Below are 72,089 nucleotides of genomic sequence, written 5' to 3' on the forward strand. Positions count from 1 at the left end.
CAAGAAGGCCCTTTTACCGATCAGTCGTGGATTAAAAATCTGTTCATGGATCCTTATCATGTACTAACACACTGTTGGATCTTGGCATATTCTGGCAGAGGAGGCGCCACTGTTTCATTGTATATTCATAGATGAGTCTTTCCTGTGGATAGTTTCCAATTCATACTCACACAAACCACCTTAGTTTCAGTGGGTCACAAAACAAACAAAAAAATAGAAATGAAGAGAAACAAGAAGTTGCTGGTGGTGTGAGAGTAATAAATATACCTAATATACATTTATCAAATTGTAAAATGCAAATTTAATTAGTAAAATACAGAAGCATTTACTGTGGTAGGTGTCTGTAATCTCAGCACTTTTGATGCAGAGGCAGGCTGATCTCTCAGTTTGAGGCTAGAATGGAATATAGAAGTATATAGAGTATACTAGGTCAGTCATGGATAGTGAGAACTAGTATCAAAAACAAAAATGTCACAATAAAAATATTATTACCTTCCCATCAGAATCGAATAGAACATGTGTAGGTATAGACACTTCTGAAAAAAAATTTTGGGATACATATGCTAACACATAGGCCTTAAAGAATTTAGTGATATTATGGTCTAGAATGATGATACCACTAAGCATCCCAAACTTGTCCAAGTTTTCTATGGGACTTCTCACTCCTGACTACTGAAGAGTAGAACTTACTGAGTTATAGAAAATTAGAGAGCAAAGTAATTAATGTTATTTTAAGTTCAATGCCTCAGTTAGCTTTGATGACATATTCATACACTTTTTAAATCATGCAAAACATTTTCCCTGTATCTGTCATCTTTCTTTACCTGTCAATTTGAAGGAATGATTTATATTTTCAGATACCATTCGATATGTACTTTAGAAATTTAAATATATCTTGTAGAATTATTTTCAATATGCTAATTTCATTGACTAAAACAATTTTAATTAACATCATCAAACAATTAAGTAAACAAACTGATGTACATTTTATCACATTTTTCCTTTTACTTTATATCTATCTTCATTTTTAATCTACAGATAATGAACATTCATCTTTGTGGAATAAAGTATGATATTTTATCATAGTTGATTATCATATTTTATTATTAATGCTAACCACCTTAAATATTTATATTTTCTTTGTAATGAGAACATTAAAATTTTCCTTCCCCAGCTATTTTGAATAATGCGATTTAATATTTTAACTAAGATTACTGATTTTAGTTTGAAATTATATTTAAGGAGTCTGCTTTAGTTACTTTCCCTGTTGCTATGATAAAACACCACTCAAAATTAAATCAGTGGAGTAAAAAGTTTATTTGTCTTACACTTCATAACTGTCCATAAATAAGGGAAACCTGAAGACTGGAACTGAAGCAGAGTCTGTGGAGGAACACTGCTTACTAACTTGGTCCCCAGTGTAATGGATTAATTAAAAATGCTGCAGAATCCCTGGGAGGGGAGTCACATGGTGGTGGGGCAAGAGACAGATAAACACAGCATACAGGGTTAGTGGGTTATAGAAGAAAAGAAGAAGGAGAGAAGAACATAAAGAGAAAAAAAACAGAAGAGGAAGGGAAGAATGGAGAAAGCCCAAAGCTACCTCTTCTAGAGGGAGATGGAAAATGAAGAGACTCAAGCTGCAAGCAGAAAGGAAGATCTGCCTGCCTCAGCAGATGGGGGAAGGAGTGGGCAGAGCTTGTCTCTTAAAGGGACAGGACAGATGATTACACCCAGTCAATTATATTTTTTAATGTGGCCCAGGACTGTCTAATAAGGAATGGCACCATTCACAGTGGGTCTTCACACATGAATGCAGGTATGGAGTTATGACACAGTCTAAACCTCACAATATTCTACACATTCATATTTGGAGTTTTGATGTTTTGTTCCTTTTTTTGATTATTTGTTTGCTTGTATGTATCTCCAAGAAACATGTTTTGATTTATATACTTTAGAAATACTCATGTATGTTCAGTTAAAATAGAGAAAGTAGTACATATATGACTTTCTCCTTGTTATTAATGTCTCATGTAAATATCTGGATACTCACAGGTAATAATGAAGGGCTCTCATGGAAAATAAAAGCTAAATTAACAACCAAGTAAAATAAGAAAGAAAGAAAGAAAGAAAGAAAGAAAGAAAGAAAGAAAGAAAAAAAGAAAAAAAGGAAAAGAAAAAAGAAAGAAAGAAAGAAAGAAAGAAAGAAAGAAAGAAAGAAAGAAAGAAAGGAGAGAGGAAGGAAGGGAGGGAGGGAGGGAGGGAATTTGTGTGTATAGATATTCTAACAGTTCAATCAGATAAAAAAATTCCCCAGTTGAAGTTTTCTTTTTCAAGTTGATATAAACTAGCAAACACAAAAATTTTCTCTCCCTTTGCTGTATCTATATTAAATTTCACATTCTTGCACATTCCTCAATCCCTCTCCAAGAATGTTTCTCATATGGCCAGTTCCATCCTCAGCTATGTTTATCTGAGGTAAGTTGTTGGGGACCAGCCTTAAAAAAATACCTCTTGCCAGTGTAGAGGTGTGAAAATTTAGAAATAGAGTAAAGAACATGAATATGCAAATGAAAATAATAAAATGGAGAGTCATATAGGATAGTATTAGGAGGGAATTCACGGGAACTTAAATTTGCCCTCATTTAATTTCCAAATGCTTTAAATACCCCTGACTTCAAAAAGTAGGAGTAAGACAAAACTACATTAACATGATACAAGGAAATGAACATACCAATTGAAGGTTTCAGGCTTCATTCATAGTTAAACATTTTGTTGCTAGGATAAAACAAGACACACTCAAACACTAGACCAACCCATTCTGTAGGCAAACCACTCCCAGGGTGGAATCCAATGTTATTTCCTTTAAGGAAACTGGAACTTAGTGGGATTCACAGACTTTTGTTTGAGGTAGAAACATCTAATTCTCTATGCTTGAAATGAAAGGGCTGACTATCAGCAATACCTGTTGATGATAACATTGATAAAGCAGAACTCTCTGACCTAAATCTAGATGGTACCTTTGTTTGAGGTAGAAGCACAATAACCTTGAAGGAATAGCGGTAAATTTCAATTCTCTGACCTTTGGTCAATGTGGACATAAGCTCATATATTTGGGCCTCCCCAGTAAGTTCTCCATAATACTTATAAAAGGCAGAACTGCATATAATAAACTCAGATCTGAATTAATTACCTGCTTTTAAATTCATTTACAGAGTCACTACTTCAAAGTCTCATTATTTGAGACTTATTGTGCAACTTTCAAATATTGGGGCAAGAACTTATTTTGTGAGACATTATGCTACCTAAATACCCTTCATATAGAAATGTGAAAGGGTATAATACACCAAGCTTCATGACAAAATTAAGGATAATATTTTAATGCTAGGGAATAAGTTTATAGGAATGAAGTGTTATAATCAGAAAAATAATTTTAGTGATAAGAGAAAAAAACTTGTGAAAATCAAAAAATCTTCAATTTAGAAACAAAAGAAGTCATACTTACCATAGGGGCAAAAAGGAAATTAGCGATTTTATTTAGTGATTTCAATATTTATATCCCCATAATTGGTGCAATAATTAAGCAAATTAAAATTAATAAGGGAATTTAAATGACCTATATATTTATTTTAAATTAACTTATTACTTTTAATTGCGATTAGATTTAATGACAATTAAAATTAATAAGGAAAAGTCGACTTGAACAATAGTATCTATCAACCAATCTAATCTGTATGTCCAGAATGTTACATGTACTCTAAAACTGATCAAGATCATGGAGGAAATTCATTAAGAAAGTAATGCCTGATAGCATAACAAATAAGGCTTTATCTACCTATGTACATAAGTGACTAGATTTTAGGCTATGTGGTGGGAATCAGATGGGGTCATTATACTCACTTATGTGAACAAAATCAAAGTAAATATCATTTTTATTCAATGATATTAGTAGTTATTAAAAGAAAATTTATATGTACTAATAATTTTTATTGGTCAAATAGTCAGGAATAAAACAGTTGTCCAGTGTTTCATCTTAAACAGTTGAAGAATGTCAGATTAAAGCAGAAGTCAGTGTACATAGAAAGCATATATCAGAGGAATCAATGGATTGTTTTTATTTGAACAATCAAGAGATAGACAGTTTTATAGCCAGATGAACCAATGAGATGTGACAGCACTCCAAATCTTAAATCCCACTATGACAACATGTTATCAAAAACATTATGTTTATAGACCAGATATTCACCATCACATTGATTCTTTTGAATATCACAACAGGTTTCTCAGGTATAATCGCATAAGTTGCCTGAACACACTTAACAAACTACATTAGAAATTAAATGAAACAAACAGAAAAATTTAGGATAAGATACATTACCTAGTAGTAGGCCAATAACTTAAAATGAAAGCAATAATTCCTTATTAACCTGTTCATGATATAAAAGAAGAATAAACAATGTGCAAACAACATTTCTTTGAATGTAAAAGTATAAGAAAAGACAGGAAAATATCAAACATATTTGTAACAATAAGGAGTAAATAAATCAAGGCAATTTCATTCATGAATTTAAAACTATCTGCTAGATCTTAACAACTATTCTTCAAAATTAATGATCGTAATATGTGTTCAAATGTAGTCTATTCCAGAAGCTCACAGTGAGTTATTGTCACATTCCAGCATGAAACAATGGCAGTTCTAGATGTTAAGAAAAATAAGTTCACAACAGAAAACATTCTCATAATTTATTCTAATATCATTTTTATGGATTCCAGCAATTCCAACAAGATAATTATAAAAAAACAAATATACCTACAAGAGATTTAAACATATTTTCTTAAAAATCATTGTAAACCAAAAAACCAAAATGAATGCTAATTATATGTAGCAACAGATTTGATATACTTATATAAGACATCATATAACACTAACAACAAATAATTTTCTCAAGAAAAGAACATACATAAATCTAAATATTCATCTCAAGACAGCAATATTAGTTACTGTCGGATAAACCCTTTTTTACTATTTATATAAAACTCAATGAAAGACAGCTTTAATGTTTAATGTAATGAGAATTGGTCTAGGCCATGGGTGGAGGAAAGGAGTATAAAGATGTTGAAGCTATAGAAATGTTCAAGGAAAACTTAGTCATTTGGGTAGTTAAAAGGTTTTAAATATTTAAATATGTTTTTAATTAAAACAGAATTTTGTCACTTTATATCCTCTTATTCCTGCATCCGGCACCTGCCATGCCTTGCCCTTCGCCCTTCTCCCCTCTCAAATGGACAACCTCTTTTTTTGTTATTGTTTTTGTGGATGTGTGTATATTAAAAATATGTAAATATAATCTGCTAAGTCCATTTTTGTTTTTCTGTGTGTATTTGCATGGGTGTGTGTTCAAATTACATATATGCTAATTTAATACAATTTGCTAAATTCATTATGTGTGTGTGTGTCTGTATTTTATTTCAAAGATGACCACTGTGCATTGGATATATGTTTTTTAAACTTGTGAACTTAGAATGAATTGTGTGTGTGTGTGTGTGCACATGTTCATGTGTCTGTGTGAAGAAGTGGGTCTGCCATTACACTTGTGTGGAAGCCAAAGGACATTCTGCAGTATGTGAGCCTCCTCTCTACTTTATTTCAGCAAGGTCTCTCTCTCTCTTTTTAAAATTTATTTACACTTTTTTTTTCCCGAATCCCCACTCCCTCTCTCTCCACAGACTCTCCCACCCCCCTCTCTCCAGTCTTTAGAGAGTGCCATGCACTCTGCCCTGTGTAAAGTCCCAGGCCCTCCCTAGTACATCTAGGTTGAGGTTTACATCCTTAGGGAATAGGATCCCAAGAAGCTCGTACATGCAGTAGATACAAATCTCAGTGTCACTATCAGTGGTCCCAGTCTGCCCCAACCGTAAACCCTCTTCAGAGGGTCTTGGTTGTTTCCATGCTCGTTCATCCCCAGTCCAGTTGTATTTGGTGAGCTACCATTAGCTCAAGCTAACTGTGTCAGTGGATGAAACCCTTATGGTCTTGAATTCCTTGTTCATACTCTCACTCCTTCCACTTTTTAATTGGATCTTGGGAGATCAGTCCAGTGCTCTGATGTGGGTCATTCATTGCCTGTGTTCCCATCTGTTGTTGGATGAAGGTTCTATGGTGATACTGCCACCACACATACAGCACCGTCTGGTTCTCAGGCATTCCTTGAGTCTGCAATCTGGCTCTGACCTCAGTGCAGGAGGCCTGAGGTTACAAACTGTGCCACCACACCTGCCTTTATGTGGTGCTTTGTTTGAACTCAGGTCTTCACACTTTCTCAGCAAGGACTTTGGCCTATATAAACTTTCCTGTTTCCCTCATTACATAGTTTATTTGATATTGTTTCAAAAATGCATTTATTTATTTAATGTGCTGGCAATTGCACCCAAGGCCTCATGTATTCTAGAGAAATGCTCACTCTTGAACTGAAACTATAATCTCAATGAATTATTTTTTAATAACAGCATTTTTTCTTTTTCTATTGTTTTTTATTTTGACTTTTATCTAATTGGATAAAAATCCAGTTTAATCCAGTTTCACCTCTATGTGTTGTATCAAGTATATGCTTCTCTAGGTCAAATTTTATTTTCATTCATTTAAAAGTTAAGTTATGAACAGTTCTATAAATTTTGTAGGAGTTCTCATAGATGTTTTTTTCTGATTTCATTGAATTTTTAAATTCTAAAATTATGGCCTCTCTGCTCATTTCTTTCTTCCATTGGGCCTCAGAAGAGTCTCTCCTAGTACCTCTGCAGACTTAGAATTAGTTTGTTAATGTACTTTCTTCCTTTTTATAAAATGCTTTAAGAATTGCTGGTGTTAATTCTTTAGTGATGAAGAAGGATTCAGCAGAGAATTTATCTGGGCCTAACCATTTTTTTAATTGGACTGTTTTTAATTACTGCTTGAAAATAATAATTCAGGAAATATTAGTGTATGCTGTTTATATACTCTTTGATTAATTTGGATGAATCATATATTTCTAAATGTTTTTCATTTCTTTTGAGTTTTGATTTTATTGAAATACAGTTTTCAAAGTATGTCATAATGACCCTCCAAATTTTCAAGGTTGTACATTGTAATATGCCACTGTTAATCTCTTAAAGTTATTGAGTTCTTTTTCCAGTTTTCTTTTAGCTGTTTGTCTACATTTACCAGATTTTGGTTTCACTGATTTTCAATTATCCTCTTAATTTCCATTTCACAGTTTCCACCCTATTTCTTTTAATATATAGTGTTGAGTTGACTTACTTTTAGTTCTATAAGACCTTGAGTTGTATCATTAAATTTTATTTGAAATCTCACTGAGTTTTTAAAGCAGCTGTTTGTAGCTACCAGCTTTCTTCTTTGAGTTACTTGCATTACATCTTAAAGCTTCTGGTGTGCTATATTTTTATTCATTTTCAGATTAAAAATATTTCAAATTAATTCTTGCATAACCTATTGATCTCTAAATTTCTATGAGTGTGTACACTTTCTGGAATTTCTTTCTTCATAAATTTCTAATTTTAACACACTGTAATGTGATGTGGTGTAGGAGTCATTTTATTTATTTTACACTTGTGAAGAATTTTGTTTTGGGAACCCTATTCCTCGTACTGGGTAGCTTTGTCCAGTCTTAATACATTGGGACTTGCTTAGTCTTACTGCAACTTGATATGCCAAGTTTTGAAAATACTCATGGGAGACCTGTACTTTCCTAAACAAAAATGGGGGGGGTAGATTGAAGGTTGGGCACAGAGAAGGGGTAGAGGGGAGTGACTAGGAGGACAGGAGGGAGCAGAAACTGTGGCCAGGGTGTAAAATAAATAACTATACAAGTTTATTTAAAAAACAAAAAGATCTGTATGTTTTAATTTGATTACATTTTTTTTTACAAAATTTATTATGGACTTTGGCATGATTAAATTTTAGGAGATGTTAGAAACTGGTGTATGTTATGCACTTGCTGGGTGGAATAATTTGCAGTTGCCTGTCAAGTCCAATTGATCATTCAAGTTGGATTTATTTTCATTGTTATTTTTGTCAAAAATGACTTTTCAATATAGAAAATTGAGGTAATCATGCCATCCTTTATTTTTTAATATTGAGAACAAACTTTTCTTTCAATGCACCAGTGTTTAAGATGATGGATAGTCAATGATGTACCTTGACTGGGTTTTGGCTGTTCTCTTTCATGTGTGATTCTTTCCAGTTTTTCTTGTAGTGTTGGTTTTATGGTTATCTATTCCATTACTTTGTGTTTGTTGTGGAAAATAATTTTATTTCAATTATGAAGTATAGCTTTGCTGGGTACAATAATTTGGGTTGTCAAATACAGACACTGCCTTTCATTGATCCATTTGTCCTAGCTTTTAGGGGTTCTGCTAAAAAATCCATTTTAAATCTGGTGACAGTGACTTTGTATATGATAGCTTCTCTCTTGCATCTTCCAGTCCTCCATTATCTCTCCCTCTCTCTCTCTTTCTCTCTCATTCTTTTGCTCATGTAGTATTTAAATGTAATAAGGCAAAAAAAAATGTTGTTGTTGTTGTTTTCTGATCTCATCTAGCTGCAATTCTAAATGTCCCCTCTTTGATTTGCTGAGCTGGCTATCACTCTTCTTAATTTTAAAGCTTATGCTTCATTTAACTATATTTTTAATCTAATTCTGTTTAATTGATTTTTGTTGGATGTACATACATACAGGGATTTCTGTTGTCCTTTGGATTTTTAAAATTATCTATATTAATTCAATTTTTAAGTGTGAAATGATTATGGTGAAGTTTCAGTGTTTCTCATCCTCACTGGCTACAGCTGCATTTCTATACTCTCATCTTGCCTGTGTGGTACTGTATATGATATGAGCATCAACAAGTACAGAAGAATTACTGGTGAAGCAACTACAATTGGTGGATCTACTTACCAGGAAAATATGAAAATTGCCAATTGAGACTGATCCTCCCTTCAATTTTGTTAGTAAAAACCCTTGAGAAATAAAATAACAAGACTGTACTGAATATACTAATACATTGGTTGCTAAAAGTGGAAATAAAAATAAAATAAACAGTGTTGGACTATCAATTAGTATTAGAGTAATGGAGAGAAATAGCCAAGAGAAAGGAGAAGCGAGCAAACAATATAGTGCCAGCTAAAGTAAGAGCAATAAGACAATAAGATTAAAAGAAGTGTAGTCAGAGGACACAGAGAAATCAAACTGGTACTGACCTGAAACTTTTCTTCATAGTCACTGGCTTTCATAATGCCCGAAGCTGCCTCATGGGCCGATGAAGGAAAAAACCATCAACAGTCTCACACACCTGTGAACCTTGAAAGCCAAAACAATGATCTGCCTGGCAAGACTGCACATGATATAATAGTGGCATTGTGTTTCAGAGGTTGCCAATAGCTTTATAATTGGACTTAAGGGCCAATCCACAGAGGGAATGCATCATTCCTGATACTAAAAGCCTGACTAAGAACCCATGGCTTGGGTGATCACAGATGCTACTATAATTATCTTTCTGAGGAGATATAATGTCTAATTGCCTTTTAATTATGTATCCTCATGTCCATAGGCTAATGAAACTTTCACCTGTCATTTAAAGAAGCTTCTTAATTCAGGTAGCTTATACAGAGACTCACTATTGGCCAAAGGAAATTGTTGGTGTGACTGGAGTGCTCCTCCTAAATTCAAAACTTATGTCACAATCATTCTCCCCTTTCCCAAGGCTGAGAGAACATTTCTGGAGGATGTGGCAGATGAATTATAAAGCCAGAGGCTAGGAAAGATGGCTATGAAATTATGACTCCTGAGCATGATGGGATCATTGAACTCCTGGACTCACAGTAGCTGTTGCTACTGGCAGAAGACGTTAATAAGATCAAAGAAGTCAGCACTTCCACACAGAAATGGAAGAGAGTCATAGGCCCCACATCTAGCTGAGAAGTTGTTAGCAGATGATGACTATTAGGGAGAAAGGGGTAGTTTTCTACTTCATGGTGGATTGTCCACTCCAGTAGGTGGCACTCTATAGCCATGCACATAGGGACAGTGTTAATTGGATTAAATGGGTCATAAAAACAAGCAAGCAAACAACCAAAAAACAAAGAAAGGGTGGTGATGATGAAGATAGAAAGGAAGAAAATATGAAAGGAAGGGAGGGAGGGAAGGAAGGGAAGGAGAAACAGAAACAAAGAAAAGGGGAAAGAGAGGGAGGGAGGAAGAAAGGTAGGGAGGGAAGGGATGAAGAAAGGAAGGGTAGAGACAGAGACAGAGAAAGGGATGGAGGGAGGAAGGGAGGGATGGAGAGATAAAGAAGGAAGTAAAGAATTTAATACAAAGGGGATATACGTGTAAGAGGGTCCAGGGGAAATTGTGTCAGGGTCTGGAGGTAGATGTCATCCAAATACATTGTATTCATGTAGGAAATTTCAAATAAATGTAAAGAATAGTAAAATAAAATAAAAATTGAAAGCTGGTCTACAAAAATAACACATGAAAAAAGAAAGTTTAAAAGCATAGGATCTATTCTCTTTGAATGTATGCCTTGCTCAGCTTAGAAGTAGTAGGGAGGAACTTGGACTTTCTGCAAAGCAAAGTGTCTTACCCTCTCTTAGGAGTGGGTTGGGGTGAGAAGGTGTATGAAGGAAATGGGAGGAACAAAGGGAATGGGAATTTGGATTGGTATTTTTTTTTTTAAATCTACTTTAAAAAAGCATAGAAAAACAGAAAGAAAAAAATAAATTTGATACGGGGATCAAGGGGATTCATATCGGAAAAGAAGAAGTTAAGCTCTCGTTATTTGCAGATGATATGATAGTATACATAAGCGACCCCAAAAACTCTACCAAAGAACTCCTACAGCTAATAAGCACCTTTAGTATTGTGGCAGGATACAAGATCAACTCCAAAAAATCAGTGGCCTTTCTATACACTAAGGATAAGGAAACAGAGAGGGAAATTAGAGAAGCATCACCTTTCACGATTGCCACAAATAGCATAAAATATCTTGGGGTAACTCTGACCAAGGATGTGAAAGATCTATTTGACAAGAACTTTAAGCCTTTGAAGAAAGAAATTGAAGAGGACACCAGAAAATGGAAGGATCTCCCTTGCTCCTGGATTGGGAGGATCAACATAATAAAAATGCAATTTTACCAAAAGCAATCTATAGATTCAATGCAATGCCCATCAAAATTCTTCTCAGATCTAGAGAAGACAATAATCAACTTTATATGAAAAAAAAAAAAAACCAGGATAGCCAAAACAATCTTATACAACAAAGGATCGTCTAGAGGCATTACCATCCCTGACTTCAAACTCTACTACAGAGCTACAGTATTGAAAACAGCTTGGTATTGGCATAAAAACAGAGAAGTCGACCAATGGAATCGAATAGAAGACCCAGACATTAACCCACAAACCTATGAACACCTGATTTTCGATAAAGGAGCTAAAAGTATACAATGGAAAAAAGAGAGCATCTTCAACAAATTGTGCTGGCAAAACTGGATGTCAACCTGTAGAAGAATGAAAATAGATCCATATCTATCACCATGCACAAAACTCAAGTCCAAATGGATTAAAGACGTTAATAGCAGTCTGAACACACTGAACCTGATAGAAGAGAAAGTTGGAAGTACTCTACAACACATGGGCACAGGAGATCGCTTCCTATGTATAACCCCAGCAGCACAGACATTAAGGGCCTCATTGAATAAATGGGACCTCCTGAGACTGAGAAGCTCTGTAAAGCAAAGGACACTGTCACTAAGACAAAAAGGCAACCCACCTACTGAGAGAAAATCTTCACCAACCCTGCAACTGACAAAGGTCTGATTTCCAAAATATATAAAGAACTCAAGAAACTAGACCGTAAAAGGCTAATCAACCCAATTATAAAATGGGGCAGTGAGCTGAACAGAGAATTCTCAACAGAAGAAGTTCAAATGGCCAAAAGACACTTAAGGTCATGCTCAACTTCCTTAGCGATCAGGGAAATGCAAATCAAGACAACTTTAAGATACCATCTTACATCTGTCAGAATGGCTAAAATTAAAAACACCAATGATAGCCTTTGCTGGAGAGGTTGTGGAGAAAGAGGTACACTCATCCATTGCTGGTGGAAATGCAAACTTGTGCAACCACTCTGGAAAGCAGTGTGGCGGTTTCTCAGGAAATTCGGGATCAACCTACCCCTGGACCCAGCAATACCACTCTTGGGAATATACCCAAAAGAGGCCCGATCATACAACAAAAGTATATGCTCAACTATGTTCATAGCAGCATTGTTCGTAATAGCCAGAACCTGGAGACAACCTAGATGCCCTTCAATGGAAGAATGGATGAAGAAAGTATGGAATATATACATATTAGAGTATTACCCAGCAGTAAGAAACAAGGACTTCTTGAATTTTGCATACAAATGGATGGAAATATAAAACACTATCCTGAGTGAGGTAAGCCAGAATCAAAAAGAGGAGCATGGGATGTACTCACTCATATTTGGTTTCTAGCCATAAACAAAGGACATTGAGCCTATAGTTAGTGATCCTAGAGAAGTTAAATAAGGAGAACCCAAAGAAAAACATATAGGCATCCTCCTGAATGTTGACCTTCATCAGGCGATGAAAGGAGACGGAGACCCACGTTGGAGCACCGGACAGAATCTCAAGGTCCAAGTCAGGAGCAGAAGGAGAGAGAGCGCGAGCAAGGAACTCAAGACCGTAAGGGGTGCACCCATGCACGGAGACAATGGGGATGTTCTATTGGGAACTCGCCAAGGCCAGCTGGCCTGGGTCTGAAAAGGCCTGGGATGAGGCCAGACTCGCTGAACATAGCGGACAATGGGGACTACTGAGAACTCAAGAACAATGGCAATGGGTCTCTGATCCTACTGCATGTAATGGCTTTGTGGAGCCTAGGCAGCTTGGATGCTCACCTTACTAGAAATGGATGGAGGAGGGCGTTCCTTGGACTTCCCACAGGGCAGGGAACCCTGATTGCTCTTCGGGCTGAGGAGGGAGGGGGACTTGATTGAGAAGGGGAGGGAAATGGGAGGCGGTGGCGGGGAAGAGACGGAGATCTTTAATAAATAAATAAATTTAAAAAAATAAATAAATTTGAAAGTAAATATTTAAGTTTATGTTTAAAAAAACTATAATAGCCCTATATTATATTGAAAAAAAGAAAAAAAAGAATAGATTTAAATAAAAATAGATGCAAATTTTTAACTATTATTTATTTTATTATGGTGTGGTTTTATTTCCTGTCCATAAAGTGTGACACTCTCATGGGGGAAGTGCAAAATGTAAGTTCCCATCAACATGCCTTTCCTTCTCAAGCTATAAGATTTGGTGCTTTCTGAAAGGAGTTTCATCTTTGCATTGTAGTTCCCTTAACTGATGATCATTGTATTATTTGCCCAGCAACCAGAACACGTAGTTCATGAATAGGACAGATACTATTTCTCCAGGCAGAAATATTTTTATGAATATTAAAAACAACAGACTAAAACTTGTAAGTGTTTTTACAGAATATTCAGATAATCCAAATAATTTTAAACAAATTTGAGTCTGTCAGGTTTTTCTACTAGTCATCTAACTAAACACAAGTATTTTAGCTAGTATTTGTAAATGTTACTATCACCAAATCAAAATAATCATTGATGATCAAAAATATATCATCAACTGGGTGCTGGTGGCACATTCCTTTAATCCCAGCACTTGGTAGGCAGAGGCAGATGATCTCTGAGTTTGACACCAACCTGGTCTACACAGTGAGTTCCAGAACAGCCAGGACTGTATCACAATACTATTTTGAGTTTTGGAACTCATTTAATATATATTTACACACACACACACACACACACACACACACACACACACACACACACACACGTACATATATCATCTCCCAAATTTATCTTATAGGTTGTTTTGTGAGTCAGACAGTTTAACTATTCAATACCTTTAAAAAAAAACTTAGAATTTCAAAACCATAAGAGATTGCAACATAATCTCATTTATCTACCTTTTAAAAGAAAGATGTTTTCAAACTAGATTAGTAGCAAGACAAGTAGCAATCTTTTACTGAACTGTGATTGCAGAGCTATGGTTCTTAAAGCGTCTCTTCCCTTCACTATCCTATGGTGCCAATGCTGAGTGGTTACAATTATTTGGATGATAAATAAAGTGTTCTGTGAGGCAGGAAGTTGATGACTTATCCTCATTTAAAACATGTATCCAATTCATATGATTATACAACCACTAGCATAACTTTGCATATGTTTTAATATCTTAAAAAAGGATTATTTGGAAACTCCAGTACTTGATGATCCACAGCTAACTTGTCTGAAGTGGGATCAACCCTCTTCACATGCTTTAGTTCTGTGACATTGGAATTGCCTTATGTGTCATCCTTATTAAACAGCTATTTTAATGGTCTCATTCCATTTTTGAAGCATCCCATAATTGTTATCCATATGATTCAGACATATGTCAATGAATATTTAAACCAAGCAAGCCATAATTTTATTTGACTATTAATGTTAGTAATTTATAGTTTGTATTTGTGCAAATGCCTGATTTTTAATTCCTCACTTGTGAAATTAAGATAATGAGACTGTTATGCCTACTCCTTAGCATATTTAAAATGATCAATACTTGATTATAATTTAAAAATTAACAAGAGCTTCAGAAATGCAAATTACTACTCATATAAAAATTGATTTTTAGTACTTCCCAGACAGGAGAGATAGTGTGATCATGAAAGTAATTTTCCAAGGGTGAGGCTTATTAAACTCATTCCTGATGTGCTACCCCAGCAATTACCCCAAATGCAGGAAACTCACCTGCAAAATTTGTGGTAATGGAGGATAGAATCCATGCTCTTCTATTTGAAAGAAAAAAATAATGATTTTTAAGTATATTCATCCAAATATATAAACATGAATATTATTGAAACATTGAAATTATTCTAAAGATGCATTTTATGTATTTTCTTCTTTAGCCAAAGAGTTATATTAGTAATTACTTATTTTGTAAAATTTATGTGATTATAAAAAATTAGAAAAAATGTAATGGTCATAAAATATTGAAAAAGTTTTTTTAAATAAAATAATTAAATATAGAATTCACATACATGGAATCATTCTTTTTCATCTTGTGTCTTGTTTCCAATTTTTAGTCTCTACTTCTAAATGATAAAATATTAGGTCAGAAGATCTACACCATCCTTGTTACAGACTATAAACAGCACAGAAAATTGTCTCATGCTAGTTAGTGATGGAGATAAAAATTAGTATTTATTTTTAGAAGATATGTTATTTCTATCTATTTCCCATCTTTTTATCATCTTCATTATCATCATCAACATTTTTGATGTTGTTTTGGACAATCCAAGTCTGAGATGATGCAGTCAGGGCTTACTACATAAGCTAATATTACAAAATAGCTAAATATCCATTCACATTTTACTTATTAAACAATACCAGGTGAGTTTTATTTCAGAAAGAACCTCGAGTAACAGGAAAGAGCCTGTAATGTTTAAGTTGTAACCTCAGTGAACAAACAAAAGAACAACTGAATCTGTTGAAAGTGTTCAATTTCTTGAAACTCACACATTCTATTCAGGTAGCAATTTCTTCCATGAATAAATTAGCATAATTGGTTTTTGACAAAAATTCTGTAGACCTGCCCATTTCCTCTTGAAATTTTGTACCCAATTAAACCATATGTGGTGCCCCTAAGTGAATCCATCACCAAATTTCTCACATAATGAGTAGCTCTTGGTCCTCTCATGAGAAAAGTTCCCTGTACTGACAATTGTGTATCTTGTTTAAAAGACTGTAAGGGAGTATCAGAAACACAGGAATGTATGCTTTTTATACATCACAAGGATGAGTGAGAGTTAAATGTACTAAATGTGGATTTCATCAGTACAGAAACTATGTGTCTAGAGCTGGGTATTCTCTTTAGGGAAGTTTTAGTCATTATTCTTCAGAAAAAAAATACACATATACATATAAAAATGCTGAAATATTATAGGCAATGACTTCTCTATAGTCAGGAGGGATTAATTATTATTGAAAATGATGAAATTCTGTTCATCAATAAAATTTTCTTATTATCTATGGGTGCCAGGAATATGATGGAAAATCATTTTCTCATATTTATGTGTTTAAGCAACTGCCAAGAATTATACACTGATGAAATAATAGTCATTAAAAAAAGTGTGAGGGTGCAGAAGAAGTATTGTGGTGAGAGATAAAAAGGGAGAGGAGAAAAAATAATAAAATAAAATAATAGCTTATGGGTATTTACTCTATTTCTCACTAATATTATTAGTGTGAGTAAGCTTATACTAATCTATTATCCCTTCCAATTTCCCCTTTTTTTTCAAAAACATTCCTGAGCCTATATAATATTCCCCCAAACTCCAACCCTATACCAATTATAATCAACCCCTAAATGATGTCCTTAACCCTGATAACAAACTTTGTTGGGAGAGGGGATGTCATCTTTCACAGTTACTTCGAGTTGTCACAGAGATGATATTCTTTCTATGGGATCCTGTAAAAGTAAAATGATGGTTAAATTTCAAGGCCACTGTCTGGTATAATTGTAAAAAGTCTCTGATTATTCAGTAGGGTTTGTCTGAGTTTCCTCTTTGGATTTCTGGCCAGAACATGGTAAAAATATGCACCATTTCAGCTCACAAAGTAGGAACCTTCTTGAGCAGCTGCTACCCAAAACAAATCTTATAGCAGCACAGTCAGCATCATGACATCATATCAGCCTGGTGGAGTTGTTGTTGTGAGGTCCTATCTTCTTCCTGGAAACTTCAAAGTTTCCTGCAGGAAAATTTATTGTTCATTGTGGAAAACTAATAAACATTATTTATACGGACATATATTCAATGAAATGTATGATAGAGACAAAAATAGGTATGAAGAAAAATAAATGTTTTTCTAAATTCTTTCTTCTCTCTCCCATACCAGAAAACTCCTGACATGAGACAGAAACTCTGAATTTTTTTTAACAACATGCTTAGATTTAGAGAAGGACAGAGCCATTGTCCTACTCAAAATCCAGCTTTGATTTTTAGATGAATCATGGCTATTATTCTGATTAATATTCATAGATTCTTACCCACAGAAAACCTGTCCTCATAAGTGATAATTCTTTTTGTTTGGTGATCCAATCTGGATAATTATATTTTCCTCTTTAGACATATAGATGTATAGGGTTCCTTTGTTTACAAAAGATGAGTATTTCCTCAAAGACAAGAAGAAAACTCTGCCCCAACCCTTATGAGGTTTTCTTACCACATGATTGGCTGTCACCTCTGTGGATGAGCTGCCCTTTCTCTTTCTCAAGAAATTTCTCTTTTTTCAAGACAAATCTTTATTAATTTTGATGGTATCCATAAATTTCTTCTCCTGTTGAAACAAAAGCCAAACCTCTTCCCCAATGCAGCATATCTCCTGGCTTCCATTGTGAGGTCAACACATGCTTGAACAACATCGGCTGATTTATTTCAAAAGACTTTTCTATTATCCAGTGCCTCTCTGCTGCTGTTGTCCCTTTCTCACTTTGTTAAGAAAATTCAAGGTTAATAAGGCATTATGTAATCTATTTCTGGGGGTATTTTTCATTCCTTTCTATCTATTTAACACATTCTTTGTAGTTTGATTTGATGTTTCTTTTTTTATTATTTTTTTTATTTTATTGAGAAAAAGAAAAAAGGTTTCAGCCTCCTCCCAGCCTCCCACTTCCCTCCCCCACCTCCCACCCCTCTCCCCCTCCCCCCACTCCTCTCCCCCTCCCTCTCCAGTCCAAAGAGCAGTCAGGGTTCCCTGCCCTGTGGAAAATCCAAGGTCCTCCCCCCTCCATCCATGTAAAAGAAGGTGAACATCCAAACTAGCTAGGCTCCCACAAAGCCAGAACATGAAGTAGGATCAAAACCCTGTGCCATTGTCCTTGACTTCTCATCAGCCCTCATTGTCCGCCATGTTCAGAGAGTCTGGTTTTATCCCATGCTTTTTCAGTCATAGTCCAGCTGGCCTTGGTGAGCTCCCAATAGATCAGCTCCACTGTCTCAGTGGGTGAGTGCGCCCCTCGTGGTCCTGACTTACTTGCTCATCTTCTCCCTCCTTCCGCTCCTCATTGGGACCTTGGGAGCTCAGTCTAGTGCTCCAGTGTGGGCCTCTGTCTCTATCTCCATCCATCACCAGATGAAGGTTCTATGGTGATATGCAAGATATTCGTCAGTATCGCTATAGGATAGGGTCATTTCAGGTTCCCTATCCTCAGTTGCCCAAGGAACTAACTGGGGACATCGCCTTGGGCTCCTGGGAGCCACTCTAGGTTCAAGTCTCTTGCCAACCATATGAAAAAACATTTGTGCAACTATGTTCATAGCAGTATTAATTGTAATAGCCAGAACCTGGAAACAACCTAGATGCCCTTCAATGGAAGAATGGATGAAGAAAGTGTGGAATATATACACATTAGAGTACTACACTGCGGTAAAAAACAATGACTTCTCGAATTTTGCATGCAAATGGATGGAAATAGAAAACACTATCCTGAGTGAGGTAAAAAAAGATGAACTTGGGATGTACTCACTCATAATTGGTTTCTATCAATAAATAAGGGTCACAGAGTCTACAATTGGTCAACCTAAAGAAACTAAATAAGAAGGGAACCCAAGGGAAAACATATAGTTATCCTCTTGGCTATGGGAAGTAGACATACTTTTTTTTTTTTTTGCCTGGGAGAAAATTGGGATCTTGGGGGTGGGGTGGGATGGGGGTAATGGGATATGGGGAGAGAAAAGAGAGAAGGGGAGGATGGGGGAACTTGGGGAAACAGGATGATTGGGATAAAGGAAGGTTGGATAGGGGATTTGATGTTTCCATAACTGCCTGACCTGTAGAATTGTTTGATATATCTGTATTGTACTGTATATTATGATGAACAAAAATCTGTTTCATTTTCTTAGATACATATGCTGGACCATTATCTGTCTTTATTTGTGCAGGTATACCCATGATGGCCATAACATCTAATAAATATTTGATTACTGAATCAGCCTTTTCTGAGCTCAAAGTAGTTGCACAGTGTAACCCCCAAAAATTGTCAATGATGTTGTGTGCATATTTTGATTTTCCAAAATATGCAAAGTAGAATGCATTGATCTTCCAGATTTTATTCCTTTAAGTACCCTTTAGGTTAATCACTGCAGGTAGCAGTGTTTGGTTATAGAAAGAACAAGTAGGACATCTCTTTATAATCTTCTTAGCTGTTCCCATATAATAGAAAACTCTTTCTTTATACCTTTGCTATTGACATAATTTTTATTATAAAATTCTGAGGCTTTCAACACATTTCCAATTAATAATGATTAATTTCTGCATTATCTTGTACTAGAGGATCTATCAGACCAATATGGGACAAAGCCTATTTTTGATTATATCTTGAATCTGTATGAATAATGAAGCCAATTCTACACCATCTGGTATAAATTCAGTGGTTTCAATACACAAGACAACTCTTTCTATATATTGTGAATCAGTAACTATATTAAGAGTTCTTTAAAATCCCTTAGTGCCATGAGAATAGCATATAATTCTGCCTTTTAGAAAGAATTATAAAAGCTTTGTTTAATCTTACTTAAATCTTCTGACTTGTAACCTGCCATTCCTGATTTGTTTGCATCAGCATAGAATGTACAGGCTTGTGGTATTGATGTGTTCTGTACAATGCAGGAAAGGATCCAAGTAGTTCTCTTTATAAGGTTAATTCTATCATTTTTGGGATAATTGCTATCAATCTCTCCTAGAGCTCTTTGCCAAGGTTCATTCTCTTCTCATATTTTTTTTTAATTTCATCAGTAGTAAAAGGCACCATACTCTCTGCTGGGTCTATAAATGTTAGTTGACAAAGTCTCAATTTTTTTATAATTAATTCAAAACATTTTCCACATAAGTTTTTAATTTTTTTTTTGGTTTATGTGGTGTTGAAAAATATTCATTCTAAGATAATATCTTCCCTTTGCATTAAAATTTCTGTAGGGAAAATTATGGAAGGCAGTAAAACTAGAATACTATAGATTTGGATTCACCCTATCCACTTATGCCTCCTGTAATTATTCTTCAATAACAATCAATTCCTTTTTTGTTTCAACTGTTAGTTATATGGGACTATTTAAGAATTCGTCACCATCTAATGTTTTGTTTAAATAAATTATTAGATAAGGTGTTATTCCAACACCTGGAAATATCTCCTAACAATCTTTGAAAGTCATTAAGAGTCTGCAATCTGTCTCTCCTAATTTGTGCCTTTTATGTTCTAATTATGTGTAAATATATTTTATAACCTAGGTAATTGATGGCATCTCCTTTTTTGTATTGTTTCACAAGCAATTTGCAATCCCCATTTTGGCAAAAATTTTTTTAACTTCTTCAAACATTCATTCTAAAGTATCTATGTTTGAATCAGATAGCAAAATGTCATCCATGTAATGGTAAATTATAGATTTAGGAAATTATTTATGTATTATTTCCAATGGCTGACTTATAAAGTATTGGCATAGGATGGAGCTATTGAGCATTCCCTGTGGAAAGTAGGCCCTCTGCGATCTCCTAGTAGGCTGAAAATTATTATAAGTAGGCACTGTGAAGGCAAATTTTTTTCTATCCTTTTCTTGTAAAGGTATAGTGAAGAAACAGTCTTTTAAATCAATAACTATAAGAGGCTATCCTTTCAGTAGTAGAGAAGGCAAAGAAATTCCAGATTTTAGAGGGCCCATAGGTTGAATTACCTTGTTGACAGCTCTTAGATCTGTCACCATTCTCCATTTACCAGTAACCTTCAAGTTACCCGCCCACTTGGGCATGGCCTCTTATAGTATAAATGCTGATGTAAATTGTACATTCTATCTTTTTTTTCTGGCTGTAGGATTTAGTTGCTGTTCCCCATTTGAGCAGAGGACTGTGTTCTGTGAGTTACCTCTAAATAAATAACTCTTTATTATACTACATTCTGAGCTAGTGTGGAATTTCTTTTTAGCTTCCATCTTCATCCTATGCCCATGTGTATCCAAACTCCACACCTTCTGTGTATACTAGTCTAAAAGGCCCAAATGGTCCACAGCCTGAGGACTCTCACCCCTTCCCACTTGGCTTGCTTTCACCTATTAAGCAATTCTTCATAAAGCCCTCACCACAATGGTGACTTGGAAATTTCCCAACCTTGCTCACATCTCCACCTCCCCCACTGCCATGTTCCCTGTCATGGAGCTACTTGAACAGGTACTGGTTTCTGTTCCCTGATCCTGAGTTCTGCTCTTCTTGCTCCAAGTACAGAACTGATTTAGTTACTTTTAATTTGTCAAGCCAAGCATTTTTGTCAGTATTTAACCAGCACCAAGGCAGAATACCAAAGTGGTGCAGGTCTGTTTGTGGAGCTACCGGTTGTACTGCTGGTCCTACAGCATGTTTTAGTAAAGCAGTTTTCTTTCCCTACCATATGTTTCTTGAGCAACTTCAATAGTGATTTGGCAGTGGATGTTTCAAGACTTCCATTATTCCTTATGTTTGCTTGTATTTCAGTACTGTGCTCCTTTTCTTCCTTTATAAAATAACTTCTTTGTTTTTTAGATGATAATTGCATAATTTTCAATTTTCTTTCCTATCTCCAAGCCTTCATATATTATCTTCCTTTCTCTCTTTCAAATTTATGGATACCTGTCATACGTATATATATAAATGTTCATAAACACTAAATTTCTTTGATTCCTGTATATAGATCTGCAAGGTAATTTAAGGTCATATGGTGGTACTGCTTCTGCTATTTAGTGATATTTATCTTCATCCATTCTTGTGGGATGTCTGTCTTTTTGCAATGTCATATTTCACCAATATATTGTTATTTCAGAGATCTTTTACCTTTCTGCATAAATTTATAACTGAGTTAATATTTACATATTAGTTTTATATCCAGAAATTTTACTACATTTTAATTATATTTAAATGGATTTCATAGGTGTTTATTTACAGATTATTTTTAATATAAGATCATGTCATATGTGAACAGTGATAATTTGATTTTTTTTCCTGCACGGGTGCCCTTTATCACAACTGTATGTCAAATAAAAGTAGTGAAATGTTTACTTGTCAGGACATGGCCCTAAAATGGATTCATATGAGGAGAATACAGAGTGCTTGCGAAAAAGTACAAGTAAGAGATTAGGGATACAAGGGTCATACCTAAATATAATAAAAGCTATTTATAGCAGGCCCACAGCTAACATCAAATTAAACGGAAAAAAACTCAAAGCCATCCCATTAAAATCAGGAACACAAAAAGGCTGTTCACTCTCTCCATACCTCTTCAATATAGTGCTTGAAGTTCTAGCAATAGCAATAAGACAACATAAGGGGATCAAAGAGATTCGAATTGGAAAGGAAGAAGTGAAACTTTCATTATTTGCAGATGATATGATAGTATACATAAGCGACCCCAAAAACTCCACCAAAGAACTCCTACAGCTGATAAACACCTTTAGTAATGTGTCAGGATACAAGATCAACTCCAAAAAATCAGTTGCCCTCAGATACACAAAGGATATCTAAGCAGAGAGAGAAATCAGAGAAGCATCACCTTTCACGATAGCCACAAATAGCATAAAATATCTTGGGGTAACTCTAACCAAGGAAGTGAAAGATCTATTTGACAAGAACTTTAAGTTGTTGAAGAAAGAAATTGAAGAGGATTCCAGAAAATGGAAGGATCTCCCTTGCTCTTGGATTGGGAGGATCAACATAGTAAAAATGGCAATTCTACCAAAAGCAATCTATAGATTCAATGCAAGCCCCATCAAAATCCCCCCAGAAAATCTTCACAGACCTTGAGAGAAAAATAATCAACTTTATATGGAAAAGCAAAAAACCCAGGATAGCCAAAACAATCCTATATAATAAAGGTACTTCTGGAGGCATTACCATCCATGACTTCAAACTCTATTACAGAGCTACAGTAATGAAAACAGCTTGGTATTGGTACAAAAACAGATTTGTTGACCAATGGAATCAAATAGAAGACCTGTGTTTTAATCTAAAAACCTATGAACACCTGATTTTCAACAAAGGAGCTAAAGGTATACAATGAAGGAAAGAAAGCATCTTCAACAAATGGTGCTGGCATAACTGGATGTCATCCTGTAGAAGAATGAAAATAGATCCATATCTATCACCATGCACAAAACTCAAGCCCAAATGGATCACAGAACTCAATATCAATCTGAACACACTGAACCTCATAGAAGAGAAAGTGGGAAATACTCTACAACACATGGGCACAGAAAACCACTTCCTAAGTATAACACGAGTAGCAAAGACAATATGGGCAACATTGAATAAATGGGGCCTCCTAAAACTAAGAAGCTTTTGTAAAGCAAAGGACACTGTCATTAACACAAAAAGGCAACCTACTGATTGGGAGAATATCTTCACCAACCCCTCAACAGACAAAGGTCTGATTTCCAAAATATAGAAAGAACTCAAGAAACTAGACCTTAAAATGCTAATTAACCCAATTGAAAAATGGGGCACTAAACTGAACAGAGAATTTTCAACAGAAGAAGTTCAAATGGCCAAAAGACACTTAAGGTCATGCTCATCCTCCCTAGCGATCAGGGAAATGCAAATCAAAACAACTATGAGATATCATCTTACACCTGTCAGAATGGCTAAAATCAAAAACACCAATGATAGCCTTGCTGGAAAGGTTGTGGAGGAAGGAGTACCCCCATCCATTGCTGTTGCGAAAGCAAACTTGTGCAACCACTTTGGAAATCAGTGTGGCGGTTTCTCAGGAAATCAACCTATCCCAGGACCTAGTAATACCACTCTTGGGAATATACCCAAGAAATGCCCTATCATGTTATGAAAGAATTTGTTTAACTATGTTCATAGCAGCAATATTGTTATAGCCAGAACCTGGAAACAACCTATATGTCCTTCAATGGAAGAATGGATGAAGAAAGTGTGGAATATATACATATTAGAGTACTACTCAGTGGAAGAAAACAATGACTTCTCGAATTTTGCATGCAAATGGATGGAAATAGAAAACACTATCCTGAGTGAGGTAAAAAAAGATGAACTTGGGATGTACTCACTCATAATTGGTTTCTAGCCATAAATAAAGGACATTGAGCCATAATTTGTGATCCTAAAGAAGCTAAATAAGAAAGTGAACCCAAGGAAAAACATATAGTTATCCTCATGGATATTGGAAGTAGACAAGATTGCCGAGCAAAAAATTGGGATCTTGGGGGTGTGGTGGGATGGGGGTAAATGGAAATGAGGAGAGAAAAGTGATAAGGGGAAGATGGGGGATTCTTGGGGGAATGGGATGGTTGGGATAAAGGAAGGGTGGATATGGGAGCAGGGAAGTATATATCTTAATTAAGGGAGTCATCTTAGGGTTGGCAAGAGACTTGAATTTAGAGGGGCTCCCAGGTGCCCAGGGCGATGGTCCCAGTTAGTTCCTTGGGCAGCTGAGGATAGGGAACCTGAAATGACCCTATCCTATAGTAATACTGATGAATATCTTTCATATCACCATAGAACCTTCATCTGGCGATGGATGGAGATAGAGACAGAGGCCCACACTGGAGCACCGGAATGAGTTTCCAAGGTCCCAATGAGGAGCAGAAGGAGGGAGAACATGAGCAAGGAAGTCAGGACCAAGAGGAGTGCACCCACCCACTGAGACAGTGGGGCTGATCTATTGGGAGCTCACCAAGACCAGCTGGACTATGACTGAAAAAGCATGGGATAAAACCAGACTCTCTGAACATGGTGGACAATGAGGGCTGATGAGAAGCCAAAAACAATGGCACTGGGTTTTGATCCTACTTCATGTTCTGGCTTTGTGGGAGACTAGCCAGTTTGCATGCTCACCTTCCTAGACCTGGATGGAGAGGGGAGGACCTTGGACTTTCCACTTGGCAGGGAACCCTGACTTTCTCTTTGGACTGCAGAGGGAGGGGGAGAAGGGGGTGAGCAGGGTGTGAGGAGTGGGAGGAGGGGGAGGGAAATGGGAGGCTGGGAGGAGGCAGAATTTTTTTTTCAATAAAAAATTAAAAAAAAAAGTAAAAAGAAAATCTCCAAGTAGTCTTGTGACCAGTTTCTTCAAAATCATGGATTTATTTTTGGAATTGGCCTTTGAGCCTCTTCCAGATGAAGCAGAAAGGAGTGCATTCACTTTATTTTATTCATTATTATTTAGTATTGGTATTTGTTTTTGTGTCTGTGTGGAAGAAAGGGTTTGCTGCATGCAGCTTGTACTTGATTGTCTTTCTTATTGGAGATTTTACTCATATGACTCTTCTTAACCCTCTGAGTATAGATCAACTTGTGCCCTGTGTAAAGCTGGCTACTGCAGAGACTTTAGTCTACCTCATTTATCAGCTCTATTCTCTCAACACCCACTGCCAAGTATATTAGTAAACAGTCACTCTTGTTAGTTCCTGATGTGGAAAGCTCTTGACTTTTCCACATTCAGAATAATCTTAGCTACTGTATTCCATAAATGGCCTTTATTATACAGAATTATGCTACTTTCAAACTAATTTATTCAGACTTTTCCCATGAAAGGATTTAAATTTCATAAAATGTCTTTTCGGCATCTAATTTCATTTCTTCTGTGATGTGGTGCATCTATCATTAGTTTGCATGAATCAGATGCCATACATATGCTGAGCTATCCTTATGTTTCTTGAAGAAATCTGACTTGTTTATACTTAAGCATTTCTTATTGAAAATGACTTTTTGTAATGTACATGTTCCTGTGTGAAAGCTCACATATGCATGTGGTTTATGTGAATAGATTTGGAGGCCGGAAAACAAGTTTAGCTGTAGCTTGTTGGTTGTTATCTCCCTTGTTTGTTTGTTTATGTCAGGGCCTCTCATTAGACTGGAATTTACACTAGTCTATGCTGTCTGGTCAGCTCCAGGCATCTAGCTACTTGCCTCTGCCTTTTCAGTTCTCTGACTGTAGGCTTGTGTCATTGCCATCACATCTAGGCTTTAAACATTGGGGCTGGGCAGTGGTGGTACATGACTTTAATCCCAGCAATCTGGCGGCAGAGGCAGGTAGATCTCTGTGAGTTAGAGGTCATCCTGGTCTACAAGAGCTAGTTCCAGTACAGGCTCCAAAGCTTGGTCTATAAGAGCTAGTTCCAGTACAGGCTACAGACAAATCCTGTCTCAAAAAATCAAAATACAAATAAACATAAGTTTGGGGAATGGAATTCAGATAAAAAGCAAACATTTTTTCAGCTGAGCAAGCACTGAAGCCCAAATATAACTTCCTGATGAGTAAGTTAAAACTTGCAAGCAATAATTATATGATGGAGGAAGGTCATTGGTTAAGTAATAAAGAAACTGCTTTATTACTTATTGGTTAGAACATAGGTGGGTGGAGTAAACAGAACAGAATGCTGGGAGGAGAGGAAGTGAGCTCAGACTCGAAAGCTCTGCTCTCTGGAGCAGAGAGGCCATGCTCCCTTCTCCCGGGTAGACGCATGCGATGAAGCAAGCCGCCAGGTCAGACATACTGAATCTTTCCCGGTAAGACTGGTGCTACACAGTTTATTCGAAATGGGTTGATCAGGATATGAGAATTAGCCAGTAAGGGATAGACCTAATGGGCCAAGCAGTGTTTAAAAGAATAGAGTGTCCGTGTAATTATTTTGGGGCATAAGCTAGCCAGGCAACCAGGGTGTTGGGGACACAGCCCCGCCGCTCCAATTACTACAATTATAGTAGTGCATTTTCTTTTTTTTTCTTCTTATGTTTCTTTAAGCATTTAGTGCATGTTTTTTTTAATAACCTGGTGTAGGAAGCTTAGTACTAAAGGACTATATAACTTTTCCCTGAGTTTTGGTCCTGTATAGTGCATTGATACGGGATTCCCTGTATAAACAAAAAGGCAATTGCTGCGGACAAGCATTATATAGTCAGTTATCTGCCTGCAGATTGAATGTGGCTAACTGCTTCATTTTCATCCATGGCATCCTCACATCCTCACCATGACTTACTGAAACTTGAAACTACGAGCTAAACTAGTTTCTCTCTCTTTCCTCTTGCAAATGGAGCCCACCTGAAAAAATGCAACTACCAAGAAGTGGTACTTAACTCTGTTCTTTTGTGTCTAGAATTGCTTCCCAAGCTCTCTTAGGTTTTATGTGGATATAGTTTGCCTATGATGGTGACACTTGTTTGGAGTTTTGTAGAACTGGTCCCTCAGTGTGTTACAGCAGGTTGCTAAGTTGCTTTTGTCAATCTATTTTACTGTAGCAATGAGAACAGTCCCTAAAATATGGGGAAAGGGCATAGAAGTTCAATTTTAAGTATATTTTTGTGTTGGTATGACAACCGTGTAAGTTCACTGTTTCATCTGTTTTATCACTGTTTCATCACTGTAGATTAGATGCAGCTGCTGGGTCCTCCTTAGGGTAAAGTCTAGAATTACTGTCTAAACATCACAAGAGTTAAGGAACCTATGCTACAGGAGTTGTAATAGCCTAGTGGTTTAGCCTTAGAAAACTCAAATACATTGACCAGAGATAAAAGCAATACATATGTTGCCTCTGCTGTTCACATACATTATAAAGTATTACACAGATGCACGGTTTACAGAAATGCAAAACATACAGGCCTTACGTACTGCATGTTTTACTAGACAAAAATGATGGCTACTTATTGGAGCTGAAAAGGAGCTATATACAGATGTGATCCCTGGAGCTTACAATATAATGTCAGCCCAGACCACTTGGAGACTGCCTGTCTATTGAGTTGCTCATAAAAACATGCTCTATTACACTAGAGGGCTTAAAATTACCACTACAAATGTTCTATGATAGGGTATTGACCTTTTTATATTTTTCCATATTTATTATCTTTTACTTTTTAAAATTATTTGTTTAGAATTGCATGCATATGTATGTCTATGTGTGGGTATGGGAATGTGCACATGTGAATGCAGTTGCCCATGTAGGTCAGAAGAGTGTGTAGTGTCAGGTTCCCTGGAACTGAGTTGTGGGTGGATGTGAACCTCCTGATCTGAGTGCTAGGAATCAAACACAGGTCCTCTGCAAGAGAAGTATTCATTCTTTAACAGTGAGCCATCTCTTTAGTCTCTCTTCCTTTACTTTTACATTCTGTAAATCATATCATTTTCTTTAAGCTTTTCTTCACCTTAGAATATCCAAGCTTATTTCTTACCTGACTATTTTTACTCCAGTTATTATTTAGGATCTCCATGAATAACTATAAATAAATGAAACTAAAGGCCCACAATCAAGATTAATAATTCATTAATTCTAATACACTGTATATAACTAATTATTTTGAGGAGGTGGGAAGGACTACTTGTAAATGGGAAGAGAGTACCATGATTTAATGATAATAATTCTTTTCATTATAATTATTAATGATGTTTTTAATTTCTGATTTTACAGATAGATCATAGATGCCCCCTTATGGCTGTGCTGTGAGTGATTAGATTGCCTGAGGTTTCCATTGCACAAAATCTCTGTGGAACTGAATTGTATTCAGATTCCACCTGATTCATAAATGAGATTTTAAAATCTAAGAGTTTTTTGAGTTGAAATTTAAAATTATTCATATTGTATAGTTAGGAGGACTTAAGGAAATCATGTACTTCCAAATTAATATTACTCCCTTGCTGTATTTTGAGAAATTATTCAATCAAATGTTTTGTTGAATTTTACTTTTTTGTGGCAGTTATTTAGAACTAAAGTAATAGTAATTTCATAACTAGTGTGGTTTGTTTTATTCAGAAAAGATATATCCAAACTGGATGTATTTCCTGTGCATTATTAGGAAGGGAAGAAACAGAGTGCAATTTGAGGACTGTATTCTTTCCTTTTCATTTTGCTTTGATCAAATGCCAGACAAATGGCTCCTTAATGGAGGATAGGCATGTTTGAGATTACAGCTTTAGCGGCAATGCAAGGGAAGGTCTGGAATAAGGCATCTGTATGGTGACAGGCATGTTTGACTAGGAATCTTTATCTTCTTGTATTTTGGGGTCAAGTGGGGAATAAAAAGCAGAGAAGAAACTGGAAGTAGTATCAAATTATAAATTCCAGGGCCTGCTCCCATGAATCACTTCCTCCAGTGAGCCTCTTCCTCCTAGAGATACCATATCCTTCCAAATCAGTGTCACCAGCTAGGGCCTAAGTGTTCAATCACATGAATGTATAGGGAATATTTTATATTCAAACTGCAACAAATAGTGATGAGAAAAGTTTATTTTAATATCCTTTATATGTCTGTTCTACCACATTTTCAATAGAGTTGTTTTCTTAAGTAAGTGTGCAGTCCTTCTGTACTCAGAACTTGAATAGAGTGTCTGGAATGGGACAATGAGTTTAAGGACATAGCTAACTTTCAATTTTATCCCAAGTCTTTTTTAGGTTGGTGATATAGTTCAGTGATAAAGCACATGCTAAGCAAGTATGAAGTCTTATTTTCATCCCTCCTAAAATTTTAAAAGTGTGTATTAAAGGCAAATAAGGGCATTTTGGAGAATTTGGAGTGAAAAACAGCAAAAGATGAGTGTTGTGATTAAAGAACACAAAAAATTTAAAAAGGTAGAAAAATCTATTAAATATTTAATGCAAACCAGAAAATGCAGTGCTTCATTTATTTATTTTTATTAATATTTTAATGTAATCTTTTGTCACTTTACATAACTTATCCCTGTCACACTCCGTCACCTTCTCCTACTTTTTCACCCTTCCCCCACTCCACCTCCCCATCCACTCCTCAGAAAAGGTAAGGTTTCTCATGGAGAGTCAGTAAAATCTGACACATCACTTTGAGACAAGACCAAGGAACTTCCTCCTATATCTAGGCTGAGCAAGGTATCCCTCCAAAAAGAATGTGCTTCTAAATGCCAGTTCAAGCTATAAGGATAAATCCTGGACCCACTGCCAGTGGCCCCACACACTGTCCAAGCCTCACAACTGTCCTCCACATTTAGTGTGTCTAATTTGGTCCTATACAGGTTTACCCACTATCAATCCAGAGTTAGTGAACTGTCACTAGCTCATATCAGCTGTTTCTGTGGGTAACACCATCATGGTCTTGACCCCTTTTTTCATATTATCTCTCCTCCCCCTCATGTTCTTCTTCTCCCTCTCCTTCTCTCCTCCCCCTCCCCTTTTACCTTCCCTCTCTCTCCCTCCTAATTTTCTCAGGAGGTTTTATGTGATTCCCCTTCCCAGGGGGTTCCATGTATGCCCCTCTTAGGGTCTCCTTGCTATCTAGCTTCTCTGGGATTGTGGAATATAGTCTGGATATCCTATTTACATCTAATATTCACTTATGAGTAAGTACATAACATGTTTGTCTATCTGGGTCTGAATTATCTCACTCAGGATGCTTTTTTTCTAGTTCCATCCACTTGCATGAAAATTTCAAGATGTAATTTTTTTTACCTCTGAGTAGTATTCCATTGGTCAAATGTACCACATTTTCTTTATCCATTCTTCAGTTGAGAGACATCTAGGTTGTTTCCAGATTCTGGCTATTATAAATAATGCTGCTATGTATATAATTGAGTTAATGCTCTTGTGGTGTGAATGTGCATACTTTGTGTATATGCCCAAAAGCGGTATTGCTGGTCTTGCGGTAGATTGATTCTCAATTGATTCTGAGAAGCCACCATACTGACTTTCAAAGTGGCTGTACAAGTTTGCACTCCCACCAGCAATGGAAGGTTGTTCCCCCTTACTCCGCATTCTCTCCAGCATAAGTTATCATTGGTAATTTTCATCTTATCTATTCTGGCCAATGTAAGTTGGTATCTCAGAGTTGTTTTGATTTGAATTTCCCTGATGGCTAAGGATGTAGTTCAATTCTTTAAGTGTCTTTTGCAATTTACAATTGTTCTTTTGAGAATTCTCAGTTTAGATTTGTTCCCATTTTTTGATTGGAATATTTGACAATTTGATCTCTAGTTTCTTGAGCTATTTCTATATTTTGGAGACCAGTCCTCTGATTCTACCATTCCCCACCGTTTCTGTAAGAACCAGAACCTTGGCCCAGACTACCTATGGAGAGGTAAGCATCTGGGTCCCAGCTTAGAGGGCTCAGCTGTCTAGGCCCTTGTCTGAGGAAGAACACTCCATTCCCCCCACCCACCTACCAACCTCTGGAGACCAAAAGTGGCCTCTACATACCTGCCACCATCCCCATCAAATCTGTAACCATTAAAGCCATATCCCAGACTGTACCTGGAAAAATTAAGCATTTTGGTCCATGCTTAGAGCATGCAACTCTCTAGGCTCTTTCTTGGAGAGGAATATCCCATCCCCCCCTCCTCCACCCCACCCATCAAGCCTGAGAGACCCCAAGCATTCTTCACACACCTGCTACCACCCTCCTCCACATCTGTGGCCATGTAGTTTTTGACCAAACTGCCTTTAGAGAGGAGCCCCAGAGCCTTATTAGCATCCATGAGACTCATGGACCTGCCTACACCTGAAGAAAGAGGAACCACATAAGACACAGGCCCCCTTGAGGGTAACCCCCTTGAGCACAGGCCTGACCTATACCAACTGAAGGAAAAGATGGGCAAATGGCAGTGTAAGAACACATCCAACAACATAAAGACTGATATGGCACCCCCAGAATCTAGTGGTCCTACAACAAGAAGACTTGAACATCCTAACACAGAAGCAGCAGAAGAAAATGACCTTCAATATAACTTTATGAAGAAGATAGAGACACAGTGCTTTTAAAAAATTCTATAGATCAATTTCTTTCCTTTCCCTTGAATATTGGATATAATATGAAACACTCCTCTTACCATTTTTTTCTTTACATGCAGTCTGTTTTACAGCTTCATGAAACCTTTTCTAATAATCGAATTCTTTAGTAATATTAAGAAGTCACTTCTCCTTTAGTCTCTAGCACCTATAGAATTACAATCTTTATTTTCTTATCTTCCATCTCTGATGAAAATGGAAAACTTAAGAGGAGAAAAGGGTGCTAGACACCTACATCTTAGGATAACTTCATATGGGCCTTGACTACAAAAGGAGGTAGAGTTCAGCAAGTGGCTCTTTTTATGTTCAACTAGCTCAGTCTTAAGTAATTTGCTGTATAATTGTTATAATACCTGGTGGCTATTAGACCAGGGTCACTATTAAGAGATGTCTACTTTTAAAGGATTTTATTTCAATTTTAATCCCACTTGGTTCACTCTGTAATTTAAATATTTGAGAGTATTTATCACTCTTTATAATGCATAGGATTTATATATATACATATCATATATATTATATGTAATATATATGTATGTATATAAAATCTGGAAAGCATTCAGTGAAACAAATTATAAGAGTTTAAAACACGTGGAAGTTCAGAGAATCCAACAACCTACACGATTCCTCCATTTCAACTTTATAAAGTAAGTTAGTTATCTTCTGACCGGGATCTTCCCCCTTTGCACTACACAGAAGGTGGTATAATCTTCACTTTATGTACAACACGAAGCTGGCCATTATAACACATTTCAGTTATTTTTGCCAAATATACCTATAAACTTGCTTATAAATCATCAAGTGGTCAGCCAGTTTCATTAAAAATGGGATCCTGCCAATTTAGTTGAACTGACCAACCTCTTGATTATAGCCCTTCATGTTGGTATGGGAGGTCCTTCTGTCTACGTATTCTTTTATTGGTTAATGAATAAAAAAAAAATGGCTTGGCCTATAGCACGGGAGATAGAAGGCAGAGTCAGAAAGAAGCCATGCAGCCGCCCTGGAGATAGACATGCTAAAACTTTGCTGGTAGAAATACATGTCTTTGAAAAGATTAAATGAAAATTAAATATTTTCAAAGATGTTTTATCTCCAAAATTCTTTTTTCCAAAATTATAATGAAGGAAAGCAAGCAGTATATGTTTGCAATCATTAATGAAAAGAGGGTAAAATAGGACTTTATGCTGAAAGACCTGGATAAATCCAGACCCCTCTAGTAGGAAGGGCTAGGATTAGCCAGTTCAGTGACTCTGTTTCAGGAATTAGCTGAAGATAAAGTTAGATTGTAATCTTGAGAATAATCTTGAGAAACAGGGAGTGTTTGATTATCACTGGTATTTTCAGAATTTTCAATGATCACTTGTATTTTCGGAATTTTCCAATGATTCCCTCCCTACACCCTTTGGATTACTGGGTTGTGGTTTCATCCCTTAAATACCCCTACTCAGGGTCGAACTCCTCCCCTGCATGCATTATGAGTCTCGGCCCCAGTGTACTGGTTCCTGTCCTGTCACATAAACCTCATATGATTGCAGCAAGGATAGTCTCTCGTGAATTACTGAGGGGGTGTGTTATCTTGAGACTTGAGTGAGAGTCTCCCTACACCAGGGGTCTTTCAATGCAACACTCCTGTTAGATAAACATGTTATTAATTCAAGGAAACTAGTTATCCCTAACAGTGTAAATAATAGTAAACATGTAAACAATAGTTTCTGGAAAGAGCTATGAATTCAAAAGCCAATTGACTGCTTATACCTTGAATTAAGTCAGAAATTGGAATGTTGCCGGTCCCCAAACAAATCATTCTGGGCCATTCTTAACCCTTTTTTTTAAATTTATTTATTTATTAAGGATTTCTGCCTCCTCCCTGCCACCGCCTCCCATTTCCCTCCCCCTCCCCTGATCAAATCCCCCTCCCTCCTCAGCCCGAAGAGCAATCAGGGTTCCCTGACCTGTGGGAAGTCCAAGGACCGCCCACCTGCATCCAGGTCTACCCTTCTAATAGTTAGGTAAACACTTACGAATGTAACAACAGATAATAGCAACTCAAAACCTATGGATACTGTTAGGTAGTATCTGAGACCTACAGACCTATTTCACTTTCTATTCATATTCTGTATCTATCTCAAGCTTATTTTCAGCTAGCTGTCAGATGCCATTCAAAAACTAATCTCAGGAATCCAAAACTGTTTTACCTCCCTAGCCTCAGTGGCCCTTCAAAATTGAAGGGCCCTTGATTTGCTGACTGTCAAAAGGGATAGCAGTTGCCTCTTCCTCCATGAAGAAATGGGAGAGATAATCAAAATGTACACAAGATGATTTATAAACAATGGCCTCCAGGAGTTTACTCCAATGCAGGATTCTCACTCGAGTCCCTTTGAAGCTCTGTCTTCTCCTTCTCCTCAGTCCACTAGCTTCTATTCTTCTGATAATAATGGTTGTTCCCTGTCTCTTTAAGATCTTTAAGGTGAGAATTAGCAAAATAACCCAGTGGTCGGTAAATTAGATGGTTCTGACGGGATATCCTCATGTCTCTACCATCACCTGTGAGCTTGAGCCCCCGTTTTGGAAATATGTTCCAGAGCCCTTCCGTCCCTTAAGCCACCAATTAATATAAAGTTTCCCTACCATTGCTCTTTATCATCAAAAAAAGGTTGAAATGTTAAGTCCAAAGTGAGCCTCCCAAAATGTCAATGCGGGTCACAATGTCCTAAACAAAAAGGCTTTGATCAGTAAATAGAGAGATTGTTAATGGATAATCAGAAGCCTAAATTCAACTTTCCTCAGGAATTTATGAGGTGAGGTTCCTGTTTATGGAGCACTTCTTTTAATCCACATCCAAAATCAACTCCCTCTGGCAAGGAACTCTAGTTCAAAACCAATCCAAACATCCCAAATTAGGTCAGAGAACTCCACTCTGCTCACTATCACACACACTTACATTGATTTTCCATTATTTTCGCTGTTTCTACCCCCTGCCACCTAGAGATAATCTTGACAGTTCTATTCCCAATAAACCTTTCTTTCTACCCATGGAGTACTATTGATTGGTGGTTTCATGGCACCTACAGTTGTTACACTGTTCTTTACAGCCAGGATAAACAGGCTGACTATACAGCAGAACACCATTCGGTCTTAAGTGACCTCAAGGTGTGTGATTAATGCAGTTGCCAAAGTTCCTGACTGTTAGAATGTAAAAGATATTTTTATAATAATATATTGCCATAGAGCTATAGACAGTTCTGAGCTGCCACATGGGTTCTGGGAATGTAACTTCTGCCCTCTGGCGGACCGTCAGTCCTCTTCTCATTGGAGATAGCTCTCCAGCACCCATTTGCATTGCTTTTATAATTTTCATTCTCCAATCCATAGTAGTCAACTCAGGTTGTACAAATGAGAGTAGATAGTTTTCTACTCCCTGCCTTTTTATGTATTAACCTTTGATGAGGACAGGAGAATTCTGGAAAGAGGAAAGGCCAGTTAGCAGTCTTCACCCAGCCACAGAGGAAGCAAGATGAGAATTCCTCACTGGTACCAAGACACATGGCTAACACAGACAAGAATAATGGGTTAATGTAAGATGTGACAATTAATTAATAAGAAGCCCGAGTTACTAGGCCAACCAGTTTATGATTAATGTAGACCTCTGTTTGTTTATTTGGGACTAAACAGCTGTGGTACCTGGGTTTCAGAAACCTCTGTCAACAAATCTCAGTGAAAGCCTTCTGTCTTTATATTCCCCCTTTCTATTGATGACTTGGCTTACCTAGGTTTTTATCTGCTTGTATTAAGGTGTATTAAAGATGTTATGGTAATACCTATTTTATTTCTTTTTTTAAAAATTTCTGATTTTTTTCTTTTTTATTGCTTTATCAATAATACCATTCAAAATTTCCACTTCCTCCCCTCCTCCCATTTCCCTCCCTCTCCCGTACTCACCCTCTTCCCCCCCCCTCCAGTCCTAAGAGAGGGCAGGGTAACCTGCCCTGTAGGAAGTGCAAGGCCTCCCCACCTCGATCCAGGCCTAGGGAGGTTTGCATCCAAATAGACTAGTATCCCAAAATGCCAGTACGTGCAGTAGAAACAAATTCCAGTGTCATCAATTGCTTCTCAGTCAGCCCCCATTGTCAGCCACATTCAGAGAGTCCAGTTTGATCACATGCTCGTTCAGTCCCAGTCCAGCTGGCTATGGTGAGCTCCCATTAGATCAGGCACACTCTCTCAGTGGGGGTACCAACCCCTCTAAGGTCCTGACTTCCTTGTTCATCTTCTCCCTCTTTCTGCTCTTATACCTCTATTCTTTCCCTTACAATTCTGCTACTGGGCCGGGGGAAGGTAGAGTGAAACCAAAGTCTAAATTACTGAGCATGTTTTTTTCTGAACCTAAAAAGAGTAGAACTTGCAACATAATGGCAGGAGAGTTGAGTCTTATTCCTTTTGAAAGAATTTACTGTTTATGTCTTCTGAGATAGATAATTTGATTTCATTTCCTCCTCACACCTTTTCTCACAAACCATACACTAAAGATAGATCTCTCAATATCATCAATAATACAGAACAGAAATACTGCCAGCATAAATGAGATAGATTTATAGTGTATAATTAAAAAAAATAATGCAGAAATCATTACATAGTTTTGTGCTAGGTTCATGGGCCAATATACGGTGAACTACCCAGAAGTGAGTATATGGAAATTTTTTTCTTCTTCTAGTTCTTAGAACCAAAGTAAAGAAAAAGAGGCATTTCACTGAGTGATGGAGTTGGGGAGGTAGAAGATCCTGACAAATGTGTAGCTTTAGTCACTCTATAGAGGTTTCTTATTAGAAAAATATACAGAGAAAAATGCAGTCCTGGGAAGCCACACACAGTGGAATAATGATGGGGAACAAGTAGCCCTTCAATTCACTTCACATCTTTCTTTCTGAAACTCTATATATGCTTTGAAGAAGAGTTAGGTATCAGATATCAGAGAATGACAGATACATCTCCCAGAAATAATGGAAAAAAAACATGGAGAGATGAAGAGAGACTAAACACAGTGTTTCAGTTGAATTTCTCTTTGATTCATTCATTTAGTCATCAATTCAAAGAAAATGATCTACCACTTTCACGCAATGGTTTGAGACTGGCAATTGGAGAAATCCATATTTAACCCACATCAAAGAAATCATGAAATTCCCTTCTAGTGAGCCATATTGCTTGTTTCCTTTCTGCATGGTTTGGGTTTTAGGTTTCATAAAGGCTAATATCAGAAAATATTCTAAAAGTCATTGACTATGCCAGGGCCCTTCTTATTAAATAATACCACTGTTATTTTTCTATTCAGAATGTTATATGATAGAAGGAATAATATTTCTAGTATTTCCTTGCAATTATAACATACACACACACACACACACACTCATCTACACACAACACTACACTTACTCTGCATACTGTCTTTTCCATAACTGAGGAATGAATGATGGCAAGACAGAAACACAATTTCTAACAGATTACTTAGTAAATTCTACAAAAATAATACTTTCAAGTGAGTCTTTGTAAATGTTTAGTCAATAAGAAAGAAGAGTTCCTCTAAGATGCCACAGATTGAAAGACGACTGGAGGTAGTCTATAGCCCATCAGTCTCAAAGTTAGAGATGAGTTAGTTCAAAACCTCAGACGGGAGCTAATCTTGTTTCATTTCTGCTGGATTTCACATCTCCTGCTGTGGCTGAGCAGCCCTGAGCCCAGCTGTTAGTACAATTATATAATATTAGAGGTCGACTGGCTTGTCTTTAGAGATGTTCCACTCTAAATCATTTTTAAGAGAGAATTTTAGATAAAAGAGAATCAAAAGCTTATGATTACATCACTCCAGCTGGATGTCAGTCCTCACTTCTATAGTAAATAATTTATTCCTGTTTCTTATATATGTGCCTTACATACTCAAGCAAGTCCAAAGTCCTTGGAAGAAGGAATTTCAAGTTTTAATATATCCTTTTGTCTTAATCTTACCATACACAGAGTTAATATCCAGTAAAATTTGTAATTATATATATTAGACAGTAATAATAATAATTCTTGTTTTGAGGCTTAAGGATGTGTCTATATATTAAATGTATCATTATTTGCATCATCTAATTGGCCTGGTTATACATAATTTCCTACGAACTTCAAAGAAGAAAACCTTAATATATAATATGAAAAACAGATATAATTATTTATTTTTATAGAAGAGATGTTTTCTATGTTTAAGTAGTTTTAATACTTATTTTTTTCTCTCTTTCTGTGTGTGCTTATGTGTATAGGGTTTTTTTTTTTGTTTTGTTTTGTTTTGTTTTTGCAAAGGTGCCATGACACACATGAGTAAGTCAAAAGACAGTTTATGGGAGTAAGTTCTCTCCTCTATGTTTGGATTCCAGAGATTGGAATCAGGTCATCAGAAAGACCCAGCCTACTGTGGGCAGTTCCATCCCATAGCAGGTAAGCCTGGGTTAAATAAGAAAGGTAGGTGAGAAATCTAGTGGAAGCAATCCAGTAAACACCATTTCTACATTGGTTTCTACTTCAAACTCCTGTCTTTAGTACTTGCCTTGGCTTCTCTCAATGAGAAACTATTTTATGCAAGCTAAGACAAATCCTTTACTACACTGAAATTGTCTTGGTCAATGATAATTACAGTAATAGAAAAGTAAGTTAGACTACCAACACAAAACAACAAAAGTTTGGCCCTATCAATTCCATTCTGCAGCTACCCATGAGGCCATAAGCCTTCCAGTGAATTTATAAGCCAAAAAAGTAGAAAATGTGGAGAGGCTTTTGGGATCTCACCCACCTCAAGTATTGACAGACAGATTAAGGATGACTAGGGTCAGCAGACACATTTTTGATAGTGGTGTAATCACTTATAAAAAAAACCAATAACCCATCACTGAAGAGCTTGCAATAAATATCAATAAAACACTATAGGTCATAAAAAGGAATAAAAAATGGAAAGAATATGGGAATAATGAGGAGAATATCTCATAAGAGGAAGATCATCAGCAGATGTGAGTAGGACCAAGACAAAGATGGAAATTAATATAATAAAAATATATTTTATAAATATGTATGAAAGTGTCATACTAAAACCCATTACTATATAGGGCCAATCTGTGCAATAAAGAAAGATGGCTGAGGATCTAGAGAGAAGGTTCATGTTTTAAAGCATTTGCTACTCTTGCAGAGAGCCTATATTTGATCAATACTTCCTCCCAAAGAGGATTCGTTATTATGTACATTTCAAATAGTAAGAAATATGATGTAACAAAATAAAGATGTAATTTAGTTTAAAATTAAATCAATTTCATTTGTATTAAATAGGAAAATAGCCACTCCTCTATTATGTGCAAGTCTTAATTTCTGGAAATTATGAACATGTTGCTCTTTGTGGGAATATTGATTTTGAGATGAAATTAATGTTTGTAATGAGATAAATTTCAAATATAAAATCTTTCCAGAAGTATTCAAGCAAACTCAATGTAATTACAAGGCAAAAAAAAGAGTTTAAAAATGGAGAATCTCAGATGTGGCATGGAATCAACCAGGTAAGCAAGCATTTGTCTTATATCTTCATGATAAACTTAAGACAAGAGCTTCTAGAAAGAAGTCAACATGGCTAAATGCCATTCTCCTAGGTATGAGGGTTCTTGTAGGTGGAGTTTTACTGTTTCCCAGTAATCACTTCCACAGAACCACTCAGAGATCTAATATTAATTACAAATCCTTGGTCGATAGTCTAGGCTTGTTTTTAGCTAGCTTTTGCATTTTAAATTAACCCATGTTTCTTATCTAAACTCTGCCATGTGCCAGGACCTTTATTTTTTCATTGCAGAAAGTTCATATTGCTTCTCTTGGCATCTCCTTCCATTTCTTGAGACTCTTCTCTTCTCAGTGTTTTCCTAGCCTGACTCCCCTGCTCAATCTCTTCCCTCCCAGCTCTTTATTAATCAGAGATTAATACATATTTATGAAGTACAAATGCTGTTGCACAGCAAGTTGTATCAGAATGTTGTCTTGTTCCACGCTTCTCTATAAAGTGAAACTTCACACACTTAATTTCAAAAATTACTCTAGTTGACAAACATTCATATATATGTCACGTAGTTGGACAGTTGTCCTAGTGGGTCTGACCCTAGCTGCAACTGGATCATGTACCTATTTCTTTCTTTCATACTGTACTCTTATTAAAGTCTTTCTCAATATTTCTGATCAATATCATAGCCATGTGTTAATTCACTGGAGATTTTCTACATTATTTCTTAGTTATGTAATCCTTTCTGAATTCGGGGTCTTTCTTTTCATTTTATGAAACTTGAATTATTGGTGTGTAACATGTGTCGCAGATCTCATTTGACGTGATGTCTAAGGTGACCTTCAAGTTTTAACTGACAGTACTAAAGAATTTAGCATATTATGTACAAAGAATGTCTTTTGTTTCATTAGATAAAATATAAGCTTTACATGCCTGTTATTTTCCTGTTTGTTGTATTATTGTTATGACTGATAAACGTACTTACTTTGGATTTATCTGCTGTTGAGGTATACAATGCTTTTAACCTTATATCATTCTAGCTTTAACTTCAAAATTTATAAGCTGGAAATATCATCCCCAAAGCAACAATTTCAGGAGGAGTAGCACAGGAAGTGGGGCACGCTTCGATCATGAGAACTCTACCTTAATGTTGCTATTGAAATGATTCATATTTTCTGATTGGAGTGTACTGTGCACATGCACCACTCTGGAAGCATAAAAAAATGGTTTGTAACATGTTATCACCATGACCTTGAATTTCTGTTCTTTACAAATGATCAAGTCTCAGGTACCTGTGGAACAACTCAGAATGGCCTGATACAGATATTTGCTTAACCAAGGTAATAATTAGCCTTCTGTCATGAATATTTAAAGGATATGTCTGTTTTTGTAAAGAAACAGCTTGGTGGTAACACAGATAGTACCAGCTTCTCTGTCATACACATATTTTCATTGAAGTGATTCTTGTGAGAGTTTTGGTTCCATGCACCTGCTAAGGAGAATTAAACACTTGTATGCTCCAGAGAGGAGGCCAAATGTCTGTGTTATATCCATTTCCCCAAACATGCATGGCCATCTGGCATAAGGCTACATGTTATTCATTCTAGCACAGAAATGTCTACACTTGCTTTTCAAATATTAAATTATATATAAAATCTTTATTATATCATTAAATGAAGTGAAATGAAATCCTAAATACTTATTAGCTCTCATTTGAAGAAACTTGTGTATGTCTTTCCTCAGCATAGTATGTGAAATTTCTATCTAAAGGTACTGATAATTAAGAGATTGTCACCTATCAGAATGTAGCAAATGAGACTTTTCTGACTTTGGATTGTAAGATACATGAGCTCCTTCCATTTGCTTAGGCATCAAAGATTTTTAAAATTGCATTACACTATGTAATTTGTGTGTGTGTGTGTGTGTGTGTGTGTGTGTGTGTATGCTAGAGGAAATTTTGGGGAATCAGTTCTTTCAAACTAATTATTTCAATGTTGTGGAGAACAGCGGGGCTGTGTCCCGCCACCCGGCTAGCTTTACACCCGAAATAATTACATGGAAACTGTATTCTTTTAAATACTGCTTGGCCCATTAGTTTCAACCTCTTATTGGCTAGCTCTTACATATTGATCTAACCCATTTTTAATATTCTATGTAGCACAATGAGCTGGCTTACCAGAAAAGATCTTAACCTGTGTCTGTCTGGAGTGAGAGAATCATGGTGACTCCCTGACTCAGCTTCTTTTTTCCAGCATTCTGTTTTGTCTACTCCACCTACCTAATTTTCTGTCCTATCAGAGGCCAAGCAGTTTCTTTATTACTCAACCAATGAAACAACAGATAGAAAGATGACCCTCCTCCATCATTTCAGGCATAAGAACAGGTCCTTCTATCCCTTGATCTACCTCACTGGTTCAAAATATGCAAGACTTTGATGATACCATAAAAGGAGTACTTTAAAGATAGATGATAAGTATATAGGTAAGTAGGTAGTATATAGGTAAGTAGATAGATAGATAGATAGATAGATAGATAGATAGATAATGTCATTATGTAATAAATACAAAATAGTTGTGGGTAATTAGGCATTAATCTTTATCCCAGTTATATCCAGATATGGGTTGCCCCTGCCATAGGGTCATGTATCACTTATCAGGTATCCTGCATATCATATATTTATATTATAATTTATAACAGTAACAGAAATACAAGTATAAAGTATCAACAAAACAATCATATGTTTGAGGATCAACATAACATGAAGAATAGTATTATGGGGTCAGAGCATTAGAAAGGTTGAGACCACAAAAGCTATCCAGCAATTTTCTTCTTTTACTGTATGTGCAATGTGGTAGAAAATACAGATAGTCCAGTTAAAGGAGCAAACAGTTCAGCTGGAACAGAACCCATATAAAAATAAATGATGGCTTATGAAAAGTTTTCTTATTTCTCTGTAAGAAATCCAAACTTCTTTTGTGGTTGAAATGTTTGTACTATTTTTCTCTCTGTAGATCTGGGCTGATACTGAGACAGCTATGGATCCCCTTTGAATCTAGCACTATCCCTTTCCCAGTTCTAAAACCTTACTTTAGCTGTAAGTTTTGCAAAGAAATTTTAAAGGTGATTTAATGTTTAAAACCCTGTTAAGAAATATACTTCCCTGCTCCCATATCCATCCTTCCATTACCCCAACCATCCCATTCCCCCAAGCTCTCCCCATCTTCCCCTTCTCACTTTTCTCTCCCCATCTCCCCTTTTCCCCTCATCCCACCCCACCCCCCAGTTCCCAATTTTTGCCCAACAATCTTGTCTACTTCCAATAACCAGGAGGATAACTGTATATTTTTCTTTGGGTTCACTTTCTTATTTAGCTTCTCTAGGATCACAAATTATAGGCTCATTATCCTATATTTATGGATAAAAACCAATTATGAGTGAGTATATTCCATGTTCATCTTTTTGGGTCTGGCTTACCTCACCCAGAATATGGTGGACAATGAGGGCTGACTGAGAAGCCAAGGACAATGGCACTGAATTTTGACCCTACTGCATGTACTGGCTTTGTGGGAGCCTAGCTGGTTTGGATGCTCACCTTCCTAGACCTGGATGGAGGGGGAAGGACCTTGGACTTCCCACAGGGCAGGGAACCCTGACTGCTCTTTGGACTGTAGAGGGAGGAGGAGGGGAGTGGGGCGTGGTGAGTGGGGGAGGAGGAGGGAAAAGGGGGGGGAGGAGTCAGAAATTTTTAATAAAAAATTATTAAAAAAAATTAAAAAAATATGTTTTACAGCCAAAAAAAAAAAACCCTGTTAAGAAACAAGTAATGGGAGAGTTTTGAGAGAAAGGTTATAAAACTCCAGAACTCCCATGTGTGAACTGAATTCTTCAGAAATGATGTTGGAATCACTTTCTTTCACTACTCCTCCCACATTTTTTTTTTTGTTTATGAGGATATTCATAGCATACTCAGTAACATTTTCTCAAAGATTCGTTGATAACCCTGTCTTGAGTCATTTGTTCTATCTGTCTGGGCTTATGATTCTTCCTCAGTTATGACATAGAATCTCTATGGAATTGATTTTCAATAATACAGAACAAACCATAATTTTCTAAGAGTAGATGTGCATATCAATGCAGGACAATAATTTGCAATTGTTGAGATGTTAGCATACACTGCACTGATATTTTTACTGTGTGGATTGTATACTGACCTCTCCTGTCTTCAAGAACACTCTGCATCACTTGCCTAAATCCTACAATTTATTTTTCATTATTTCTGTTTAGAGTCTTTAAAACAGTGGTGACATCATGAGAGGCCATAATCTGCTAGCCGCTGCCAAGCTCTTAAATGTTTCCCTGACTCCATGTGGACAACAGATATGAATGAAAATGGAGACAAGTGTAGAAGCACTCTCATGTAGTATGATGCCTCCATGACTACTCTGACCCTCAGGTTATATGACCAAAGCCCAAGAATCTTTGCAAATACCCGTCAGCTTCCTACCATCCACAGACTGTTCCTTCTGTAGTCCAACTAAATTCGATAAATCATAGATTTAAGAAAAACTGATTTTAACATAAAACTTCTAGTTTCTTCAGGGCTCTTTCTTTTCTTCAGTGCTTTTTCCTTGTGAAATATTCTTCTAACAAAGCAAACTATATCACTCGCAAACAAGAAAAAATGCAACAAATGATAATGATGAGGATATTTATGAGTGTTGTGAATAACAAAGGAATGTTTGAGAACATGTAAAGTCCAATGCAAACTAATTAAATCTAATAAAAATATATCATGTTTTAGACAAGGATAAAGGAAAAGAGGTATGTATAATGACACAGAAAAGAGAGTATAAGAATTTATGTTATTATTTTCTAATATACTGTATTACTCCATTTAAATAACTAGATTGTTATCACATACTATGTACAACGATACATACACATAATAAATACATGATATTGAACATATATATGATATATCCAACTAAGGAATTGATCATATATTCAGTATAAGCCTTAATACATGATAATAAAAAAAACAACTGCTAATTGTTTTAGAGCAAGCAAGCTTTGGGATAGTTTTGTAACTTAAAAATCCACTTGGTTTAAACCATGAAAATATCTTCCTTTTAGCAATGAAGTTGGCATCCCAGAAAATTTAATTGTATGTACAAATCACACATAGAAACACTTAGCAATATGTTAGCAGCCTAGACACCTAACATGAGCGTCTTCAAGACATGTGTGCAACCTGTTATGAAGTGTAAAATAAGAGTCTCTTGCCTGTAACATACAATCAAACATATTTCCAATACTTCTGGGTAAGAGGGTAAAAGGATAACTTAGAATAGTACTGGACTTAGGCAAAATGAAGCAATGCAAACTGTGTTCTTCAAGGGAATTTTCATGGAGAACCTATATACTTATCGGCGTTTTGTTTTTGTTTTTTGAGAGTTCTTTTTGGTTTTGGCTTTTCAAGACAGGGTTTTTCTGCAGCTTTGGAGCCTGTTCTGAAACTAGCTTGTATAGACCAGGTTAGTCTTGAACTTTCAGAAATCCACTTGTTTCTGCCTCCCATGTGCTGGGATTAATGGTGTATGCCCCACTACTTGACCATACTTCTCATCTTATAGTCATGTAAAATTGGACATAAATATGATTAAAATCAGAAGACTTCCATGATGAGACATGCATAGTACAGAAGTGGCTTTATCCTGTAATCTGTCACTGAAATAAAGAACCACTTAAACTATACATTTAGCAATAAAATTCAACTTTTCTTGAGATCCAAATAATAACTAACAATACTAAGAGTCCTTCTTGTAGCCTTGATGTCACTCTTGATATTACAACAGAACCATCTTGGCTTTGAGTAAAGTTTCTTGCTAGTTTTGTAAATCTATGTGAGCCCTTATTTCAGTCTTTTGAATAAAAGTCCAAGAACCCTGAAATACCAACCTAGACTTCAAACCACTAATAACAATTTCTTCCTATTTATAATTATACACACATTATTACTCTTTTTGTGCACTTTAGATATATTATAGATGACTAAGTTCTCAAAAACGTATGATACAAAAGTAGAAGATATTTCTGAAGTGTATAAATGCTTATTGACATACACATCCTAGGGACTACTAAAGGTTAAAATCAAAACTGCAGTCACTGATACATAAAAATTTAGTAAAATTTGCATAATCACTCTTTGATCAAATACCTTCATTTATTCATCCATTTATAAGGATTGTTTAATTACCTCAAGCAGACAGTAGGTAGGAGTCAAGTATGTAGAGGCATGGGTACATAAGAAACAAAACTGACTAAAACATCTTAAGACATATAATAAATATAAAAATTCAAATCAAAATTAATAAACAGCATATTTAGAATTTTGAAGGCTATTGTGCCCAACGTGGGATTGAAAGAATGAAAGCCATAACATATGTGAAAAGGAGAGCAAGAAAGTAAGAGAAAGAGAGAATGAGAGTGAGCAAAAAATAAAAAGGAAGAGAGAGAACAAGGGAGTTACTAGAAGTGGGAAGAACTGCCACAAGCTTCATCAAGCTCCTCTGACCTGACTCTTTTCCTTGATGTAGTATGCCATTGAACTGTAAGCCAGAACAAACCCTCATTCCTCTAGTTCTTTATATCAGTGTTTTCTCATAGCAAGGAAAGAAACTAAGTGGAGGGATGGAGAGTAAGAAGGGAGGCAGGGAAAAGCAAACTTCTGTAACTTGTGTTTAAAGTCATTGTGCGGATTGTGTGAACAAATGATTAAATAAGCAGTCTTTGAATTTGACGTAATAAATGTGTACTTTTTATTAGGAAATCATTCAGATAATTAAACTTTCTTGAGCACGTTTTTGAGTACTTACTGTATAGCAAACACTATATTGCATCCCTCCATGTGAATTATTTCACAAGGCATCCATTTAAAACTTTGAGGGGTTAAAGCCACTTGACTGAATTCAAAAGTTAGGGAAATGGGAGGAAGATAAGGAAAATAACTCAACCCATTGCAGACAATGTCACAGATGAACTTCAAGATGTGTTTGAACACAAGTCCACTATTTTAGTCATTATTTATTCGCAAGAGTTTTATTGATTTTGTTTCATGGGGTCAGGACTTTTAAGTTTCTATCTACATGTTAATTTTCATAAATTTTATATGAAACAAATATCTTTATAGTAAGCTATAGATTCAAGTCACTTGCTGTAGGATGAGTTGTTATGGTTATGGAAGGAAGCATAAGTAGCTTGAGATGCTGAAATGATGTGCTGTTGTTACTGGTATCTCAGAGAAAGGAGTGAAGAATTTTGAGAAAGATATTGAAATGATTTTGTTGTTCTTATCCATCCTGTCAGCAAAATTGTGGATTTATTGACTCTGGTAATGTGAATATCCAAAAAAGTATGGAGCATAGTAGAGAAAAATATGCATTGTCCTCATGAATACTTAAACCAATGAGAACAAAGATTAGTAATGAATGCACTACTCAGGAGGGATCCCAAGAGAGAAAAACATTAAGGAGAAAATGGAGGAAGAAGCTACTTAGGATGGAGAAGCACTGATTTTGTTAAACTGTGAGCTACAAGTATGGACAACAGAACTTCACAGCAAACAACCTGGGCATTTGGCTAAGGAAGCCCCAGAAAAGATGTTGAAAACAAAGCCTCCTTTCTCCTTCCTGTTTATCGTAGAATGAAAAGAAAATTCTAAAGAAACATCATAGTAAATGAATAGTGTCTGATCAATTATGAAATTATTATTAATCTATCAAGATTGTAAAAGGTGATGTTATTTGGAAATTTACCCACTGAAGACATGATCTGAGAGATTTCTAACAGCTAAAAATAACAATTGGTAGCTGCATAAAAGAGTTAAACTTATTCAGTCACAAAGAGGACTTCAAAGTAGTGTTCTAATAAAACTCATAGATGCTTCAGCCACCTTATCTGTAAGGTGACAGTGGGATCATCTAGGACAAACCAGCAAAAAGCCTTGAGTTCATTGGATCTCAATTAATAATCAGTTAAATGAAAGTATCAATATTTTGGTTGTTTGACTTTTTTGTTTGAACTTTATGTACTTTGGAAAGTAGAGAGGAAAAATGCTCCTGAATGTTTCCAAGGAAACTGCAAATTATCATTTTTATATTTAATTTTGTAACATTGTCTCACATAACCTAGGCTGACCTCAACTTAGATAACCAAGGAAAACCCGATTTTCCTTTTTCCTACCTCCCCAGATCTGAGATTACATCCTTGCACCATTGTATAGCTTCATACAGTTCTAGAGTGCAGGCCAAGGACTCTGTACATGCCAGGCAAACACTATCATATGAGCATCAACCACAACTCCTAAAGAAAGATTTTAAAAAATCCATTAAATGTAGGAAGAATTTGAGACCATAAATGATTTATTGTAAAGTGTCATAGAACCAGATTTGAAGATGGATATATGTAGAATGTGTAGATTTATTTTTTTTTCAGTAAGAAAGTTGAGTTTTAAGCTCAAAGATGTGTGGAACTTCAAAGTACAGAGAGCAAGACACAAGCAAAAAGAGAACAATCTACCTTAAGTTTACAGATAGACACCATCTTAACCATGGGAAAATATATATTGGAGTTTTATGTGGCTTGTTAGATAGATAAACTATGACCCCAATACACTGAATATAAAGTTGATACATGACTTTTATTTTCAGGAGCAGTAAGAAATCACTGAACGAATTAATTTACTCAATGCATAAATCAATCAAAACTGCCTTTGTAAGTCAAAAAGCATATTTTTTCTATTTCACTGCTTCATGTTAAGTACATAAATATATGCTACTAAACATAAAGGTCTTAGGTTTAGAGTGTGCTCTTTTTGTAAACAAAAGCATATTTTTAATTTTGTGAAAGTAAAATGGGTTTAAAACCTAGTGCATGTGTACACATGGAACATTAACAGTGTCCCAGATTTCTTTACAATAATTATTCTGAAAAATTATTTGTATAACTGATGGATCACTCAGTTTGTACATACCTGAAAATTAGATACATCTCAATTATGGGGGAATTTGCCCATGTGAAGCCTCAGTTAATTTTATTGTATTTTCCCCAATATTTGACCAAATTATTTCATCTGATTGTTTTCTGAAAGATGCATTTTTGCCTAATAATTTTGTAATTTCTGTTAGTAACTTTATTTAGTAGCTTTATTTAAAAGAAAATTATGCTAGATTCACAGTTTTGAAGTCAATGAAGCCCAAGATACAAGGAAAAAAAAAGATGATAGATAACAAGGTCATTAAGCTTTGTTTCCCATTTGGGATGAAAAAGGATTATTATGAGTTTTAACTGTATTAATTAAGCTGCTTCAGATCCTAAAGGGGTTGGAATCTGAATAATTTGTTTTCATGGTCTTTGATTTTTCTGCCTTTTTTTTCTGTTGCACTGATTACATCCTGTGTAGAATCATCCTCAGTCTTTACTTAAAGAAGGCATCTACCACAGCTTCTGCTGTGTGATGGTCACTTATAGCTTGCCCTTGTTATTCCTGTCTCTCTACACTATGATTCCACTGTGACCATTCTCTATTTCCCCTTCATTCAATATTCTTCAATACAATGAGGTCTGAAAAATAACTTTCTGAAACTACTATTGTTATTTTCAGTGTGCTCATTATATCTTTTTTTGTGGAAAATTCTCAGACATGTTAACATTTTTTATTAGTGAATTTTTTTTCACTACTGTGTCCCAAAGATTCAATATTAGTAGAAATTTTACTCAATCTTCATATATTTAAGAATATTTCTATGTTCACAATCAATGTGAAGCAAAGAAATAAAATGAAAACAAAAAAATCAACTATTGAGCCAGTCTAAGCAGGAAAAATCCTTGCTGCCCAAGCTTGATGACCCCTGTTCCATTCTCAGAACTCAAGTATGGGAAGGAAAGAACTAACTTCACACAGTTTGAAATCTTACCTTTTCTGTGGAACATGTGCACACACACACACATACACACATACACACACAGACACACACACACGTATGAATGGGTACACATGCACACTCATGTACACATATGGTATTAATAGAAATGATAATAATAGCAATAAATACATTGACAATAATTGAACAACTCTGTGTTCCCATTTTCTGTCAGTATAATACTGGTTAAAAGAAAGATATCAAGTTTAATAGAGTATTCTTTGTAAATTGAGGCTGCTATTTGACTTCCTGACTTCCCAGACCCAAATAATCACACAGAAACTATACTAATCACAACACTGCTTGGCCAATACCTTAGGTGTATTCCTAGCTAGCTCTTACATCTTAAATTAACATATTTCTATTAATTTGTGTCTTACCATGAGGATGTGGGCTACCGGTATGGTTCCGGTGGCATCCTTCTCCTTTGGCAGTTACATGGCATCTCCCTGACTCCACCTACTCTCTCTATATGTCTCTATTCAGATTTTCTATCTCTTTTTTTCTACCCTGCCATAGACCGAAGGACCTTCTTTATTAGCCAACAATAATGAAACATATTCACAGCATATAGAGGAGAATCTCACATCAATATTTAAAGGAACTGAAGGAAAATCTAAAAGACAGAATAGTAAATGTGCTGAGCTGAATTTTGTCCTGACAGTATACTCATAGACTAAGGGGCTGAGAGATTTTTAATAAATCAGAGGCTCTAATCACATAAACTGAACATGTATATTATTCATGTGTGATATCTGTTTCAGTTCCCAAGGCAAAGTAGGACAGCTTGGAAGGCTATTATATCCTATGGCTCTGAAAGTATTCTCTCCACCTTAGAGGGAATTAAGAAAAAAGCACTGTCTTTCTCCTTGTTCAGGGACATTTAAAGGATACTATTCCACTTGACACAACTATGTAGAGCTATTCTTTATGAGAAATCAAATGTACAGCTTTAAGTTTCTGTCTCGTTCTGAGAAAGAATAATGAGGTCTAAATCTTCTTCCTTTTCCTAAAAAGTGAAACAGCAACAAAGGAAAAGCAAAAAAAGAAAGTAAGAAAAAAGCAGGTAAAGTGCATGAAGATGGATTTCATACGTTGAATATCAGGCAGTAAATGTCAAACAACACTGAAAGAAGAGAAACAAAGTAGGTGAACAATCTGAGTGCCTTGGCATATTGACAGAAAGGAGTTTCTGAGCTGCAATGAAGGAAGTAGAAAACTAGCTGGGGCATGAAAGTCTCTCCAAATTGAGGACACAGAACTGGGAGGCTCAATATATCACTATAATTGGTATTCCCAGTACATAGTACTGAAGAAGAAGAGGCAGCAGAGATACTGGAAATATTGGAAATCTTAAGAAGGTCCCTTGATGATGAATAGTAATATTGATAAGCAGATACACACCATGAAACTTTCCAACCCTTTGGAAAAAAATCTTCTGTCATAGAATACATAGAATATATTTCTAGATATTACACAGCCCTACGCTTGTTGGCTACTCTTTTTCCAAAACAGAAAACCTTGTAAGGCATTAGGCACTAAGTAGAGCAATAGTAACAAGAAAACTGTTTAAGTAATAGGGTAAAAATAGCCCTAATCCTAAGTAAAATAAAACCCTTTAAAAATAAATGTTGTCTTTTTATGTATCTTAACTACACACTAGAGTCAGGTTCAATGCTTTATATGAAAATAATTGATTTGTCAGGACACAGCAATATTACATACACATACTTGAAACTCACTAAAATATACCTTACTTAGAGAGAGAAAATTATGATTCATATTGAGAATAAAGAATACTTAAAGACACAGAGATTGCATCAAGTTTAGGCAAGACTCATACAATTATTGAAATAAGATCACTTGACTACTTTTAAAATGTTAGAAAACTATATTACATAAGACATAAAATAAATATAAGTATATTCAAACAGAATTTCTTGGGGGAAATAACCATGTCTAGCATAAAAACAAAAATAGATTAAATGTTGTGCATAGCAAATTTGACATTATCTGGGGTAACATTATTGAATGGAAATCAAAACATTGGGATGACCACAATCAAATGACTTTGAGAAAATGGAAAACAAAAGAATGAAGAAAGCGAGATTGTAATACACTGCAGGAATAAGGTTAAGGTCTGCATATATGCTACTAAGGGAAGAAAGGATATGAAGATGAATTTGAGCAATTTCAGTGGTGATGAATTAAAAATTTCCAAGTGTGTTTAAATCCCTACATCCAAGAAATTAAATGAATTCTATATTTTCCAAAATGAATGCATTTATAGGAAAATTTATTGTGATATATTTTAATCCAGAAGAAATTGCATGAAAGTCATTAAAGCAAATTCAGAGAAATTAGATATTTCACATATAAAATTATGAAACTGGCAAGTATCCTAATGGAACCAATATGAGGCAAAACATATTCAGCAACAATTTTTAAATGGTAATGAAAAAAGACAACTTGACAAAAATATCTTTCATACTAAACACACCTCTCCCTGTACGGTAATGCTGGCCTTGTCACCAAGTACCTGAGTTGTGAAAATTTTAAACCACTTCTGTTGACAGAATAAAAATAATAGCAGCTGGAAATGTGAATGTAATCTAAGAACTTAATCACACCAAAAAGAGAGTAAAAAGCACAACTTGAAGATTCCTTTAAAGCTAGTGCTTAAAGTAAAAGTTATGTTGAGTATAGAGGCACAACCTTATTATCTCAGTATTTGGAGACTGAGGCAGGAGGATTATGTGTTTGGGACCAGACTATACCACATACTGGTGTCCTCTCTATAACATCATAACCTAACTACCTAAAAAGCAAATCATAGTGATATAATTTAAATTTGTGTAAGCAGTTGACACTATACACTATACATCAAGTGTGAGAGATAATTTGCACTTGCACTAATACCAGACAGTCATAGTTTTCACCAAGTAATATATCTTTACTTGAAGGTTTACTGTGAAAAGACAGGTTTTATCAAAGGCACTTGTGAAAAAAAGTTCATAAATCAACTACACAGATAAAATAAAATTATAAAATTACAAAAATGGACAACATATTTAAAGATTACAGAAAAATTAAAGGAAGCTAAAGAATATTTGATAATTTTATAGTGAATATTACGATATATTTAAATGAAAGTGAATAAGCAGCTACATCTAAACTTACTATAAACGTTTAAGAATAAACTTAAGGGGATTGTAGTAGTAGCCAACCAATGACGGTCCAGTTAGAGACCCATGCCATGAGAGTGAGACTTCCCATGACACAGCCAAGAGTGCCATTACCCGGAGGCTTGATAGTCCAAAGACCTAAGATAGAACTAAACACAACTGGATTTTTAAAAAGTCATTGTAATAATGCCTAATGATATTCTGCTATACTCATAAATTGTTCTATTGTCCGATAGTCATTTGATAGCCTTTATCCAGGAACTAGGGGAAACAAATGCAGAGACCCATTGCCAAACATTAAACTGAGCTTGAGTATTCCTGCTGAAGAGAGGGAAGAAGGATTTTAGGAGCCAGTGGAGTAAAGGACATCACAAGAAAAACCACAGAATTAATTAACCTGGGCTTATAGAAGCTCACAGAGACTGAACCAATAACAAGGGGAACAAGCATGGGACTGACCCAGGCACTCTGCATGTGTGTGACAGCTTCATAGTTTTGTCCTCTTGTGCGACTCCTAACAGTGGAAACAGAACTGGCTCTGACTCTTTTGTTGACTTCTGCAATTCTACTTCTCATACTCACCTGGCTTGCCCTGCCTTGATGTATAGCGAAGTGCTTAGTCTTACTTTAGTTTGATATGCCGTGTTTTGTAGATATCCATGGGAGGGCTGCCCTTTTCTGAACAGAAAGAGAAAAAGAGTGCATGGAGGGGTGAAGAATAAGAGAGCAGGAGAGGTACTGGGAGGAGATGAGGGAGGGAAAACTCTGGTTTGGATGGAAAATAAGTAATTTTAAAAAAGAATAGACTGAAGACAACATTTGACACTAAAGTTGGCTTTTTTCAAAAAAACAAACAAAATGTTACACATAAAAATAATATCTAAAAAATTAGAGCATAGACCATCTTTATTCTAATGAAAAAGAATACATCTTTTATAAACTAGATGTGATTTCACAGTCCAGTTAATATCATGGATTAAAAGAAAATTTATTTTTCTCGATAAAGCCAATTCATCAAGACAACTGAGCATTCCTAAATATTTATGTGTCCAAGGGAAGTTCTTTAAAAATGTGAAACAAAACATTTTAACAAAGAAATTCAACAAAGTAATACATAAAACTGCAATTTTCTTGAGGCTTTGTAAGAGGTGGTCAGTAACAGGTAGAAAGAAATTGTACACCACTAAAGCAAAGACTTGAAAAATATTCTCAGCCACAGCATTATCCTTAATAATTTCAAAGTAAATAAGTGGTGTCAGTTATCAGTTTACTACCAGGTAATTAAGAAATGAGTCAGGTGTATGAAAAGATCTAGGCAATAAGAAATTTCACACATTCATATATAACAGCTACCAAAAGATGAAAAACATGAAAAAGAATAGTTACAATCAACTAAGAAGTAAAGAATAAAAGCAAAACATATCAAAATTTGTGTGTCAAGAAAGCAATACTTCCTGGAAATTTTATAGACACCAAATTGTATATATATTCAAAAAAAGTCTCAATCATTTAAATTTCAACTGGAAAAAAAAACATTGAGGAAAGAACAGTTTAAAAGATTTGAGAAGGAATAAAGTAATATTATATAGTATTTAAAATTGAAAAATATCAAATTATTAAAGGTCCATTCTTTGATATAATTAAGGATTGTGTTTTGTTTTTGTAGATGTATCAGAAAGAGAATGCAAGTGAGAGGAAGAAATATTCAACTCAAATTCAGGTATGAGACATAATAGTAAAATGTATTTGAAATAACTTTGGGATAATTTATGTGCAAATCCAGACAACTGACATTGAGAATTATTTGCATGAAGAGAAACAAACTTGAGAAATGAAAAAATGACAATCCAAACACTTTTCATGTAAAAAGTGGCATATTATTTTTCTTAAATAACTTTCTATGAAAAAAAATTAAGACCCAAATTATGTCAGGCTACCAATAACATAAAGAAGAAAACAAAAACATGTGAAATATAGAAATATTACTGCAACAAGTCAAAATATCAATATATTCAATAAAAATATTCACTGAAGATATTCAGAATCACATATCATTATTCACATGAGCAAAGCACCTATCTGTAAACTGCAACATTCTACTTTTATTATAATTGATTTTTTTTTCCAAAAAATTACACAAATTCCTTAGTGAAACTGTGTAAATTTCTGAAATGATACATATATTGAATAGTGGGTTTTGACAATGTACTCTAGGGAAAGAATCCAGATGGTAAGGACTGAACTGTACTTTCATTTGCAAAAGACTGAGCTTCACTTTCTTGTAGTATGTAGGAAGAAAATGCCACGCAAATCTCAGTAGATATTTTTTTCTGTTGATGTAGACTGGGGAAAGGGAGACATTGAACTTATTTAACAGATTTCAACTTCTTTTTTGAGTTAATTTATTACCCTGCTCATTCTTAGTCAGCTCATCAATAAAAAGAAAGAAAGAAAGAAAGAAAGAAAGAAAGAAAGAAAGAAAGAAAGAAAACAGAGTTTTTCTCAAATCTAAGTTCAAATGACTAGGAGAAAAATGAATATGTAGACAGAATATAGGCCAGCATGTAACTGCTTGCCTGAAATCCACAGAGTCCAGGGTTTGATAGCACAGCATGAATCAGGTATGGTGGCACATGGTTGTCACTGTCCACTGAGGAATTACAGGGAGAAGGATTCACGAAACTTGGTGACCAAGATAAAGAGAAAACCCAGAGCTTTTCTGTCATTGTGCACCTTGGGGATCTTTGGCTGGAGAGGCAGCAATGTGTGAAGGACGGTGCTTCATTTCCGGCATGCTCAAGGCACCAATGGCGACTGTAGATCACAAGCTGCCGGCTGGAACCATGGACAGGGAAAGTTAGTGCCCAAGGCATCATGCAACTGTCAAGAGGGTTCCAAAAGAGGGGTGAAATGGTCCTCACGCCCCACGTTGGGGACCAGATGTTACTGAAAAGGGGGGGGGGGTGAGGATGCTAGTTCAAAGAAACCCAAGCTAACTCCAAAAGATTCCAGTTATACTTCTTTATTAGAAAGGGCCAACTCATGGAACAGGAAAGAGAAGTCCAACCTCGGGTGTGTAACGCGGGAACTAGATAGAGAGCAAGCCCTGGCAGATGGCAGTTTTTCTCTGAGTACCCAAAAGGTCAAGCCCTAACTTATTCCAGCTTCTGAAAGGTTGAAGGAGGTTCTTCATCAGACCTCTGTCAGATTTTTGCTTCCTACAGTAAGTGCTTTTTTTCTCTCATGTGGTCTTTCTGGCTCTTTGGAGTTCACTAAAATTCCACACAGATATTTTTATTCAAGTGCATGCTGCAGTTGACTCTGAGCAGAGTTCTAGATCACTGATAATCTACCTTGTCAGTTCCGTGAACTTCTCCCTTCTTCACTGCTATTACTCCCTGCTACTCAGCAATGCCTCCATACTTGATTTTCCAGGTTTCTAAGAGTTCTGCCAATCTAGAAACCCATTAGGAAGACAATATTCACAGCATCTGCCTGTTCTCAGAGATCACAGCCTGTGGTGTCTGTTAAATAATGTCTAAGATTAATTGCGTCAAGATTTTAAGATGTTTAGCTGGTTTAGTTGAGAGGACAATCCCAACATCATTTACTTCATCATGGTTATTTTTGTTTGTTCAGTTAAATGAATTGCTTAATATAAGTTAACCACCTGCTTAATAAAAGGAATGCATCTTAAATGACACAGCATTGAGAATTGACTCAGTGGGTTTTGTGAATTATCTATCTGTCCTTTAGAGAAACTGTTCTGTAATTAAAAATTATTTGAGATGGTATGCAAGATATTCGTCAGTGTTGCTATAGGGTAGGGTCATTTCAGGTTCTTTATCCTCACTGTCCAGGGAACTAAATGGGGACCTCGGCTTGGGCTCCTGGGAGCCACTCTAGGTTCAAGGCTCTTGCCAACCCTAAGGTGGCTCCCTTAGACCCACACTGGAGCACTGGACTGAGCTCTCAAGGTCCCAATGAGGAGCAGAAGGAGGGAGAATATGAACAACGAAGTCGGGACCACGAGGGGTGCACCCACCCATTGAGACAGTGGAGCTGATCTTTTGGGAGCTCACCAAGGCCAGCTGGACTGTGACGGAAAAAGCATGGGATATATCTGGTCTCTCTGAACATGGCAAACAATGAGGACTGATGAGAAGCTAAGGACAATGGCACGGGGTTTTGATCCTACTTAATGTGCTGGCTTTGTGGGAGCCTAGCCAGTTTGGATGTTCACCTTCCTAAATATAGACGGAGGGGGGAGGACCTAGGACTTACCACAGGGCAGGGAACCCTGACTGCCCATTGGACTGGAGGAGAGGGAGGGGGGAGAGGAGTGGGTGGAGGGGGAGAAGGGTTGGAGGAGGGGGGGAAGGGGGGGAGGAGGGGGAGGGAAATGGGAGGCTGGGAGGAGGTGGAAACTTGTTTTTTTCCTTTTCTCAATAAAAAAAATAAAATAAAATAAAATAAAAAAAAATTATTTGATAAATAATAAAGTATATTCGGCATTTGATATGATCTCCAAAAAGCTACACTAAATCATGTGTGTGAGCATGTTTAGAAAATTAGATTTTCTTAATTAAAAAAGGCTTTAAAATTGCTTCTGAAATCCAATTTATAAACCCCTGGAAATAGTATTTCAATTGATTTTGACCTATTAGATTATTCTTTCTAAAATTATAATAAACTGCTTAATCAGACAGGGAACAGTCGAGTCTTTAAACTTTTAAAATCCTATGTATTTAAAATTAATTTACAATATAAATCTCATTTAAAATTTTAAGCAGTGTTCCCTTTCCTTTTCATTTTCTGTATTTTAATATTGTATATCAGTTACACATAGGATGTTAGAGAGGCCAAGGTGTAACTGTCCTTTTTTTTTTTCTAAAACTTCTACAACCTCTCAATCAATACCACACATTGGAGACCAAATTTTCAGTACATGGTCTTGGTGGGACATTTAAGATCCAAACCACAATATTCCATCTCATTTCATTTAAGACTCATGTACATTTCATAACATTAAATGCATTCAATAAAGCTCCAAAACTCTCTATGGTTTTAATAGTAGCTCAAACATAGCTCATATGCATAAGTCCAACATCTTATCTAAGACTCCAAGATAATTCAATCTCTAATACCTCATAAAAATCAAAAAAGTAAATTATGGGTTTGTAAGATATAATGGAACAGACAAAATCAGCTCTTTCCAAGAAAGAGGAATGGCCTAGCATAGGCTATAGGAGTGAAGTGTCATACCAAAGCAAGACAAAGCCAGTAAGGCAAAAAATTAAATGCTTTCTTCTATGTCTGTAATTTAGGTCACTCAGTATGATGTGAACACTAAAGGATATGGTCAGCTTCATCCATAGAAGCTTTCTGGCTTCATTCCATAAAGCCAATGTCTTTAGTTATTTCTTCAGTCTTGTGTATTGATACAAGTTCAAGCTATAATTATTATTTCTGTTTACATTTGTACACCTATATAAAGTTTTTTTTGTCAGACTGTATACATGTATGTTTCTAGCTCTGTTTAAGACATTTTGTATATTGATAAAATTTGTAGTATATATTTATTATATTATATTATATATTCTACCCTCTGATCAAGATAATTATACATTGTTTACATTTTGAGGTCTTTGCCCTAATTTACTGCACAGTTGTTTACAGATTATTTAATATTTTGATATAAAGTCTTAGCCTTTAAGTTATACAGGTTTTAAGTATTATAGGTCAATAGACATTCATGTTTCTTTTTTTTTTAATTTTATTCATTTATTTGCCTGCTTGTTTATTTAGAGGAGGGGCCACTTATCACAGCATGAATACGGGAGTCATCGGACAGCTTGAATACGGGAGTTCTCGGACAGCTCGCAGGAATTTAGTTTGTTCTCTCCTTCCATCGTGTGTGATCCTGACACTGTTTCTTCTGGTTTGTTTGTTCTCTCATTTCCTTTCTGGGTGTGAGTTGACTTTCTGTGGAAGAATTGTATTGTTGGAGTCATAATGAGTGATTCTATTCTGGAGAAGCCACCTGTCTGGAATCTCTCAAAAGGCAATTCATGTCACCAATGACATTCATGTTTCTCATACACATAGTCAGATTGATTAGCTTCTTTAAATACATAGAGATTGTATTCTACAAAGATAGTTAATCTTCAACCACTTCAAAGGTCTGCAGAACATGGCATTTAAATAACTTAGGGTTCTGTTGACATGAGACACGATTGCACCTGATAGCACTGATATATTCCCAAAATAATGTTAAACACTAAAAACATTCCACTTGGAGTTTGTTTTCTTCTTGTCACAACTGGCCTTTGGGCAAGGAATTGTCCATGCCTCAACCACTGACAAAGTTCATGATGTCCAGACTGGACAAGAAGGATATAAGAAAAAAGACTGTCAAACCTTGCCAAGACAAGATAAGATGTTTCTGAAAATTTTACTGCCTCTGAAAATGGTCTATTGGTTACTTTAGAACTTAGCTAAAGTTCATTGTTTCAATATTACAAATGAGATTTTGGGTGATTGCTCAGGTAGCCTGTTGTATTGGGCAGCTTTTTCATCCTGGCCACCCAAAACAAAATAATCACAAAGATACTGTATTAATTAAATCACTGCTTGACCCATTAGCTCTAGCTTCTTATTGGATAACTCTTACATCTGAATTTAACCCATTTCTAGTAATCTGTGTATTATCATATGGCTGTGACTTACTGGGTAAAGTTCCAGCCTCTGTCTCCAGTGGGGCTACATGGCTTCTCTCTCACCCAGCCTTTTTTTCTCATAGCATTCACTTTAGTTTTTCCCACCTGGCTCTGTTCTTTTGCACTATCATAGGCCAAGATGGTTTCTTTATTCATTAACCAATAAAAGCAACACATAGACATAAGACCTCCCACACTAGTAGTCAATTGTCTCCTTTATTTACTGCCTGCTCAAGCAATATTATCTCTTCTCGGGCCTTCGATGGAGTTAAATATTAAATACTCATAGTTACCTTCTGTAGTAGGAGCTGTGGGCTGCGTTCCTGCCACCCAACTCCTGGCTGCCTGCCTAGCTTATGCCCTGAAATAACAACACACAAATTGTATTCATTTAAACACTGCCTGGCCCATTAGCTTTATCTTCTTACTGGCTAATTCTTACATCTTGATTACCCATTTCTATTAATGTGTGTAGCACCCCAAGATGCGCTTACTGGGAAAATTCTTGCCTACATCCATCCTGGGTAGGAGCTTCATCGTGTATGTCCCAGAGAGGAAAGCTATCAAGTCTGAACTCATTTCCCTTCTTCCCAGCATTCTGTTCTCTTTACTCCACCTACCTAATTTACTGTCCTCTCAGGGCCAAGGCAGTTCTTTATTTAACCAATGACCTTCCTCCATCATTTCCCATTTTTCTGTTTAAACAAAAAGGAAGGCTTTAACTTTAACATAGCAAAATTACATATACAAAACAGTTATCAAGCATGAATTACAGTTACAATATTTGCATCTATTTTATCTTTTATCATAACTAAGGAAAACAATAACTATCTATCTATTCTTCAACTCCATCAAAAGACTCCAGAAGGATATAATATTATCTAAGCAAATAAGAAATAAGCAACTCTAGAAATGACAGACTCGCTGCCTGGACAGTCATTCAAAGTTCTTTTGTATCATTGGGGCATCTATCTTTGGCCTTCAGGCCCATAGTATCTAGCAGACATTTCTTTAGGCAAGTTCAGTAGTTCTCTCTCTCTGCGGGTTCTCTGTGTCTAGTTTATGCAATAGTCCAGGCAAGAGCAGTTTCTTGCCCAAATGGCTATCAAACTCCATAAGGTGCCTTTTCAATGCCCACCTTCCTCTTGAAGTAGATTAGTGCTGCCAGGAGCAGACATGGCTCATTTTCATGAAAAGCCCTAAGTTATTAAAACATTTAAAATGCTATATTCTATAATCTTTGAAAGACATGAAGAATGCCTATCTAAAATATATCTATGTACATCTAGAAACTCTAACTAACATGACTACAAACTTGACTGTTATTAATGATTATTCATTAACAACCTATATACATTACATTTTACATGAACTACACAATCACAATTTCAAGGTCAGAAATACATATACATATAATAAAATTGACCTTAAATTAATATCAGTAAACCAAGATTCATATCAATACAAATTATTCACATCTATATCATCTCCCCCTTTAAATGTAAAAGAACATTTTAAACAATATATGGGAATATGAACACAGTTATTTCTCTCCAGTCTGCTTCCTGCTGAATGGGGGCATTGTAATTTAGGTCTTTTATGGTATAACCTGTGTGCTAGGTTCATCTCAGTTGGCAGTTGAGCAAAGTAATTTTTTGAGGATGTTCACAGCAACCTTTCAGGAGGGTGTGGTCTAACATACCATATTGGGATAAAAGCAATCCAGAGGGTTTCATCCTCTATGAAAAGAAAAGAAGAATCTTTTTTCCAAGTATCATATCCTTAGATCCAAATTCTGAAGTCAAGGTATTTTCAAAATATCTATGTTGGATTAGTTCAGCAGCATTTATAAACAAATATCTTTTAGCACTTGTTGCTCCTTCCTCAGCATTCAAACAATTCAAACAGAGCATAATAACATACAGTATCAAAATTCTCTGTGTATTTTGCATCTTTGTGCACTTTATTTTAACCTCTATTTCATTTATTTTTACTTTTTGAGACAGGTTGTCTGTATATCTTTTTCCTGGAATAACTCTATATACAAGGCTGTACTTGAACTCTCAGAGATCCATCTGTCTCTGCTTCCCTGGCATTGGGTTAAAGGTGTATGCTACCACACCTTGAAGTCACAGAGGTCAATCTCCTTCTGCCTCCCAAGTGTTGGGATTAAAGGGTACTACCATACCCAACAACTCTCTTTCTTCCTTTTTTTTGTTTTTTACTTTAAGAACTTTAACTTTTAGCCTGCATATATTTTTAACACACTGTAAATCATTTAAAGGTTTTCTTTGTTTTTGATTCTCTCTTTACTGTATCTCTCTCTTTTTTTCTGACCACATGAGCCTTTGAATTACTGAGCAATATGATTAGGATTAAAGCCGTGGATTTGCCCGCTAGATCCAGCCCATTCCTTAGCTTTCAGCCTCATGGCAGAGGTACCAGCTCTAGCCATGTTTATTGCCACAAGTCTGTGGCATTTCAAGGTCCCTGCCAGCAAACAAGCTGCAGCATTATGTCCACAGACAACACTCAAGTCCTCTCTCTGTAGCTGGCCCTCCTGCCTCAAACAGTCAGAGTTTGCCCTGGCAGGAAGGCCCAGAAAGCCAGCATTTTTAAATGGCTCAGCTTTTTTCCTGCTATGGCTGAAAACCAAAAAGCATGCGTTCAGCTTTTTATCAAGACCATTTAAGTGTTTCTTGGTAGGACCTTTTAAAGAGCTACAGGGATTTTCAGCTAAAGCTGAGTCAGGAAGCCTCTCTTAGATGAGAGTGCTTGCTTTGTTCTAGCAAGCAGAGCAGACCAGAGAAATTGCTGCTACCACGTTGGGTGCCATTCTGTAGTAGGAGCTGTGGGCTGAATTCCTGTTGCCTGACTCCCTGCCGCCTTGCTAGCTTATGCCCCGAAATAACAACACTCAAATTGTATTCATTTAAAAACCACCTGCCCCATTCACTCTAGCTTTTTACAGGCTAATTCTTACATCTTGATTACCCATTTCTATTAATGTGTGTAGCACCCCAAGGTGTGCTTACTGGGAAGATTCTAGCCTACATCCATCCTGGGTCAGAGCTTCATAGCGTCTGCCCCAGAGAGGAGAGCTATTGAGTCTGAGCTCACTTCCCTTCTTCCCAGCATTCTGTTCTGTTTACTCCACCTACCTATTTTCTGTTCTCTCAGGGCCAAGGCAGTTTCTTTATTTAACCAATGACCTTCCTCCATCAACCTTCCTCTTATAATTTAGCCAAGCCATTTTCAATGCAATTCTTAGACTCTTTAGAATAAAATGTTTATTAAAAGTTTAAACGTATGTTCCTTGCTTAATATTGTTTATGCTGGTTGTAATCCTATTTTATTTTTAATATCTGTTTTTATTGTATATATTTGTGCATTTAAAACTCTTTTATTTAGACAAAAAGGGGAGGTGATGGTGAACCTCCTTCAGCCAATGACCTTTAAGAGGCTGGTAAAGGTTAGGGCTGGAGCTTCTGGGCATCCAGAAAAAAACCTCCAGCATGCCCAGGGCTTGGCTTGTTGTTTGTTCTCTCTATATATCTATTTATCTATCATCTTATCTATCTATCTATCTATCTATCTATCTATCTATCTATCTATCTATCTATCTATCTATCATCTCTCCAGTTTCCACATTACACAACTTAGGTTGGACTTCTCATTCCTGTTCCATGAGTTTACCCCTTATAATAAAGAATTAAAAGTGGAATTTTTTGGATTTGGCTTGAAATCTATGACTAGAATCCTCACTCCCTTTTTCTATAATAGAGGTTAGTATGTTACACATGATGATAGGATCCAACTGTTGAGCTTCAATCTATTCAAACATTTGATATTTTAAAAATTTTAAAGAAAAAGAAAATGTTTATCTGTTGAATATCATGCATATCAATGTGTTGTTATTTAATCCATTTAGCCTCTGTGAAATTTGCTAAAGTCCTATATCTAAGCAAAATCCATTAGAAGTAAATGTTTTCTCTTAAATAATCTACTATAATTATATTAAAATATTTTCTTTTACTTATTTGTTTGTATCTTTTATTTCTGAATTTTTATCTTTAATTTAAGTGTAGCTACATCATTTTTCTTTTCTATTTCTTTCAAGTCCTTCCCTCTCTTACATAATCCCTTTCAAATTCATGGCCTCATGTTCTTTAATAATTATTGTAAAACACACAAATATAAGCATACACACACACACACACACACACATATATATAAAATAACATTCTGAGTCTGCTGAGTATTGCTTGTATTAATGTGTTTGGGGCTAACAATTTGGTTATAGAGGGCTCATCTCTGGGGAAGACTAATTCTCCTCTAAAAAGCACTTAGTTGTCTGTAGTTCTTCATCTAGTGTGAGGGCCAAGAAGATTTCCCCCATTCCTATTTGTGTGTCAATTAGTGATATTGTTATTTAAGTCTTGTTTAGGCAGCCATATAATGAAGATTTCATTGGTACAGATTCCTGTCTTATTAAGAAGACACAGTCTCTCAGCAGACTTTCATGGTTCTCTGGTTCTTATAATCTTTCCACCCTCTCCAGATGTTCCTTGAGACTTTGGTCTAGGGATTTGGTTATAGATGTATCAATTTTCAGGTAAATAGATGGATTTGGAAAATGTAATGAGTGAAGTAACCCAGACTAGAAAAGACAAATGACAAAAATTCTCTCTCACCTCCTGTTCCTAACTCCAAATCTTCAGATGTGAGTAAACAACCTCAGAGATTGGGATAGGAAAAGGGAATCAAGGCGGTGGCAGAGGGTGTTTAGGGAAGGGGACAGCAGGATACAAATGGTATAAAGTTGGAAATGAGAAAGGTTGGTAAGGGGAGAGGGAGGACAATACAGAAGCACAGAGGGAGATGGAATAAATAATACTTGAAAAACCAGGGAATCAATATTTTGCATTTATTTAGATGTATATATTAAAAATATATGTAGGTATAAACATATGCATATTATTTAAATAAAGCCATGCCACATGAGGTGATAATGTACCTCAAGAGCCAAAGACTTTTCTAACTAATAACTAGTAACAAATAAGAAATTCTATTTTGAATTGTAGGTCAGGGGAATCTAAAGGACATCTTATAAATTATAGGGTGCCTCCCAGAGGTTGAAGGTTAGCCCTGTTAATAAAGATAACATACACTTCAGATATAGGTCTCAAAGAAATTGAAAAAAATCTGACCCAAAAGTCTTCTAACTTTACACTAGCTTTCATAGCACAGGAAGGTAGTATGCAATATGCTAAGGGAGGAAAGCACTAGATAGTCCTACCCAGCTCTGATACCCATAAATCAAAAATCATAACCAACAAGGCAAGATATCAGATAGAAGACCTACAGTTATATGCTTGGACTTAACACACATGTAACAGGAAGGAAAGTCATGTCTGACATTTCAAATATAGCCAAATGAGGGCTAGTTGACAACATCAATCTTAGAGAAGCTGTCACTGTTATATTACTAAACCAGTATAGGTGCTAATAATATTCTAAACACTTCATATTATGCTCACCCATCAGTGGCATAATTCTTCTTCAAAGAAAATTTTATTGCCAAAAGATAGAGAGAATCACAGAAATTCACAGGTATTCAAAATGCCCAAAATAACTGGCCCTGGCTTTCATTTATTCAAATAATTTAAAAAAAGATTTCAGTCTATGACTTTCTGGTTTGGGTAGGGTCTTTTCACAGTTTGGGGAATTACAAAAATATCAGTATTGTTAAAAGAATTAGGAGTGTATGAGGAGCAAAGTTATTAGTTTTTCTTTGAATGTTTGGTGGAATTTTCCCCAGAAATCATGTGGCCCCGAGCTTTTCTAGGTTGTGAATTTTAAAATTGCTGCTTCTATTTCTCTAAGTGATATGGATTTCCTTAAATTTCTTATTTCATCTTGATTTAATTTTGGTAGATGATATATATATTTCTTTTAGATTTTACAGTACTATATAATACAGATTTTTAAAGCATGTCCTCATAATTCATTGTGTTTTCTTGGAATCTGTTGTTGCATTCTCACTTTCATTGTTATTTTTATAAAACTGAACCTGCTCTCCATTAGTCTTTTAGTTAATTTGGCTAAAGGCTTGTCAATCTTTTTGTATAGTCATTCAAGGAAATAATTCCACCACCAAGATAATATTTCAATTCAGAACATCTATGCTCCAAAGACAAACACATACACAGTAAAGGAAAGTCTACCTACAATTTATAGAATCAGAGAGGTTAGGTAAAGAAGAGAGCCTTAGCAAGGATGCATGGATCTTATAGGAGGATGATATAGTATAGATTTTATGGGTGGACTAGGGCCAGGTGAGGGACAGGAATTTGGAGGATGAGATGGAGTGTGAGAATAGGTGGATAAAGAGAGCATAGGGTGAGATAGCTGGAATTGGGGGCCTATGGGGTGATGTGAAAACCTTTTGCAGGGGAAAATTCCTATAATTTATGAAAATGATCCTAATGAGGACTTATAGTAATGGGGGCTATGGAATCTCAATTCGCCATCTCTTTAGCCAAGTGTAGCTTTCAGTGTAATGAAAGGATTGCATTCAACTGAGTTGTTGGTCTAGGAGGTCAGTACCTGTTATAACTTAATGTCCCTTTCAGAATAAGGTACCCGTACTTGACATTGCTTGGGTTACAATGAACCAGAAAGTAGAGAGCCCAGAGAGTTAAACTAAACACTACTGATAAAAAAAAAAAAAGAATAAAAAACAATGAAATGATTCCTAATGATAAAAATTCTTATTAATTTTGCCTATTCTTTCAAAATTATCTATGTTTGCACATATTTCTTATATTTATAAAACTGTTTTCTAATTTTTCTTTACATATTTTGTTTGCTATAATTCATATTAACATAAATTATTCCTGTTCAGTTATATATTTTGAGACATGGTCATATTATATTTTCTTAACCTTGTCATTAAGTAGCTCATGTATTAAGTATGGTCTGTTTATCAATATTTCCAATGCTAATACATGGACTTTTTTCCCCAAATAATTTTCCTGGAATATATAAATACATTACATAGTTGTATATTTCATTTAAAAGTTACTGTTTTCATATAATAGATACCGAATTCACAAGTAATCAAATTTTCAAAATGATGAGTTCAGAATTGAATTTTGTTATGTTACTTTTCATCTCCCCCATTCTGATTCTGTAGTCACATTCATAAGCATTTCATATTCCATTAGTTTTTCCAATCTTCTTAGATAAATATCAAATATTTATTTGGGGGTGACTTTCAGTTAATGTTATCTGTGAGTCTCTATGACTACACATAGAAGGAAAGTACCAAACACAAATCTATTAGACGTTGGTTATTTTATACTTTACTCCTAATAACCACCTTTGAATGACTGCATACCTCACTCAGAGTGATTTTTTTTCCAGCTCCATCCATTTGCCTGCAAATTTCATAATGCCATCCTTTTTTTTTTTTAACAGCTCAGTAGTAGTCCTTGTGTAAAATGTACCACATTTTCCTTTTCCATTCTTCAGTTGAGGGGCATCTAGGTTGTTTCCAGCTTCTGGTTATTATTAAAAATGATGCTATGAACACAGTTGAGCAGTCTAAATAACAAGGAGGGCCCCAAAGAGGATGTGTGAATATCCCTGAAAGGGGAAATAGAAAAGATCTGGGTAAACCAGAAGTGGGGATTGGAGGATGAAGGGATGGGAAATAGAGGGAGGAGGTACAGTGGGGTGGGTTGGATGCAAGATGGAGACGGAGAATAACAAAGGAGACATCTTGATAATGGTGCCATTTTGGGGATAGGAACAAACGTGGTACCAGGAAAATCTCTAGGAACCCAGAAAGATGACCGCAACTAAGACTCCTAGTGGAGAGGTTGGCTGAACTGGTCATCTACTGTAATCAGATTGGTCATCTAACTGCTATCATAGATACTCTATGCAGTAACTAATGAAAACAGTGGTAGAGATCCACAGATAAACACTGTGCTGAGCTCCAAAAATCTTGTGGAAGAAAAGGGGGACGGATTGTACCAGCCAGGGAAGTCTTGATGGGGTAACCCACAGAATAACTGACCTGAGCTCACAGGAGCTCTTGGATGAGTTAGGGAGACTGCATGGGACAGATGTAGGCCTTCTGCAGATACGTGACAGTCATGTCGATTGTTCTCTTAGAAAGGCTTATAAAAGTGAGAGCAGGACCACTTCACAGCACTTAGTTGACTTGGGTAACCTGTTCTCCATGCTGGATGATCTCAACATAAGAGGAGAAGCTCAATCTTGCCACAAATTGAAGTGCCAGGCTTTGTGCAAGCCCAGGGGAGGTCTCCACTTTTCTAAATTGAGATGGAGAAGAAATGGATGAGGAGGAGTTAGGGAAAGAGAAGGGAGCAAGAGGAGAGGAAAAAGCAGAAACTGGCTGCTAAATAAAATAAATGAAAAAGATATTATTTAAATAAAATTAAAAAGAAAAACATCAAGGGCTGTGGGATAATGCTCCTATATAATATAAAGATTTGTCACTCATATTGGTTTAATACAACACTGACTTGCCTGTAGCTAGGCAGGAAGTTTAAGTGGGGTGATGACCAGAGTAGGAGAATTCTGAGAAAAGGAAAGGCAGACATGTAGTCACCAGCCAGATTTAGAGAAAGCAAGATGAAAATGCCATATTAAGAAAAAGTATCAAGCCACATGTCTAAGCATAAATAAGAACTATGGGTTAATTTGAACTGTAAGAGCTAGTTAGTAAAATGTCTAAGTAATAGGTCAAACAGTTTATATTTAATATAAGCCTCTGTGTGTTTATTTGGGACTGAATGGTTGTGGGACCAGGAGGGACAGACTCCCATCAGAGGACAAGCACAGGTTTCTTATATTCAGGAGACAACTTTTAGAGACCATAGCTTATTAAAGTAGGACCATCACTAAATATCATCTTATCTGACAAGATAGTTTAAATTAAGTAGTATGGTAGTAAGGGTTCTCTAGAGTAATAGAACTGATAGTATGAATGTATATGGTAAGAATGAATTTATTAGATTGGCTGACATTGTTGTAACTGGGAAGACTGACTACAATCATTGGCATGTTAGAGAGGCTATGGACACAGGCATTTGCTATAATGCATTTCATGATCATTCATATTATATTAAGAATATTTTCCTCCTAGCATCTTGTGTACAAGACTCTACTTGTATCTATGATAGTAACTGGCTAGAGTTTTGATTTAATCAATGGTGAAAGAGAACTCTTTCTTCTGGCAGTTTCTCTCACACACAATTTGATATTTTTTAAAATGGAATATAAATCTTTTCAGATAAGATGTGCCTGTCAGTCCTCCATATGTTCATAATCTCCCCAATTTTATGCCTTATCTTTCTTCTTATTTTTGGTTATACGTACAGTGCCTGATGGCATGAAGCTTGCAAAACATAATTTAAACATCTAAGTCTGTATTTTATGTATTATCAAACTCTTAAGCATGGATAGCTTTCTACCACCTAATACAAACAGAAGAAAAAATAGGACAGGGTGTATTCCTTTCCCTTTGACTTCTATTAAAATAACAGTAGCTGCCCCAGGCAGGAAACCTTTTCTTCCATTCATCTTCCCACTAGAAACACTGGCAGAAGAACCATTTCCCTAACACTTAATACCCTCGCAAACAATATCTCATTCACAGCTCAGAGGGTCATGGTGATGTGTCTATAGTGTGGCAACTAACTTATATTTTTCTCTAACCTCATTTCAGTTATAGCTTCTTATGGTTTTAGCTTTATATGATCAAGCATAGGCCCAAAATGTTGTGAATGAAAAGTTAAGTAATAACTGATTTATTAATTTTAAGATTCAGATTGTTCTGTATAGTACAGTGAAGTCATGTACAGTTCTCTTCCATCATTTTCTTTTCCAGTGTTTTCAGATGGATATGCCACCTACCTGTTAAACACTTATCATCCTTGGGTTCTCAGAAGCTTAGTTTTTCTGATGGGTTGGAATAGCTCTCATTTTACTTAAAAAATAGCTACAAAACTTAAGACTAGTGAGGCTGAAAATTGACAAAATAGGAAAAAGAATCCTTAAAGTAATTCCTTTGAATGAAAATATAAAAATTTTCAATTGAATTGTGGAAGAAATGAAGTCTTTTACTAAGGTCATGGTGCATGCATTATTCTTTTCCTCTTAGTTCATCACTCAGGGACTGCATCATCTCACCTCCTTCCCAAATTGTTCATTTTTTTGAGAAAGAGATTATGTTATATAAGTTTTTTTTATAGAAAATAGCTTTATAATTGTGTTTTATGATTAGTTATTGCTGATATCTTGGTATGATTACATTATACATAAACTTTTCAACAATTATAAGTGAAAGAGAAATACATATATATATATATATATATATATATATATATATATATATATACAGAGAAATATATAAATACACACGTGTGTGTATGCATGTGCAGTGTATGTTTGTGTCTGCACACAAATATGCTTACGTATGGTTCCAGTGTTCTCTCTTCACTGGGGGTCTTGCATTATATGCTTTGTTGAAATAGAGGGCTATTGTATGTATCTCATTGTGGAATTGTGAATAGATGCTCCTGAAACATCATCACCTTACAATGAATCTTCCTCAGGGCTGATAAACCAATTAAATTTTCAATCATTGAAAAAGGATGGGATATAATATTGGAGATCCAAACCCTAATTTTAATTTATTCTGGGATATCTTTATCCTCCTTAATAGTCACTCCTTGCGCTATGTCTAACCTAACAGCCTTTGGACTATCACAGAGGCTAGTTCCTCCAACCCGGAAGCCAAGAATATTCAGATTACATCTAAGGCAATAGTAGAGGTCCCCCCCTTTTTGTTTGTTTGTTTACTGCCTATCCAGTCTTACCACCAATGCATTTGAAAAGATTTTGACCTCTGTCTTTCTTTTTTCTGTTCCTATAAAAACTATGCAACAAAGATATCACACAGGAACATATAATTGGGGTAATGTAAATCTTTGTCACAAACAATTTTTATTTTTATTTATCTCCAAAGTAAACTATATTTTAATTCTTTTGGGTTACAAGCAGTGTTTTGTGTTAATATAATCTAACCTTGTTTTTCTCCTTTCTGCAATAACATGAATCCAGTCCAGGTATTATTCATGATTACATAATAGCTAAGTGGTCTACTATTGAGTTTACCTCTTCTAATTAGAAAGAAGGAAATGAAGAGATCAAGATAAAAAGATGTAAAAGAAAAGACCTGAAGGATGAAAATTAGGGGAAATAAGGAGAAGGTAGAAAGAGGAATGGGAACTGGGGAGATGGAAAAATAGTGGAAGAGGGAAGGAAGGAATTCAGAATCTGAGAAAATTTTTTGACATGTCTGATACATTTTTAGATAACTCTTACTTCATTTGGTTTTTTTAATGGTATTCAAAAGTTGTAACTAGAATTTCATTTCTGAGGTATATTTTAATTTTTAACTATATTCTTAAATAGAGTTACTGGTCTTTGGGTCACAGATATTATGTTTACATACTTGAAATTTATAAAAACTACTAAATTTTGAAGCATTTCCTTTCTTACCATTATAACTTCCTAAATAATGTAGTCACACCTTGTTATGAATGCTTTGCTCTTGGTGTTTGTTCCCCTCATTATTTTAAGTGGTTACATAAACATCAGACAATTTTACAAAAGCAGTCAAGTATCATTTAAAATACTTGGACTGATGAATTTCTACTAAAAGTACTTAACATATGTTAGGGAAGTACCACTAAAGGTTTTAGGAACTATTTTTATGCTTAATAAATATCTGCAATTATAAACCTGGAAATAATCGGAGTTCAAAATTTGGTCATATATGCTTGGTCTAGTAGAAACCATGTCTTAGGATACTTCTTGCCATCTCTGACTTTGTGAAAAATATGTACTTAAAAGTGATGATGAGAATTTGAGACTTTTGAGTTTTATAACATATCATTAAATAAGCCATTAACTTATGCTTATCACTTTATAAATATTAAAATTATTATAACAAATAACCTTATCACCTTATAAAAATTAAAATATTATGACAAATATCCAAAGACTTCTCAGAGAATTTATTTTCTTGTTGACTTAAATTTCCCATATATTTATACTAAGCCTCATCTTAGCTATCATTATGTAAGATAATGATATCCGATAAGCATTTTATCTGTTTCAAGGCAAGAAAGTTCAAGAAACTGAATAAAGTAGAAACCAGTCTTTCAAATTCAATTACGAAAGATGGTATTTTTCTATTAATCCCTTAGCAAGTGACACTTACAACATCTTGGCAAGCAAATCTTTCATGAACAAAACTTGACTTTGGCTCTTCTTTTCAAATTTAAGTTGAAAGTCTAGTTTTTATCCATCTCTAGCAATTTTCCCCTCTCCATTGAGGCCTTTTTTTATTAATTTGAAGCTCAAAATAAAGGTCATTTGGTACATTAGACATACTTAATAATAATTTTAAAATGCAAAGTGTCTTCCCACAGTTGGTTAGTCTGCAGTAGTTACTAACTTCTTACATGATTGCTTAACCTTTGCCAGCAAAATGACAAATGATGTAGATTCAAAATCCCATTGTTCTTTTTTGAGATGGCTTGAGTCTCTGTTTTCTCAGATAGCCAGTCCTAATAGCCCCCAAGAAAATTTACGTTTCTTCTTACTAGATTTAATTTACTCATACTAAATAGTATATCAACTGTGTT

At 35.7% G+C, this 72,089-nt stretch overlaps 1 non-coding gene across 1 annotated transcript; it reads left to right on the plus strand.

The window, feature by feature from the left end:
- The first annotated feature begins 14,760 nt into the window (after positions 1 to 14,760).
- On the plus strand, positions 14,761 to 14,923 carry LOC113458028. The gene has a single exon (XR_003378471.1). It is a non-coding gene; the product is annotated as a U1 spliceosomal RNA (small nuclear RNA).
- The last annotated feature ends 57,166 nt before the right edge of the window (positions 14,924 to 72,089 follow it).

This window comes from Microtus ochrogaster (genome assembly GCF_000317375.1).
Source record: "Microtus ochrogaster isolate Prairie Vole_2 chromosome 14 unlocalized genomic scaffold, MicOch1.0 chr14_random_3, whole genome shotgun sequence".
Lineage (NCBI taxonomy): Eukaryota > Metazoa > Chordata > Mammalia > Rodentia > Cricetidae > Microtus > Microtus ochrogaster.